Source organism: Lactuca saligna, chromosome 4 (genome assembly GCF_052625555.1).
Source record: "Lactuca saligna cultivar CGN05327 chromosome 4, ASM5262555v1, whole genome shotgun sequence".
In the NCBI taxonomy this organism is placed as follows: Eukaryota; Viridiplantae; Streptophyta; class Magnoliopsida; order Asterales; family Asteraceae; genus Lactuca; species Lactuca saligna.
In genome coordinates this window covers 79144210-79216298 of record NC_136420.1, presented here as the reverse complement: position 1 = coordinate 79216298, position 72089 = coordinate 79144210, and the positions used below count along the sequence as shown (strand labels likewise).

Below are 72089 nucleotides of genomic sequence, written 5' to 3'. Positions count from 1 at the left end.
CGAGGGCCATTTGGTCATGCTAGCTGGGGTGAGACCCGTGGGAAAGGCCCAGTTAGTTATGTAATCTTGGGTGAGCGGATCATTTAGAAATTTGAGGTTATGTTCTGGACATGTGGTAGTGTTGGTGAGTTTTGAGCTTGTAATGGAACGTTGGTAAGATCAGGGTGTTTTGTGATCTTAACGTTCAAGTGGATAAAATGGGGTCACGATATATCGTGAATCATTAAGTGTATGACTCATCAGGATGGGACCCAATAGTGACTGGAAGGGTTTGGACGTTAGTGATCAGAGAGTTGCATACGTGTCACAGATATGTTAGGGTATCCTTTATCTGTTAGACTCTTAGATAGGGTCTTGTTGATCGACCATGTGTGAAATTGTCAAGTCTCAGTATAAAGTTAAGGTTTCTGCATCTCAGCTTATTATATGGTTAACATGGAATCAGGAGATCTCAGATAGATTGAATAATCTAACTTTTTTGGTTATCAGGATGTGAGTTATGTATTGGTTTGGCACCAATAGTTCAAACTCATGTTGGGATTCGCCTTTCATTACAGAGATCAAGTTTCGGCAACGAAAAATGGTCAAGTAATTTCTTTTTCTAGTGTCAGTGAGATAATTCAGGGTCGTAGAGGTTGGTTCACTTCAGGTTGCGGAGTGGATTCATTATGATTGTGGTTTAGGATGGTTTTATCTATCGAGAGGACATACATGGTTTAGGGTTTTTAGTTTTTGGGGCAGAATAGTGGATTTTCTTTTATTGACTGAGGGTAGAGTGTTAAGGTTGTTCTTCGCCATGGTAGGTGATTTCTACTAAGTTGGGGCTTCTAGCAGTGATTGGTAGGCCATTGTCAGTGTACGATAACTTCTCAATCCTAATTGGTATTCAGGAATTTCTGGCAGGGTCGTCTGGTGTGGTAACGTAAGTTGTAAGGAATGATTTCGAGGATGAAATCTAATTTAAGTGGAGGAGAGTTGTAACATCCTTTTTCTGGAATTGTTCGGTTTACGACATTAAGGAGCAAAAAGCTTGTTTTTGGGGAAAACCGAGTGTCACGACATGACCATATGGTGGTCATGACATGACAAGCCAAAATGAGCAATGTGTATCAGAACTGTGGTCACAACGTGACATATAGGTGGTCACGACATGAAGAAAGATGCATCCCAAACCCATGATCTTTTAGGGTTTCCTTTGTAGTTAAACCCCATTAACTCGATTTTAGGGTAATTTTTAGAGTCCATCACCCTCAAACCTTAGAAAACCCTAACCCTAATCCCTCTTAGTGGTTCTTGACCCATGTTGGTGTTTTGGTAGCTTGAAGAAGAAGAAGGTGTTTTAGAGTATTGATCTAACAAGGAAACCTTATCATCATCAACATCATCATCTTGTGTACATTCTAGACCATTGTAAGTGTCTAAGATTGAACCTTTATGCTTCTAGGTTGCTAGATCTAACTCCTTGTCCCTTTATATTCAAGTTTGAGCAAGTTGATGTGATGGGAGTCCACAAAGTTAGCAACTTTATGGATCATTGAAGCTTTTTGAGTACTATTGGGTTTAGATATCTGGTATGGTTGTGAATTGGGAACCTTGCATGAGTTTGGAGTCATTTTATTGGCCTTTGATCTAGATTAGATAAAGTACATGCATGGAACATGCTTGTCCATAAATTTTTCATTTTTATGGACCTTTGGAGTCCCATTAAGCTTTTGGAAAAGTTGGATTTGGATACTTAACGGATAAAAGACTCAAACCAGTAGGTTGTTGCTTCAGATTGCAGTCACGACATGACCTAAAGGATATCACGATGTAACCAAGAAGGAATCCATGACTATGTTGTCTGTATGCCCAGGGCGGGACCAAGGAGGGTTCACATCGTGATGTTTACTGATTGGGTTGTCAATGATCGAGTTAGTTGAGTTGAAACAAGTCGAGTTGGAATCAGGTTGAGTGAGTTCTCACGACGTGACCAAGGGCTGGTCACGATGTGAGGCTTAATGGTTGATATTGTTGGTTGACTTTGACGTTAGCTGTTGATCTAGATGACTTTTGGTTAAGATTGTTGGATTTAGTGTGTAAACTAAGGTTGGACCTTGTATGTTTCAATAGGTGGGTTGTATCATTTGTTATCGGGCTTTACACTGTTGTTTAGCTCATTTGTGATTCAGGTGAGTCTTCCTACTATACTATGTAGGATGCTAGCTATCTTTGTGACTCTTAAATTGTATGTTTGGTTAGGCCCATTGGTATGCACGTTGGGTTAGGCCCATTGTTATGCATGTTAAGTTGGGCCTATTTGCATGTTGGGATGAGCCTATTTGTATATTAGGTTGGACCCATTGATATGTGGGGTTAGGCCCGTTATTATGGGTTGGGCCCAATGCGTGGGTTGGGCTCGTTGATAGGTATGTAGTATGTAATACTTTTGAGAACTCACTAAGTTTTGTGCTTATAGTTTGGGGTTTAACATTTTTCAGGTACTTCCAATTCCAGATGGAAGAGCTTGACGTGACTGCACAATATCTTCCAATGGTTTTTTCCACATTGATTACTTTTGATATACGCTAATATTTGAAAATACAATTGATACTGATTGGATTTGGAACAAATGTTTGTGTGATTCAATGTTTTAAAATGAAATATTTTATTGACATTTTTGAGTCGTTACACTCTTTTAATTTTTTTTTGTTTTTTTTATTTTTTTTTGTCTTTAAATATATTTTATCTTTTATCGTCTTTTTCTTTTAAATATTATTTAATATATTTGATTTACTATTAATATTATTATTATTATTATTATTATTATAATTATTATAATATTCTAAATAACACTAATTAAAAAAATAATAAAAAAATAGTTTTTTTTTAATGTATCATCGATGATATACCGACATATTCTTATATATATTAAAGGATGACACTTTTTAGGAATAGTAAACTTATGTGATTTTTGGCAAAAATGGTCATCTGTTTATGTGTTTGTGTTCAAATCCGTCTTTAGGTTTTATGTCATTACCCATATTTTGTGCGGATACGTGTTGGGAATAGTTTCGGTTTCCCGGTCATTTTGTGTTCATCTCCGTGTTAAGGTGCAATTTTTGTTTTTTAAAACAAATATATATAAAAAAAAAAGACAAAACTACACAAATGGTCCCTGTGGTTTGTCGAAAATTACCACTTTGGTCCAAAAAAGTTTGGACTAGCACCAGTGGTCCAAAACTTTCATTTTGTTGCGACTTTGGTCCAATATGTTTTGATTTTTTTCAAAATGACGGATTTGCCCTTGTTAATATGATTTTTTCTTTTTTCTTATTTGTTTTTCTGATTTCTGATTTTTTAAAAAAAACTAGAAAATAAAAATAAAAATCTCTCTCCCTCTCTCTCTCTCTCTCCTGATTTTTAGATTAAAAAAACAAAAAAATAAAAATAAAAATAAAACTCTCTCTCTCTCTCTCTCTCTCTCTCTCTCTCTCTCTCTCTCTCTCTCTCTCTCTCTCTCTCTCTCTCTCTCTCTCTCTCTCTCAACATAACCCAAAATACACCATAATTCAAAAGTTCTTCAAAAAAAAAAAAGACACACTTACAAAACAAACAAACTCATAAATCTAAAATATTTCTAAAACTAAATCTGTAATCGATTTGTTGGTATGGGATAGATCAAGAAACATGAATATGAAATCGATTTGTCTTCAAATTTATTTCTGGAACTAAAAAACCCAGAAAATGAATATGAAATCGTATGTCCCTCAAAATTATTTCTGGAATTAAAAAACCCAGAAAATGAATATGAAATCGTATGTCCCTCAAAATTATTTCTGGAATTAAAAAACCCAGAAAACAAATATGTAATCGATTTGTGTGTATGGGATAAATCAAGAAACATCACCCATTTGACAGGATCCACAAGACAACATTTGGTTTCTCCCTAGAAATATGATTGTAAGAAAGATCAGTAACCTTAATAGAAAACCCAATCGGTTTCAACACACCATTAAAATCGTTTACAGCCTAATCGAGCTCGTTGTAAAGGTGGAAACACTGGAAAAAACAACGATTATATCTCGGCTACATGAAGAACTGGAACTCTTTATCACCACCGCTGGAAACCCTAGTTGCGCCGCCTGTCCAAACCATAACACCGCCATCTAATGAGAATAGTTTCCATGAAACCCTAGCCACCATGAACATCCCAGATCTGTGTTTGAGGGAGTAGCAGATGAAGAAGAAGGTAGATGAAGAAGCACGGTTCATCGGTAGATTTGAATCAGATGCACGAGAAGATGACTTCAATGAAATTTTTGTTAAAGTCGTCCCTGATAACTCTAGTACCAGAGTAGATGACTTCAATAGAAAGAAGCTTTGAAGCGGTTGATCTAGTGACTAAAGCTATATATTTACGAGAGAGAGAGAGAGAGAGAGAGAGAGAGAGAGAGAGAGAATTTTATTTATTTATTTAATCTGAAAATCAGGAGAGAGAGAGAGTGAGAGAGAGAGAGAGAGATTTTTATTTTTATTTTCTAGTTTTTTTTTAAAAAAAATCAGAAATCAGAAAAACAAATAAGAAAAAAGAAAAAATCATATTAACAAGGGTAAATCCGTCATTTTGAAAAAAATCAAAACAAATTGGACCAAAGACGCAACAAAATGAAAGTTTTGGACCACTGGTGCTAGTACAAACTTTTTTGGACCAAAGTGGCAATTTTCGATAAACCACAAGGACCATTTGTGCAGTTTTGTCTAAAAAAAACCAAACTTTTTTGAAACTGAATATGTAAAAAATAGGAATTTAATTTTTTTTAAAATTCATTCTTAAAATGTAAAGTTATTTTGTTCATATTTCCATTTTGCTAAAAGACCTATCGTATCCGACCCTCGCAACGTGAGGGTTCCCCACCTAGTTGAGTATTACAATTGTGTTGTAAATAATGCATATTAAGTGTAACACAAGCTTTAAGCATTATACAAGGTTTCTCGTCCACAAGAACGTTGTGATTTGATGCATACATAGTATACAAGGTTTTCCTTATAAAGAAATATTCATATGTCTGTGTTGTTTTTTTGGTTCAGCATATTCCTATGTTATTTTTGTTCGGACAATCTTTGTATTATTTTTCTATTGGCCTATCATTGTGTAATTTTTTCAGCCTTATTATCTCTATGTTATTTTTGTCGTTTAGACTATCCACGTGTTATTTTTCGTTCATATTATCTTTATGTTATTTTTTTGTTCCGACTATCATTGAGTTATTTTTTTCGTTCAGACTATCCATTAGTTATTACTTTCGTACAAAAAGAAAATAACACCAGATATTCCAAACGAAAAAATAACACATGGAACAAAAAAATAACACAAGTATAACTAGAACAAAAAAAAAACATATAGATAGGCTGAATGAAAAAAATAACACATGAATAGTCAGAAAGAAAAAAAAAATAACAAAAGGATAATCCAACTGAAAAAATAACAGAAGATAGTCCAGACGATAAAAAAAATAACACAAGATAGTTCGGTCGAAAAAATAACACAATAATAGTACGAATGAAAAAAAAAAGATAACACATAGTTTGTCTGAAAAGAAAATTAGCATATGTATAGTTGGACAAAAAAATAAAACAAGGATATTCGAGATGAGAAAATAAAAAAGAGATAGTCCGAACAAAAAAAGTGACACAAAGATAGTCTGAACGGAAAAATTAACAAAATGTAGTACAAACAAAAGAAATAACATATGAATAATGCGACAAAAAAAAACATAGATATAATCATAACAAAAAAAATAACACATGGATAGTATAAACGAAACAAATAACACATCGATAATTGGAACAATATACATGATGTTTATAATGTGTCAATATATGAATATATAAAAATATAAAAGGAGCTTAAATGAAAAAACATAAACGACATAAACAAACAATATAAATGAATTTTCACGAATATATATGAATGAACAAGATCACTGTTCATGTTCCTTAAATTAGCTAAACATTCGAGAATTTGTGCATTTTTTCATTCATTATTAAATAAACAAAAATAAACAAATTTCCCACCGAATGTTTCATAAACTGTTTGTTGAACGTTCAATTTGTTTACAACGCTACCACTAACCTTTCAATTGCGTCGCAATAACTTTTACAATTATCACTCACATAAATATAATAACTCTCTTTCAAAGTAGACCCATTGATAAAAACAATTAATTTTAAAATATATCTAAAATAATATATATATATATATATATATATATATATATATATATATATATATATATATATATAGAGAGAGAGAGAGAGAGAGAGAGAGAGAGAGGCTTGGCAAGAAACTTTTTGGTGTTGGTTTAAGGGGTTATTGAATTAGGTTATTTGTTGTAAGAATAATCAATAAACAATAAGTAAAGGGGAGATGCTTATTGAAATTAGTTTATTTAGCTTATTTCTAACACAATAAGCTAATTTTTAAGGATTTTATCCAAACACTTAAACTTAATTTATTGTGGTGGGAATAAGTAATAAGCAACAAACACCCTCTTTTTTTCTATCCATACACCTCCTAAATAATTGTATGACAAAAAAGAAACTCTTTAAGTTCTATACTTCGCAGTGTAGACCTCAATATCAAGTTTGGATTTTGAAGAAGATTGTTTCAGTTTATGAATGTGAAGCAGAAGAGTTGAATAATGAGTGTGTTAACTATAAGTTCAAAGCTCTGCGAGGGAGTAACAATGACGAATTTTTATTTTCTTTTGCTGATTTGCCAATTGATGAACCCTCATGGTTGGTTAATGCTTTTCAAAATTCTTTCCAAAGACAAAGCCATATATGTAAATTAGATTTTTCACTTGAAGAAAATGATTAGATCCTACTTCATCCAAATGTGAAAAGTGGATATTAAAATGACTGATTTTCTAAGGAAGAACATGTAGGTCCTTATGAACGGCTTGATTGTAAAACTCTGTTGTCAAATTATATTTAAAAAATAAAGGTTTAACAAAGGAATATGCTAATTATACAATTTAGAATATGCTAATTATACAATTAATTAGATAAGTGAGAATAATTAAATAAAAGAATAAATAAATGTTAAGAATATAAGTTTATGCAAATTAATAATTTTAACAAGAGTAAATGAGATGGAAAAGGAATAAAAATAGTATCTACTATAATAAATGAAGGTTTTTTTGCCACATGTCCTCTTCTCATTCGGATACATGGTATTTTTTAGAATTTTTAAATTTTCTATTTTCCACTTGTCATTTTATTGTATTTTTCATTTTATTAAATTAAAATTCCACATTTAATATATAAGGTAATATATATGTAAACTATTTATTAGAAATTGTTTATATATGTAATGTATTCAATACATTAAAGTCTCATTCATTTTAATAATTAAAATTTTTTCTTATTTTTCTTATAAATTCAAACTATTCAAATTATTAAAATTTTATTTTTTTTAATTAAACTCATGTAATACATGGGTCTCACACCTAGTATTTAATAAATGTTGATATCCTTAATAGTAATAATAATAATAATAATAATAATAATAATAATAATAAAAAGGGAATTTTTAAAAGTCCAGGGTCTATCTTATAATTTTCGGAAACCATTTTGTAGATGGATTTGAATCTGGGTCAAAATTGTGAGCATGTGATACTCCAGGGACCAATTATGACAGTTTCAAATTTAGTTATCTCCTTCCTCTGAGAAACACAGCAGCGGGAGATTTCAATTCTGGGATCTGAAGCTTTCGATTCCACCAATTGCCGATCGATCTAAACCTATATTTCCCACTATATATATCCTCATATATCGATAATTTAGGGTTGAGAGGGAGAGAGAGATCCAATGGCCTCCTAGAGTGTGTATGGACTTCGGTCCTGTCACGAGGTTTCCAGCGATGCTCAGACATACCAAGAGCATCGTCCTCCGGCAAGTTAAAGGATGGTGTTGGGTGACAAGATTGCGAAGGTGGTTATTTCAGATGGAACAGAAGCAAGAAGCCTTGAAGGACAAGTTTGAAGTCCTTTGCAATGTGATAAATGATTCGAAAGAATAGGTTTCCAGCCATGTTTTCCGGGGAAAAAAATGAATTTAAATCATAAAATCCCCATTATACGGTAAGAGTTTTGTGGTGAAGCATGCCCGAATCAGGAAGAGTTTCGTGGCCAAGGGAAAAAGAAAACTTGACAACGAAAGAAGAAAAACAAATGGAAATTTCATTTTGGGTCCTTCAAATTATGAATGTTTGTGTTTATTTTGTTTCATTGTAGATTGACCATTTAATCAATATGGAAGATGGTTGATGTTTCAAAGGAAGAAGATGAAATTCCAAGAAGTTATTTTTGTTGCCCACCAAGTGTGTTTGATAAAATGTCCAAACCAGTTTTTCTTTTGTTGTAACCTTATTGTTCAAGATAATGTAGTTTGCTTAGTTTGAATGCTCATTTAAACACCAACAGTGTGTTGGCGTGCCTTTTCCTTCCCTTCCTTGTTAATTATTGATTCATAGCTTAAGCTTCGTCTCGTGGCTTGTTCTCTTGTATGGCTTCTTTTTTCTACAAGCTCGAGTCATATTTGTCTGTGCCGGTTCAGAAGCTTCCATTGTTGCCCAAATGGTGAAGTGGGAAGTAAGGGGATTGGTCATATAATTTCACACATCAAAAGGCATCATCTACCTACTGAAGATTGTAAATGTGTTTTACGTGTAGCTCTTTTTAGTGATGTTGGTTTATTTATGGCAGTGGAAAAAACTTTGAAGGCATTTGGTCAATGGATGTATGGGAAGTATATGGCTTTGCATGCTCTTAGCCGTTATTGTCATCACCCGAATGGTCATGCGAGGTTTGTTATAGGGGCTGACAGCTCGAGTCGGTATATTGTCGGTATTTTAAAGCCGTCTACTAAAGAGTTAGTGACAAACACTCGTGGAGGTTTGGCTTTTGATGTTGGGCTCCTTGATCGTGTTTTTAAAGCGCCTATCACTATTGTCAAGAGTATCCCCCATAGTCGTCGCCTTGCTTTCTCTTAGGCTTTGAAAGTTGCTCTTTATAAGGTGATTGCCTAGCTTGGCTCGGTTGATGCTTGGATTTGTTTGTTACTTCTTCCTCGTTGCATACTACAGGTGTTTAGGCGAAAAAATAGGCAAGAATGTAGGTCTGGGAATAGAAATCCCTTAAAGCAAAGTTGGATCCTGAAGTCCTTGGATAAATGGGGGAAAGAGGATGGTATCGGGAAGTTAGTTCAAATACAACATCAGGCAGTGTCTCCGTAAAGTTGTAGATAGGTATTTTACTGCAGCTGTGAAAGTGTTATGCTCATCAGGTGTTGCATCATATAATGGCTATACTATTAAATATTTGGAGGAAAAACACCCTTTCAGGTCACCCCCATCCATGTTGAGCCTCGTAATTTCAGTACCTCCCCTTGTAGTAGACTTTGACTGTGTATTTGGTTCCATCAAATCTTTCCCTAAAGAAACTTCTTACTGGACAGATGCTTGAGGGCTCAACACTTACTTGATGCCCTTTGTGGAGAAGGGTCTCCTATAGCCACAGATCACATACGTGCTATCACTTCAGTGGTTAATTTATGGTTAGCGGGAAGATGCCCAACCATTTTGGCAAAGTTTGTTGCATCCGCTCCTCTCACGCCTCTGCTTAAACTTGACAACGAGATTCGTCTATAACGCTCGCAAATTCGGGCTGGTCAATTTAGAGACAATAACCGTTAAAAATGACTTTTTAATAGAAGATTACTTAGAATAAATAATATTAACTAAGTTATATTATATGTCACAAGGGTTCCGTACATATAAAGAATGCCAAAATCCGAGTTATAACGAAGAAGTTATGACCCGTCGAAGTTTTACGGTAAAACTGGCACGACACCGGAAATCGTAAAAATTGATTTTTTTGACAAACTACTGTTTAGCCTTAAAGATCTGAATGAAAGTTGTAGTATATGTTAAACCGAGAGTGTGCATAAAAAGAACATCAAAATCTGACCTTGTATAATCCTACATCCGATATGATCCTATATGGTTGCTCCTTACATGATAGATCATGAAACTAGACTTTGATTTAATGATGAATCTAGACTAATAATTAGGTGCAATAAAGATTAGACTAAAACTTAGCGATAATAATGTTAGGTTTTGTTGAAAGAAAATAGAATCGTTAGAAGCGAAGCGTTGCCTGTGTTTGGAATCATCACTTTGACAAGTGCATAGTCCCTTTCATGAACATGATTTTAATATAAGTATTGAATAACGTATTGAATGTTTGTTGGTGTGTAAAATAATTGATATTGCCTGAAATATGTGTTAAGAGCATATCTGATAATATACGATAATTTAGGATATAGAGTAAACCTAAATTAACTAACATAAATATTGGGTAGTATCTTTTTATGAGAACGAGTGAGATATACACAGAGAGTCGAACTTTAAATTTGTCATTGATCCGAGAGCATTGATTAGACATAGTTAATTGTCCCTAGTCCGAGAATATGGAATGAGCATAATTATTGATCTGGGAGTATAGATCAGACATACCCGATCCAAGAGTATGGATTAGATAAGGAGGTTAATTTCAGATCCGGGAGTATGGATCAGGTAAAAAGTTTAATTTTAGATCCAGGAGTATGGATCAGGTAAAAAGGTTAATTTTAGATTCGGGAGTATGGATCAGGTAAAAAGGTTAATTTTAGATCCGAGAGTATGGATTAGGTAAAGAGGTAATGGATTAGGTAAAAAGGTTAATTTTAGATCCAGGAGTATGGATTAGGTAAACAGGCTAGTTTTAGATCCAAGAGTATGGATTAGGAAATACGATAATTTTAAGCTCCGAGAGTATAGTTCGTATCGTTGTGAGGATCGTCGAGGTGGGATGAAATTGGTTATATGATGTGAAATTGTATATATCGTGAGTTATATATATATATATATATATATATATATATATATATATATATATATATATATATATATATATATATATATATATATATATATATATATATATATATATGGTATAACATTGTGGGATTGAAATCCCTATGTACTCATCAGGTTTTATAACTTGACCCACTCAATTTATTTGTATCACAGGTATCGATATGAAACTACATTACACTGAGAGATTAAGGAGACGTAGATCATTAGTGTAAATGAATGTAAGGTCTGTTTATGCTTATGTTTCTATATTGACGATGACATCCCAACGTTTTAAAAGGAATAAAATACATTTATTCGGAAATGCCTTGATAACGTATTTATCATGTTTTTTTGGGAATAAATTTTGCAACCTATTTCTTTAAAAGATTCTCTAATTTTCAAAATAAAGCATAAACAAATCGGTTTTTTATGGCCGTAAAAATGGGGATGTCATAGTTGGTATGAGAACACTAGTTTAAGCAATCTAGGAATAAGGATTTATTTCTAGACTTAAACTTATAATGCTAAGTGATAATCGTGAGGAGTGTGTCTAATATATTTTAGGTATTACACCTGAATAGACACAAGCACTAGCTTATATAGGGAAGGATGCCTAAAATGATTTTATATGCTAAATGATTTGTGATTATTTGATTGGATCTATGGTCTGTTGCCGATCGGATCTAGAAACTTTATGTGTCCAGGTTTCTAAACATTTAATTATAGTATTAGAACTGGCATATAACTTTTCCAAATAACAATGAGATTTATACATCTATCGTAAATAAAGTTTCCCTATTCACATTGCTTCACACCGAACATTTAAATTGGTGTATAGATTGACATGGTAAGAACTTGAAGCGGACCCGGGAATGCTAATGGAGATGTTAATCAGTGACCTGTTATTGAACATGCACCAGAGGTAGCAGCTACACCTGAGCCAATCACAATGGCTGGAGTACAAGCCATGGTTCGAGCTATGATGGTCGAACAGAGGAAAGAGATGAGGCAACTGTTGCTGAACAATAGGGATGAACCTACAATGCACGTTGAACAACCAGAACTAAATGATAGATAGTCGGAGGAAGGGAACTACAGTAAGACTGTTGTTCAAGATGAATCGCCAGTGGTTAGGAGGAGCAACCAAGACAATGGAATTGAGAGGAACGGATGCAAGTATAAGGACTTCACAACTTGGAAACCATCAACTTTCACTCGGAAAGAGGATCCAATTAGAGTTATGGACTAGATCTCGGAGATGGAGTTGACTTTCATAACATGTGGATGCAAAGGCAAGCTACAAACCATATATGTAGTGCGTCAGTTCAGGGGTGGTGCTGTGCGCTGGTGGAAAACTTTAAGAAAGATCATGAGCCCTAATGAGCCACTGCAACTGACTTGGACAGAGTTCTTGGTGCATTTCAAAAGAAAGTTCTGCTTGGCCCAAAATCTGCTAGAGTTAGAGAACTAATTCCTAACGTTGAAGAAGGGCAGCATGTCTATTGACAAATACACCAATTCCTTCAATGACAAGATGGAATTTGCTTTACGCATTGTCCCTGGAAAGATGACGATAATCGATAAGTATACAAAGGGACTACCATGGGAATATGTTGTGCTAGTATGCTAGGCACCTACTCTTGAGGTAGCTATCTGGGCTGCTGAGTCTGTTGAGGAAATGATCAAGAGTAGAGCCGCCAACAAGGTTGAGGTTGGCAAAAAGAGAAAGTTTGAAGGATCTTCAAGGTCCGACAATTCTCGAAGTCTGGTTCGAAAAAATTCAAAGAAGGAGCACAATGGTGCGACAAGTATAGAAGTAAACACGTTTGGAGATGCTCTAAAGAGGTGACCTGCTTCAAATACGGGAAGACTAGTCACTATGTCGATGAATACATGGCCAAGAAAGAAGTCTACTTTAAGTTTGGTAAAGAAGTACACTTCAAGCAAGACTGCTAGAATAAGGAAGAGGCTGCAAAGCCAAATGTGCCGCCAAGGCCAAAGGCAAGAGCATTCCAAATGATCCTTGTCGAAGCAGGTGGCAATGCAAGGGATTAGTAATAAGGATCTATGAAGTAACCATATGGATAATATCACATGGTGTAGCCTATTAGAGGCTTAGTATAGGTTGAAATTGAACATTTATGTAATTGTTTCAAGAAATAATATAAAGCTTCGTTATGTTATGTGAAATTCTTGAATGGTGACTTGGAAAAACTACAAGACAATACTTGGTACGAGTATGAGTATGTGTGAATGGTAGTAGAGGCCTATACTACCAAAAGGACATGACTCGCACTTGGATCAGGGAAAGTCACAAGGTTACCATGTAGCTAGTAATTGATTTTGTTTTTTTCATGTATGTCGTTACCATTGTTTCGGTAATGACTAAGAAGATAATGGTCATTTCGACCCTAGCGGTCATATCAAATCGAGTCCGACTAAGAAAAGTATGTTACATGGTTTAGAGAACCAAGATTGATGTAGCCTATATCATAAGCCAGAAGGTTTAAGTGAAATTGAAGTGATCAATAGAAGTATCACTAATCGTCATTCAAGTAACAAGCTTGTAGCTAGAAGTGCTACATGCTAGAATGTGATCATATCACATTATAACATGAAGGAAGGTGTAGTCTATTTTGGAATTTGACTATAAACAGACCCGAATCTAAGCGTTGCATCATACGTTGAGAGGTCATTAGAATGTGACCCATCAGTCCATTGTGGTAATCAAAGAACTTAATTCAAGTTTGTTAAGAAGAAGGACACTACTAGAAAAATACCCTTTAGTGACACACCAACCATGACACGCACTGTTTTACGATACGCAAAAATGTGGTTCCTAAAAGTAATGTCAGATCTCCCAAAATGTGAAGGATTTAGGACGCGCACTTTTGCGTGCCCTAAAATTAGTGTTACAAAAAAACACGGAGGAAACATGTCATAAAACAATGTCGTGAAATCATGTCATTATATATATATATATATATATATATATATATATATATATATATATATATATATATATTATTGAAACACACACATCTTCATCTTTAGTTGTGAGAAAAGGAATTCCCCAAAAATTAGAAAAGCTGAAAACCCGCCATGGCGATTTAGGTCTGGTTCCGTCTCCATCTCTCGTTTACTTCCATCTCCACTTTCTCTTCCATCTACAATCTATCTTCCATCACCCACCTCGTTGGCGACGAAGGTTTCTCGTGATTGTTTGTTGTACTTTCAAGCCCTAGGTCCGATTTCAACAAAAATCTCGTTCAATTAACACAATTCATCAAAACCTAGAATCACAAAGGAAATCTAGCCCGCATAGCTTTCTTCACAGTCCACCTACTCACAGATCCCATCGTTAATAAATAAAATTATTATGCCCCAATTGTTAATCCATCCAAGTGAGTCGAACTTAGGGCAAGATGCGTCAATCCATCCCTCACCAGTGTCTTCATGTGTATACAGGCCCATCACTTGCGCACAATTATAAAGATATGAGAACAGTAGAGAGAGAGAGAGAGAGAGAGAGAGAGAGAGAGTGGACAGAGGTGGTGGTGTGGTGCGCAAAGGTCTCCGGACGGAGGAATTGAGCCATGACCGATCCGGCGAACAGCAGAGAAGATAGGCCGAGCATACGCAGGTGAGCATCAAGGGGGAGATGTGTGTGTGTGTGAGAGAGAGAGAGAAAGAGAGAGAGAGAGAGAGAGAGAGAGAGAGAGAGAGAGCAGGGAGGTTGTCGGTGGTTCGGCGGATACTTAGTTAGATCTGGCATCTAAACCTTTAATTGGGCATCTTTGATAATCTGATAATCGAAACGTAAAACCATTGAATGTTAGAGATGAGTTTGTAATCAAGATAATCCATGGATCAAAACTAATAATCCTCCATTTGTACAGATCATGAGGTGAAAGAAAGCCCTAAAATATGGACAGAAGACGGAATGTCACCAAATAAGGGTTTATTAGGTACACATTTCTTCTACTTCTGATACTCGTGGCCTTTTATTTTATCGCCCTCTTGAACCACACCCAATTCCAAAACATATCTTCATTCTTACGACCACTTTGGGACACACCACCACCTCCATTTCAGTACATACCCCATTACTACTCAGAAAACGCCTCCATCAATAACCTCTGTAACCTTCATGGATGGACGTTAAGCTTTACGACCACTTTGTGACACACCACCGCCTCCATCAGTACATACCCCATTACTACCCAGAAAACACCTCTATCAACAACCTCTGCAATGGATGGATCTTAAGCTCTGAACCACGCAACGTCTTCGATGCTATCCTATTCAACAACGAACTCGACTTGCTTGAACTCATATGGCATGAGCTTTACCCTTATAATTGGATTTATGAGGTACTTTTCCATTCTTGGGCTATGTTTTCAGTTTCTTGTTATATGACAAGCATCTTAAGTTCTTTATTTATTCTATAAAAAATTTGTCATCCAGGAGCAATATTTTGTTGGCCCCGGTCGTTATGATAGGCCAATGGATTACATGAGGTTTTTCTCCATGTCTTATTAGTGGCATTTTGTCTCTATTTGTACTTGTTTTTAACCTAAATTAAGTCCTTACTCTTTGTGCTTAATGTTTACAAATACTTGCTTTACTGGTTGGTGGTCTTTGCTTGCAAGTTTACTTTCACCTACTTCCTTCAGTCAAATTATGATGCATGATATACAAGTTTTTGTGTGTGTTTATTTTAGCAGTTGTTCTACAAGATTGTCATTATATTTTGTTAAGTTACTGGCCCATTGTTATGTTGTCTATTCTTAACTTTCCAGATTCGACCATTGGTGGAGCCCACCAATATTATCCAGGACCATCCCAGACTGCAATATTCCTGGCGTAATCTTGTCTCAAAGGGTAAGCATTGAACCTTCTATACATTTCACTTGGTTTTTGTTTATTTTTAGATCACTTATTATATCTAACAACTTTTCCACTTCCATTTTGTGGATTTGTCAAAGGAGTGCTAATTTTGTGTTTATCTTGTGGCCTTTGCAGATCGACTCTATTAAAGGAAGCTATAGAGGCATCGAAAATTGTGTTGTTAGAGCATATACCTAATTCCTAAATAATAAATATTCTTGAATGATGACATCAGTGTATGGTGTGACATATATTCATGCTCGTGACCAAATTAAAAAAAGATTAAAGGAACGTTGTGCCATTGAAGATGATGCTGAGTTGTTTGATGTTGCTTGTTATGATGCAAAAGTCAAAAAATATCAATCTATTTTTTCTTTTACTTATAATATCTTGCTATTATGAGTAAATATTTGATGCAAATTCTGTATATTTTTGTTGTAGACATCTTTAACTGCTTTAGGGGAAATGTTTGAATATGCAAGAAGTATTATGAGTTGGCTTGGTGATTGTGCAAATGTATTACTTACTATATATGTAAATTCATATTTTTATAAGATTAATACATTTATTGATTTGATAAATTTTGACAGGTTATAGTAGTGAAAAACAATCCAGTACAATGGACACAACTCCTCTTGGACTTCCTGTTGTTCAACCATACTGCAATTTAGGAAGACATCTTGTGTGTTCTTTTAGTATGCCATATATATGACAATTATATATGACATTTTGAAAAGTATTCATCATTTTTCAGCATTCATATCTGTGTGGCCCTTCAACATGTTCCTATTGCTGACGACATCCTGAAAGATTTAAAGGATTCAGTGTAGATTCTAAGCAAGAAACCGAGTTTTCATATATCATCAATATAATATCTTGTTTGAATTTTACCATCACTATAGGTTTCAGTGATGGTTGTGTCACACCCCAAAACCGATAATGGTGGAAAACGTTTCGGGGTGGAGGACGTCATGTACAGTATCATCACAATTGCACAATAGTAAAAACAAGAAACATACAACCATTTCATTTACATAGTGATTTTAATTACAAGTGTGTTTTGTAATGCTCAACAAACACCAAAAGTAATACAAAAATAAGAGATGGATCTTGTATGCTCCACCTTCTCCAAAATGTTGCACCTGTACCTGTCTATCTTTGACCTGAGGATACAAGTTATTTTGAAAACGAATATCAGCATAAAGCTAGTGAGTTCATAAGAGTTTAGTGTGAGTTTTTGTATAACATGCATTAGAAACGATAGTATGAAAAGCTACAATTTACATTCATAAGTAGTAGAAAACCCTAGAAAATCCTATATTTTCCAGAAAATACATTGTAAGTAAAAACCTTTAAGAAACAAGAAATCTTCATCTTTGAAAACCGTTTATTGTAAAAGTATATTATGGAATCTCCAATAAGTAATGTAATAAGATAGGATATGCCTGTAGTAGTAATAGAGGTGCAAACTCCCTTTAGTGATAGATACTTATTTACTTCGGGATGTTAAATTAGACTTTAGTTTAGTATTTTAGTGTGGATATAGTGTATTCCTTGTATGTCACCGATAGTGTGAGCAATAGTGAACCCCATGACCTTCCCGGTCATACACGGTGTAGTGAAGTAGTGGCATCCCTGGGCCTGCACGGCTCGGACTGAAGTTAACAGTCGGGATGTAATAGTGTCTGCCCCATATAGATCTATACATGTAGTGTCGTCTTCCGGTCGGAAAAACTCTAGGCATAGTATGTAGCGAATAGAGTATCTCGTAGTGAGTTAGTGTGTTATCTTCTGTTTAGTGCCTTTTCTTGTATTATAGTGTAGTAGTCTTTTGTATAGCTCGTAGTGTGTTCTCTTACTAGTGTATCGTCTCGTAATAGTGTGTATTATAGTGTGTAGAGTAGTAGTTATAGCGAGGAGTAATGGCCTTAACTATACCTATTATAGTTAACTTAGTGTGTATAGTTCTTACCAATTTAGTGGTTTAAGCATCGGATGAAATGGAAATGCTCGTATCCAACACTAATATACATGATATATAACTAAGAAATCAACGACAGTCGGACGGATAACAACTACCCTAAGCCCACAATCAAACAAGAACAGGAAATAAGGCGAGCTATCGGTCCTAAGTCCTTCAAGTCTTACTTATATAAATATATTAGTGTGGTTACATTTTATAAGAAAATTTATTTAAGAAAAGTCTTTTCCAAAGGGAACATTTAAAAAGTTGTTTATTTATTCAAAATAGTTTTGAAATCGTAAAATCCTTTTATAAGGCGTAGTGGTAAATCACATGTGATTTGAACTACGGATAGTGAATCATATGTGATTAATTTCCATAAACATGTATAATTGACTTGTATCCCCCCCCCCCCCCTCCTAAAACATATAAAAACATTTGAAAGGTTCATTAAAGGGGTATGAACTCACCTGAAATCGAGTAAATCGGGTGAATCGGGTAAATCGGGTGAAAGTGTGGGTTGAGCGTCTTGTACCAAATAAAGACTTGTGCACCTTTTAAGACCCTAATATCATATGAAATATGTATTTTACAATAAATTAATCATTTTATGCTTTTCATTAACATATTTAGGTATTCTAGCATTGATTCGGGGTCTTAGGGCTTAGGAGGGGGTTCCCGGGAATGGTACAAGGCCAAGAGGGGTTTACAGGGGAGTCCAAGAGTTTACTCCCCTGGAGTTTATGGCCCAAAGGCCACTCCTTGGGAGTTTATGTCCGTAAGCCCCTAGGCTTGGCCGTAAACTCTTGTCCTCCTCCAAAAGTGCATGTTAAAGCCTTAATTCAATTCCCAAATTTTCTAGTAAATGCCTAGGACCAATTTGGAGGGTTAAAACCTTCATTTGGTTGAATTTAGGGGAGTTTACGGTCCTAGATTAGGCTTTGTCCGTAAACTCCAAAATATCTTTCAAAGTTTGTTATTTAATGGCCCTAAGCATCCTCTTAATTCATAACTAAATTCTAAAAGGCCTTAGATGAGTTTTTGGGACTTTTTACCAAGGAATTTGGGTGTTTACGGCCTAAGCATAGGCTTGGGCCGTAAACTTCCTTTTAGGCTCTAAAATCTTAAGTTTTCATGTCCAAACTCATCTAGGTATATCCCTTGATTAGTTTACAAGCTTATAGGAAGTAAAAACGGGACATTAGCCAAGTTTTGGGGTGTTTACGGCCTACGGGGCTTCCTAGGCCATAAACTCCATATATTCCACTAAATCTTATGATTTTTGGGCTCTAAATGCAATGGAATACATTTAGAACAAGATAGGGAAGGAACTCTTACGTTAGGAGGCCGGAATTCGTGGTTTTCGGGGTCGGGATCGAGTCTAGAGAGAGGAAGTAGTGAGAGAGAGTGAGAGGGTGGTAAAGAGTGTTCAAGTGGCATCAAATTTTCTTAAATATGCCTCGGGTATTACACCTAGTACACGACTACCCGATACTAAAGTTTAACGGGATTAAAACTTTTTACCCGGGTGAAGGGGTTGAAAAGTAATATAACTTTATTTAGTTAAACGGGGTTAACACTTACAAGTTATAATTACTTATGATAATATCAAGAAATATAAATAAATAGAGATTTATTTATTGACGACTCCAAATATTATGGGAATTTATATATAACGACGAATTCTGTTAGTGCAAACGGGTTTATGCAACGGAAATAAATTTGGGTTGTCACAGGTTGTTTGGACATTCAAATCATGAGGGTGGTTGTTTACGAAGGGCAATAGGTCGATAGTGCTTATTTTTATGACAATGTAACTCCTGATTCCCGGTATGCATTTAATTTAAGCATTTCTATATTTTCTCTAGGACTCGACGAGGTTGTGGCCCAACTCATCAAGTAGGGTCGTGATCCGCTGGCATTTTAAGTGACCTACTCGACGAGTCGGGAGACTAACTCGGCGAGTAGGTGCTATTTGAGGAAAACCCTAAATGTGAGGGTTTACACCCTATTTAAATGACTTAACTTAACCTCCCTCGTCCCTATCTCTCCCAAGAAGTTGTATATCGAAAACCTAACCGTTTTGTGTGATCTAAAGTAATTTTGGTGCTTTTGGGTGGTTTGTGAAGCTTGAAAGGAAGGAAGAAGCCTGGGAATCCGAGTTGGGGCTTGTAGATCCAGAGATCTTATTCCATCTTTAGCTCAAACAAGGTAAATACCCCCTGTTTTGGTCTTCCATTTGGTTGTTTATCTTTAGGGCTTAGATTTTAGGTGCATGTAGGGTTTCCCAAGCCATTTTCAGATTTGTGAAGTGATTCATGGGGTTTTACTTTCAGATCTGAGTTATTGGAGTGGTCTCATGGCATATAGGTGCCATCTTTATGGCCATGATAGCCCCATGCACATTTTAGAGCACCTTTTATGGATTTTTGAGCCAAAAACCCCATGCATGTGCACCAAGTTTGGAACTTTACGTATAAAATGGACATTAGGAGGCCAGATCTATGGTTTTGATGTTTTAAGACCCATTTAAATCGGTTGTATAGTAAAGGTCAAGAAGGGACTCAACGAGTTGTTCTTGGAACTTAGCGAGTTGGTGTATATTAACCACCAAATCCTTTCTGGGGATGGACGAGTTGTGATGGAAGGAAGTCCCGTAAACGCTTACACATGCAAAAGGACCTAGGAATCATGGGACTCGGCTAATGTATGAACAGACTCGACAAGTCCAAGGCAATCTCCCAACCGTTGAAAATGGACTCGACGAGTTGTTCATACAACTCGGCGAGTCATAGACTGGACACGTTTTTATGAGGGAGATGAACTCGTTGTGTTGAAGGAAGAACTCGGTGAGTCGGATGAAGATGGTCCCGATGGTTTGAATGAAGGAGAACTCCACGAGTTCTTGCTAGACTCGACGAGTGGAGTCGGGGATGGATCGGGTTAGTGGAGCATGGACTCGATGAGTTGCTAGACAATCTCAGTGAGTCCGGTCAACTAGGTGTTGACTTTAACTGGTTATGGTTTTGACCCAGGCTAGGGTTATATATTCTGTTTGATGAATTGAGGATTGTCGTATAGCAATTAAGGAGTCGAGGAAAGTCGATCTTCGCACAGAGGACGGTTCAAACACTACACGACATCGAGATGAGTTACCTTCCAATACGGGTGGGTCTAAGGCCACAATGCCGACCCACCAACAGGGGTATTTAGTAGATAATGGTATTTATGATAATTATCTTGGTTTGGTTATGTGATTTGGTCATGAGATATGCATGTTTCATATGACATCTGTGTCAGTAGTAGTGACAGGGAATAGTCTTTCCCTAGCATAGGTTGTTAGGACCAAGGCTAGGTCAGTACCCGGATATGCCTGATTGTATGTTTATATCTTGTTACTGTATGCTAGTGGTAAGGGTGAAATAGTCATCAGTTACCGGTTGAAAGATACCGATGGCAGTTACCGGTTAAAAGATATTGATGGGAGTTACCGGTTGAAAGATACCGATGGCGGTTACCGGTTGAAAGATACCGATGATAGTTACCGGTTGAAAGATACCAATGGCGGTTACCGGTTGAAAGATACCGACAATATTATATGGTATGCGGTATGATGGGGGAAATCACTAAGCTTTGTGCTTACAATTTTTGGTTTTGGTTTTAGGTACCTCTTCGTCGAAGGCGGAGGAGCCGGTGGTGTAGCAGCGCATCACACACGTACATGGTTTCCGCTTTGGTTTCTGGGATTGTACTCTGATTTTTCATTACTTTTGATGCTATGGTTGTGACATACACGTTTTGAAATTGTGAATTGTTATTATTAAAAGTAAATAAAATTGAGTGTTGAGTTCTAACAACTAGTTTTTACTAGAAATGAAGTAAAACTATGTTCAGAATCACTCAAAAAATATTGGAAGTCTTATGAATTAATAGCCAAATAATGAAAATTTAGCGAAAATATAAAATTTTAAATAAGTAAAATTTTATTATTTGATGTTGTAGAGAATCTCGTTAGAAACATGTAGGCGAAAACCTCGTCGAAATCCGAGTTATAACGAAGAAGTTATGACCAATGGAAGATTCGCGACAAAACCAACACGATACCGAATGACATAAAAATTGACTTTTTGATAAACTACTTTTTAGCCTTAGTAATCTAAATAAAAGTCGTAGTATTCGTTAAACTGAGAAATTCGATAAAACGAACGCCAAAATCTGACTTCGTATGAGGAAGTTATGATTTTTCTAAATTTCGAATCAGCAATAGACAGCTAAAAACTCGAATTTTAGATCGAGCGATATTTGGCCGATACATCCTAAACCAGAATTGAAGGTCTCATCATTTGTAGTACAACGGCAAAAATTCTGACGAAAACGGATGTCGGATAAAGAAGTTATGAATTTTTAACGGATTTTCCTGTCCCGGTCTGTTAAAAATAATAATATTAAAAATAAATTCAAAATTAGCCGACGATGTCTAAATGAAAGTTGTAGAGCGTAATTTTAGGTATGCGTGCATATAAAGAACGTCAAAAACGGAGCTCGTATGCGAAAGTTATGGATTTTAGAAGTTCGAAGCTCAATTTCCGAGAAATCTCGCATGAATAGTACCGGCCACGTCACCTCGCACGAAGTAGCAGCGTCATCCGAGTCGTGGAGCATCCAAAGAGCGACGCGTGTCGCACGCATTTCTGAGCCTCGGTTCGCCACCACCGCCCTCTCTCGCATGCGAGCCACGTGCTTTGTTCCTCCTGAAGCCACGTCCGAGCCTCGCAGCAGCCTCGTGGCCCTCGCACTTCCTGCCGCGTGTCCGAAGCTCGCATGAGCCACGTCTCCCCTCCGGATCCGAGCATCGTAGCTACGACGTGGAGCTTCCTCAGCCAAGCAATCCTAGGTCTCGAACCCTATAAAAGGGAGATCTGCGAGATTTGCCAACTAACTTTGAATTTTTGACACTTTTCACCCCTTTTTCCATATTTTCTTCATTTTGACTTTCCCCGAAGCCCCGGTATCAATTTTAGCACCTGAAACACGTCCCGAAGCTCCCGAAAAGCCTGAAAATATTATCTTTTTGGTTTTAAAGCCCTACCTTCTCAGAGCCCGGTTTTCAATTAAACTCCAGGTTTTTAACATAGAAAGTCATATTTAAAGCCGAAGTGTTGTCCAAATTACTATTTTAACCCCGGTTAATTTAAGGTGAGTTCATTATATAGGAACAATTGTATTTTATGTGTTATATGTGCTATGGGATTTTCAGTGTTATTATTCTGAGTTATTTTCCCGTGTTATTTTTTTATTCGCTATTTTTAATAGCAAAGTTATACCTTTAACCATGTGATTAGTGAAAGGACTTAGATTCACGGTGGTACTGTTATGTAGCCTCTGGCCATGTAGAACATGTCTCGTAAGAGAATGACTTCTATTCTATGACATTGGCAAAATGTTAGATAGGAATGGTATGTAGCATCTGACCATGTAGAGCATGACTCCGTAAGAGAATGAACTCTATTCTATGGTATTGGAAAATGGTTAGATAGGGCTATAAGCCTGAAATCTACCAAAATGTTAATCAGAAGTCATATGTCTTCTGTGCCATTTGGGCCAAAACGTTATTGATGCATATCAAGTATTGAAATCGTTATGTCTCATTGATCGTAAATCTTTGAATCAAATCTTGAGTTGATATTGAAAGTGTAACAACCGGATTTTATCAGGTATCTTGTATATTGTATTTTTTGTTGATTTGTGGGGGGACTCGGCGAGTTGGAGCTCAGACTCGCCGAGTAGGGATGCGGGATCGCGCCTGGACTCGACGAGTCCAGGATATGGACTCGGCGAGTCAGTGCTGTGTAATGAAACCCTAATTTCTCGGGTTTGAGGCTTATTTAAAGGGCCTAATGGCCATCATTTGTGCTCACCAGCCCCTTGAGTGAAACCCTAATCGAGTGTGAGCATTTGGAGCTAAGTAGGAGGCCATTATTGACCTTGGAGGTGCCATTGTTGCAAGGAAGGAGAAGAGCTAGCCAAGGGAAAGCAAGAGGAGCCACTTCTGTGGGTTTGGAGTCCAGAGCATCATTTTTGTGGTAATAAATCCGAGTTACCTTCTTCCTTGTTATTGTTTATCTAGATTTAGGGTTTATTGAACCCTTTTATGGCAAGATCTAGTGTCCTCTTGGTCCCTTATGAGGTTTGAACCATAGATCTGGACCCTTAGAGGTCCAGAGTGTCCCTTTACCCAAGCTTTTTGGGAATCAATGGAGGCTTTGGATTGGAATCCTCATGCCTTAGGTCAAAAAATCCATTTATAAGCTATGGGATGTGTTATGGGCACCAAGATAGGAGCTTTACGTGATGAATCAGTCGAGGGAGGCCAGATCTATAGTTTAGGGAAGCAGATCTGACCTTAGAAGCAAGTTGGAGTGGTTGCATGGCATGGACTCACCGAGTCTGTTCATCCGACTCGGCGAGTAGCTTGAAGATTGCCTTGGGACTGCTCAGCGAGTGGTCCAATCGAGTCATGGGTAGACTCAGTGAGTCAGGGTGAATTGGAGAGGGATGACGAGTGGACTGAGTCAAACTTGGACTCGCCGAGTTGTCCTTGAGACTCGGCGAGTTGAGTCGGGGTGGCCCCGCGATTCATTCAGGTGAAACTCGTCGAGTAAAGGTGGGAATACTCGAAGTGTAGTAAGGGGATTTCAGAGGGTTGGTGAAAACGTCTAGACTCGCCGAGTCGCCATGGTACTCGCCGATTCCGGTCAGAGTTGACCGTTGACCGTTGACCAGAGTTGACCTGTGTTGACTTCTTATGGATAGTCAACCTTAGAGATATAAAGTGTTAATTAAAAACATATAATGTTATAGGAGGATTAGAGCTCGGAGGATCGAGCACGAGGGATTTCCAAGATTCGTGAGATACCGAGATATGCGAGGTGATTCGGGTACACCTTCGGGAGTATTTGAACTCAAACTGAGGAATTGGAAAGATATTTTCAAAAGAAAACCTAACTTTTCTAAGAGTAAAAGATTTTCTTGAATAGGAAACAAATTCCAGGAAGAAACGTGTGTACGATCAGTCAGCGCCCGAACGGTGAATTCCCAAAATACCTTTATATTACGTGATATTAATATTGATATGATGTATCTGCATGCTAGAGTAGGCTAGGTATTGCTAATAGGACTAGAGTGGCCTGATTTGTGATGCCTTAGCCTAGGGAGGGGTGAGCTGCTATGAGATGCTGAGAGTGAGTAGGTAGCAGCAAGGGGCTTATGAGAGATCTATTAGAGAGTGGTCTACGCATGATAGAGTACTTGGGAATTGGGATCCGAAGAGGAAGGTCTGGGGTGTGTACTGAGACGGTGTGGACAGTAGTATTGGGCCCGTACTACTGAAAGCACCGGGGCAGTACACAGTCCAAATAAGAATCTTTGGATACCAAGAATCAAGGAGGGGTGGATTGTCGAGTGTAAGAATGTTCGAGTGAATTCTAATTTATCGTATGTTGTATTTCAGAGGTTGATCATGGTGAGGACACGTCATATGTCGGAGGGTGCCGGAGCTAGTGATGAGGAGATTCGACAGATCATTCATGAGGAGGTGGCTGCGGTCATCAGAGATGAGATACCAGAGATGTTCGGGTCTATTAAGACCACGCTGATTGAGACATTTGACGAGCGTTACGCCGCTCTTTCTGAGGCTGCTGTTGCAGCGGCTACCGCAACGATCGCTGCGGCGAGACCCCAGGGAGGTGATGTGTCACTGTTTCGGGAGTTCAGCAACACCAAACCACCAGAGTTTGATGGTACACAGGATCCGGTGGCAGCTATGAGGTGGATATCTGATATGGAGGGGTGCTTCTTCACTTACTCATCTCCTGAGCATCTGAAGGTTCGGTTCGCGCTGAACCAGCTTCGCTTGGGAGCGAAGGACTAGTGGAAGTTTGTGACGGTGCATTTCACGCCTGTTGAGCTTTCGGCAGTGACCTGGGAGAGGTTCACTACCATGTTCTGAGATGAGTAAGTTCCCCAGGTGGAGAGGGAGCGTTTGGCACAGGAGTTTTTGACCCTCAAGCAGGGTACTGAGTCAGTTACAGCGATCACGAGGATGTTTCATGAGAGGGCGATGTTCTGCCCTGAGCACGTGTCCACTGAGCAGGCACATATGAGCCGCTACTTGAGCATTTTGAGACGGGATATTCGGGAGTTCGCCGCGAACTCCTCGTATCGGACATTTGCTGAGCTTCAGGCAAATGCCCGAAAGAGGGAGATTGAGCTTGAGACTCAGGCCAGGGAGGAGGCGGAGTCTCTGGGGAGGGATCGGCGGCCGGCACAGCTCCAGCCGGCAGCCAAGCGGGCCAAGCCCGCTGATCCCAAACCCGGGAGCCAGAAGGGCCGCACTTGCGGGAAGTGCGGCAAGGGTCATGATGGAGTCTGTCGAGCAGGATCTTGCTACAAATGTGGCAAGGAGGGGCATATGGCCAAGGACTGCCCCAAGGGGTTTGCAGTGTGTTTTCACTGCAACCAGACCGGACACCGGAAGGTGGAGTGTCCGCTGCTGCGCGGAGCATCTCAGGGATCTGCTCCCGCCGCCATCAGAGCTACAGAGAGTCGGTCCGAGAAGGCCGAGGCACCTAGAGCTCGAGGGAGAGCCTTTCAGCTGACTGCGGAAGAGGTCCGCACTGCACCCGACATTGTGGCTGGTACGTTTCCTTCTATATATTTATTTTTGGTGTTGAGATATTATGCTTATATTATGTTATGCATAGGTACCTTCCTTGTGAACTCTGTGCCTGCTTTAGTGTTATTTGACTCGGGTGCGAGTCGGTCTTTTGTATCTTTGGCCTTTAGTCAGCATATCAGTGTTAGTCGTGAGGCATTGAGTCGGCCTCTGCGGGTTTCCATAGCTGCCGACATAGTGATTTGTGCCACGGAGGTCCTCCGGGGATGTGTGTGTTAGAGATTTTTGGGGTTGAGTTTCTGATCGATCTGGTTCCTATTGCGATGGGTGATGTCTGTGTCATAGTGGGCATGGACTGGTTGAGCCGATTCGGCGCGGTTATCGACTGCGAGCGTCAGCTGGTGACCATACGAGATCCTAGTGGGGGAGTTCTTTCGGTATATGGCGAGGGTACACGTTCTGGATCAGCCTTTTGTTCGGCCGCTAGGGCGAGGCAGTGTTTACAGCAGGGCTGTAAGGGTTTTGTGGCGTATGTGATGGATACGCGAGTGATCTCCGAGAGACCGAGTTCAGTGGATGAAGTTCCGGTGGTGCGTGAGTTTCCAGATGTTTTTCGCGAAGAATTACCGGGTGTGCCTCCCGTGAGGCAAGTGGAGTTCAGTATCGATTTGGTTCCGGGAGCCGCGCCTATCGCTAAGGTGCCTTATCGTCTTGCACCTCCAGAGATGCAAGAGTTATCCTCGCAGCTTCAGGAGCTGCTGGGGAAGGGGTTTATTCGTCCGAGTAGCTCACCGTGGGGAGCACCCATTCTGTTTGTGAAGAAGAAGGACGGCTCGCATCGAATGTGTATTGATTACCGAGAATTAAATAAGCTGACAGTCAAGAACCGTTACCCGTTGCCAAGGATCGACGATTTATTCGATCAGTTACAAGGAACATCTTGGTTCTCCAAGATCGAATTGAGGTCGGGCTATCATCAGGTGAGAGTGCGGGACGAGGACGTCCAGAAGACAGCATTCAGGACGCGTTATGGGCATTATGAGTTTGTGGTGATGCCTTTTGGGCTCACCAATGCCCCGGCTGTGTTCATGGACCTCATGAACAGGGTATGCAGGCCGATGTTGGATTGGTCGGTGATTGTATTTATCGATGATATTCTGGTATATTCGAGATCTAGAGAGCAGCATGAGGAGCATTTGAGGGAAGTTCTTGGAGTTTTGAGATCAGAGAAACTTTATGCAAAGTTTTCCAAGTGCGATTTCTTGTTGCGGGAGGTCCAGTTTCTGGGGCACCTCGTTAATCAGAAGGGGATATTGGTCGATCCGTCCAAGGTTGACGCGGTGATGAGTTCGGAGGTGCCAAAGTCACCCTCTGAGATCAGGAGCTTCCTTGGGTTGGTAGGGTACTATCAGAGGTTTATCAAGGATTTCTCCAAGATCGCAGTGCCACTCACCAGATTGACCCGGAAGGGTGTTACATTTTTATGGGGTCTCGAGCAGCAGACCTCCTTTGAGACCCTGCGCCAAAGGTTGTGCGAAGCTCCGGTATTAGCTCTTCCGGAAGGGATGGAAGATTTTGTGGTATTCTGTGATGCATCGATTTTAGGGCTGGGAGCGGTGCTGATGCAGAAGGGACATGTGATAGCATATGCATCGAGGCAGTTGAAGCCTCATGAGACGAGATATCCCACACATGATTTAGAGTTGGGGGCAGTGGTGTTCGCTCTCAAGATTTGGCGACACTACCTGTATGGGGTTCGTTGTACGATATACACGGACCATAAGAGCTTGAAGTACTTGATGGATCAGCCTAACCTAAATATGCGGCAGAGGAGGTGGTTAGATGTGGTCAAGGATTATGATTGTGAGATCTTGTACCACCCGGGCAAGGCTAATGTGGTAGCCGACGCATTGAGTCGCAGGGCGGAGAGTACTCCACTGCAAAATGTATGTTTGAGATTGACCGTAATAGCTCCAGTTCTGGATGCTATTCGTGGGGCACAGGCCGAGGCTGTGCATCCGGAGATGCAGAAGAGAGAACGGGTCGTTGGTTTGGTTTCTGAGTTTGTGTCGGATAGTCGAGGGCTTATGACTTTTCAGGGACGGATTTGGGTACCGTTTGTGGGCGGTACGCATACTACACTGATGGAGGAAGCTCATAGATCGAAATTGTCGATCCATCCCGGGGCTACAAAAATGTATTTGGATTTGAGGAAAGAGTATTGGTGGCCTTGTATGAAGAGGGACGTCGCATGGTTTGTCGAGAGGTGTTTGACCTGTCGAAGGGTGAAGGCCGAGCACCAGAGACCACATGGAAAGTTGCAGCCATTGGAGGTTCCCGAGTGGAAGTGAGAACAGATCACCATGGATTTCATCACCAAATTGCCGAGGACTGCCAGAGGAGTTAATGCAATTTGGGTGATTGTGGATAGGTTGACGAAGAGCGCTCACTTTCTTGCCATCAGTGAGAGTTCTTCGGTGGAAAAGTTGGTGGAGGTTTATGTGAGAGAAGTGGTATCTCAGCATGGGGTTCCGATCTCGATTGTTTCGGACCGTGATGTGCGCTTCACTTCCCGATTCTGGAAGAAATTTCATGAGGAGTTGGGTACTAAGCTGCATTTTAGTACCGCATATCACCCCCAGACAGACGGCCATAGTGAGCGGACGATTCAGACGCTTGAGGACATGCTTCGAGCATGTGTATTGGATTTTGGGGGTAGCTGGGATACGTATTTACCCTTGGTAGAGTTTTCCTACAATAACAGCCATCATTCGAGCATCGGTATGCCACCCTTTGAGCTGTTGTATGGTAGGAGGTGTCGGACTCCCATTTGTTGGGGTGAGGTTGGGCAGAGAGTGATGGGCAGTACAGAGATCGTGATTCAGACGACCGAGCAGATACAACGGGTCAGACAGAGGTTATTGACCGCCCCGAGCCGACAAAAGAGTTATGCGGACAGACGCCAGTCCGAGCTTGAATTTCAGGTCGGCGACTTCGTTCTCCTGAAGGTTTCTCCTTGGAAAGGAGTGATTCGGTTCAGGAAAAGGGGCAAGTTGGGGCCCCGATTTATAGGTCCATTTCGTGTGATTGCGAGGATAGGCCGGGTAGCCTATCGGTTGGAGTTGCCAGCAGAGTTGGGACAGATTCACGACACTTTTCATGTGTTGCAGTTGAGGAAGTGTATAGCCGATGAATCGGCAGTGGTTCCGTTGGATGATATTCAGGTGGATGCAAGCCTGAATTATGCCGAGAGACCAGTGGCCATCCGGGATCGGAAGATCAAGGTTTTCAGAAACAGGAGGTACCTCTGGTGTTGGTTCAGTGGCAACACCGGAGGGGATCAGAGATGACCTGGGAGCTAGAGCGTATGATGCAGGAGCAGCATCCGGAGCTGTTTTTAGAGCGAGACTTCGAGGGCGAAGTCTAGTCCTAGTGGGGGAGAGTTGTCACAGCCGGATTTTATAAGGTATCTTGTATATTGTATTTTTTTGTTGATTTGTGGGGGGACTCGGCGAGTTGGAGCTCAGACTCGCCGAGTAGGGACACGGATCTGGACGCGGGATCGCGCCTGGACTCGACGAGTCCAGGATATGGACTCGGCGAGTCAGCGCTGTGTAATGAAACCCTAATTTCTCAGGTTTGAGGCTTATTTAAAGGGCCTAATGGCCGTCATTTGTGCTCACCAGCCCCTTGAGTGAAACCCTAATCGAGTGTGAGCATTTGGAGCTAAGTAGGAGGCCATTATTGACCTTGGAGGTGCCATTGTTGCAAGGAAGGAGAAGAGCTAGCCAAGGGAAAGCAAGAGGAGCCACTTCTGTGGGTTTGGAGTCCAGAGCATCACTTTTGTGGTAATAAATCCGAGTTACCTTCTTCCTTGTTGTTTATCTAGATTTAGGGTTTGTTGAACCCTTTTATGGCAAGATCTAGTGTCTTCTTGGTCCCTTATGAGGTTTGAACCATAGATCTGGACCCTTAGAGGTCCAGAGTGTCCCTTTACCCAAGCTTTTTGGGAATTAATGGAGGCTTTGGATTGGAATCCTCATGCCTTAGGTCAAAAACTCCATTTATAAGCTATGGGGTGTGTTATGGGCACCAAGATAGGAGCTTTACGTGATGAATTAGTCGAGGGAGGCCAGATCTATAGTTTATGGAAGCAGATCTGACCTTAGAAGCAAGTTGGAGTGGTTGCATGGCATGGACTCGCCGAGTCTGCTCATCCGACTCGGCGAGTAGCTTGAAGATTGCCTTGGGACTGCTCAGCGAGTGGTCCAATCGAGTCATGGGTAGACTCAGTGAGTCAGGGTGAGTTGGAGAGGGATGACGAGTGGACTGAGTCAAACTTGGACTCGCCGAGTTGTCCTTGAGACTCGGCGAGTTGAGTCGGGGTGGCCCCGCGATTCATTCAGGTGAAACTCGTCGAGTAAAGGGGGGAATACTCGACGTGTAGTAAGGGGATTTCAGAGGGTTAGTGAAAACGTCTAGACTCGCCGAGTCGCCATGGTACTCGCCGAGTCCGGTCAGAGTTGACCGTTGACCAGAGTTGACCTGTGTTGACTTCTTATGGATAGTCAACCTTAGAGATATAAAGTGTTAATTAGAAACATATAATGTTATAGGAGGATTAGAGCTCGGAGGATCGAGCACGAGGGATTTCCTGGATTCGTGAGATACCGAGATACGCGAGGTGAGTCTTCTCACTATACTATATTACCTTGAGTAGGTAACCAGAGTTATGTGATAGAGTATTTGTATGCTATGTATGTTATGCGTTGTACTGCATTATTTCTATGTGATTTATGTAGTGCATGTTTATCAGAGCTAGAACCTGAGGGTTCACAGAGTTTGGGTGCACGGACCCACAGAGTTATAGCCTCGAGTGGCTAATATGTGTTATATGTGGTATTTTGGGGAACTCACTAAGCCTTGTGCTTACAGTGTTTGATGTTATTGTTTCAGGTACTAGTGACGACCGCGGGAAGGCGTCGGCTTGATCCGTACACACACACTCGGAGTTTTTACATTGTGATCTTGGGATTTTGTATTGACCTATATTGGATAATTAATATGGTTGATGATGAATATTAATCGAATTTTGTTTTATAAGAAAATCGAAAAATTTATTTTGAAATTTATAGTGTTACAGAAAGCCTGACATATGATACGCATATGCTATTGTTGTTCTTGTTCCCTTTTGCTTCTGTGATATTGGTATATATAAGGCATAAGATTATATTGTATCTATTTATTGAATTCACTAAGCGTTATCGCTTATCCCTCTCAATGTTTAACAATTGCAGGTGATGAGTATCCAATATAGTTTTATACAGCTGAAAGATTTAGAATAGATAATACTATTTCTCTGTATTTTAATGCTCATGTATGTATATGCATAGTAGATTCTCGGGTAGACATGAAATGTAATAAAACTTAGTCGGTTTGTATCCAATCTTTTGTAATCACTTTATCAATGTAAAATATTGTTTTATAAATATACATGTAGCATGTTTTGAGGAAGTAACTTAAGAATTTTTTTTTCTGAAATAGTATGAAAGTTTGGGTCTTTCATAAATACGAAAGTTGGGGTCTTTCAATCATGGTATCAGAGCAATGGTTTAAGTGAACTAAATATCACGGATTGATATTTAGACTTAAACTGTTGGAAGCTCAATATATGAGATGATTCATAATTAGTATATGGATACAAACCATATGAAATATTTAAGTGGGGGATTGAGTAGTGATAAACCCTAGTATTCTAAGACATTAAGTTACTTCAGAATTTTAAGAAAATTAGTTGAAGTGAACTAGGAATGTTGAGAATTTCTAAGCTTAAACAAGAACTGTTAAGTGAAGATGATACGATATGTATCTGGTATATTTTACGTTGAATACCTAATTGAGTCAAGCACTAGAATATTAAGAGGAGATATGCCTTATATTCTAATATGTGCTAAATGATAAATGAATATAGCATGCCTTAAGGTGCTTATCTATAATTGATATTATTTGAGAAAGCTTAAGGTCTGTTGCGGACCTTGGTTTAGAAAATTTTATGTTCAGGACTCTAAGAATTTTCGTAATAAAATTTTTCGAGGTGATAAAGAGACTTATGATAGTTTACATCGATAAGTTTATAAATAAACGATCACGAGATATCGTAAAATAATAAATATGAATTGTTACCATAATAAGTGTATTAATACCAATAGAGTGGTAATATACATTTAAAGTATGTTTGATATATAATAACGTCTTTGGAAGAAAGATGTGCGTTTGAAACACGTTTGGGCAAGATAAATGTGTTGGTGCAAATACACGAAGTTGTTCTAACGCTATACAGATTGAAGAAGTGATTGTTCAATAGAGTCGAAAGAACCGAAGATGGTGATCAATACTTCGGCAGTATCACAATGAATGTTGTGTAAGATTTAGAAGAATTAAATGAAGACCAAAGGAAAGGCTAATGAAGTTTTTCAAACTCAATAGGTCAAGACATTGTGATGTAGTATGTAGTTCGAGTATTAACCCTATAAAAGATGTTCAGACTTAGTATTTAATAATACTAAGTGATGATTGATGTCTATCCCATCCTTATAGAAGTTCCATTGTGTGTTAAGCCGACTTTAACATACAAGATTGGGATGGTGAATTGAGTCATTTAGTGGTAAAAGGCCAAGCAACTTACTTGTTTAAGTAAGGTATAATGCTTAGTTGACGAAGCAATACACTCATAATATTGTATAATAAGAGATTTTGTAGCAGTAATAACAGATAACCAAGTTGAAGCTAGTAGAGCTTGCTGAGATGCAACCATATTGCGTACTTCCTAGGATAGACTCCTATGAAGTAGACTTAAAGGAATACACCTAAGAGAAGAAGACTTACTCATATACATGAATGACGATGACAAGGAACAATAATGAAATGAACAAATGTGCATGATGGTTTACATGAGTTAGAAGATGATGCATGTAGTAGAAGACCGTTTGTCTCCATGCTGGTAGAGTAAATTTTGGAATAGTGTGTCTTATAGAGTAGACACTACTCGAGAAAGAATTTATATGAAGAAATAGAAGTAAAATTTCTATCGACCTATGGAAAAGTATTAGGATATATTAAATCGAGCATATGCATGAGAAGAATCCTAGAAGGCGAGTATAGGTAATCCAATATATGTTTGATAGAAACGTGAAAATCCTAGTTGAGTCTAAGAGAAACTATTGTATGTATTTGTTTGAACACATTCATGTGTGATAAGTCACTTTGTGAAAACTTTTGAATAGTGACTCGGGAACTACGAGACAATACTTGGGATGAGTATGAGTAGGTGTGAATAGTAGTAGAGGCCTATACTACTGGAAGCACAGGACTCACACTTGGATCAGGAAAAGTCACAAGGTTACCAAGAAGCTAGTAAATGATTCCATTTTATTCATGTGTGTCGTTACCTTCGATTCGGTAATGACTAAGAAGATAAGTATTGTTCAACTCTTAATGTCATAAAGAATCGAGTTTGATTAGTATAAATCCGCGAAAGAGTTGATTGGTTCAGAGAACCATGTCTTATATAGTGACAAAACTTCAGTAGGAATACTGAAGAAGTAAATGGTCGAGGTAGTCGATAGAAATATAACAATCTTCATTAAAGAATTGAGCAATCATTAGCCAGAGATGTGACTTGCTATGTGGTGTTACTGGCCACAAGAAATGTATCCGCCCTACTCTTACTAGTCAAATAGCGGGGCGTCAAGTTTCCGTTCAACAATCAAAGAATACTCCAACTAAAAAAGGAGGAGGTGCCAAAAGCTAAAAGACGTGTATATCCAAAAGCATGAATTAGAGATACATTGAGCTATTCTTTCTCTTCTTAAGCATCCTCATGTTGATCAAACTCTTTTTGTTTTCGCTATTCTATCAGCTCGGTTTATTCGATCTGATTCTAATACAAGAGTTTGGATCGTTATGTGTCTTGTGCAAGATAAAATCAAAGGTCATTAGAATATGACCATTCGAGTTGTTGTTATAGCAAAAGTAAAGACCTTATCTTGGTTTTAGTCTATAAACCAAGAAGGAGCAGGAGTCTGCAATGAGAATTGAGTTATAACTCAAAGATTAGGATCAAAATCCCAATAGAGAATGATGAGCGGGTGCAGGTTTGAGCACCGCTAGTAATTAATAAGTTTGAAGAGTTTGACAGTCGTTTGGCAAACTAAAAAGTTAAATATCGTACATTTTAGATTACCACAAAGGAAGTAAGTTAAAACTTGAATGTTGTGACTAATAATTTTCTCGTAAACTCTAGATCTACTCACATCTTATTTGATTTCAATGCCTCAGATTCTTCCGTGCCTTATAAATTCACATATTCTTTTCAAAATTGCTTGTTACACAATTTTCCAATCATTTCATATAGATAACATAGGAAATATATCATTACTTGCTGATAAATCCTATAGAGTTAGTGTTATAGGAATTGAAAGTTATAATCTTCCTGCTAACCTAATTCCTATCTTTGATATTATTCTCGACATGGATTGGTTGTTAAAGAACCACGTAGAGCTCTTGTGCTACAAAGAGATGACATGCATCCCTATCGAAAGGGAAGATTATATTTATGTCTACGGTGAAAATAATAAATTTCTTTCTTAAAAACTCGTAAATTATGTCGAAGGGATATTCCACTTATCCGGCTTATATAGTTAATACCTTGAAAGAGGAGAAGAAAACTGTGAATCATAACCTTTGGATAATTATCAACCAGCTGATGAAGAGTGCATATATTCTCTCCACACGTGAAACGAATCCATTGGAGAAATACGCATAAGTTATTTAGACGAAATCATCGTGAGACATGGTGTGCCACTAAAGATTTTTTTTTCGATCGTGATACTCGCTTCACTTCTCACTTTTGGGCGAGTATGAAGAGTGAACTGGGATCTCGAATTACTCCCAACACAACTTATCATCAAATGATCAGAAGAAAAGAGCAATCCAAATAGTAGAAAATATACTGAAGGTATATACAGTACTATATGAGCATAAATGTCATACTCAAATATGTTGGCGTGACCTAGGACAGAAGATCTTTCGAGGATCTGAAATGATTCAATACATCACTGACAAGATACAAATTTTTCCGAAAAAGAATGAAATCGGCCCAGGATCGACAAATGTCCTATGTAGAAAAGAGGAGATGACCCATAGAATTCTGGGTGGATGATTTAGTAATACTGAAGGTATTTCATGAAAAGGCGTTATTCTACTTTGGAAGAAAGAACAGTTAGTAAGCAAGCTTACTACTTGGAATTGCCTGAAGATTTGACAGATATTCATGAAGTGTTTCATGTGAGCTATCTGTGTAAAGGTTAAGCATATATGATGAAATGGTTCTATTATCCGAGGTGAAACTGGATAATAAGTTAAGTAGAAGAGATCTTAAATGAAAGAACGACTAATCTACGTAATAAAGAAGTGAAGCTGGGGCTTCTCAAGTGGAAAGACCATTGAGGCTCAAATTATACTTGGAAAAAAAATAAGAATGAAATAAGAGTGAAGTATCCCTAATTGTTTTAATCATATTTCGGGGATGAAATCCTCAAAAAGAGGAGGTATTTGTAACATACACGTTCTGAAATTGTGTATTATTATTATTAAAAGTAAATAAAATTGAGTGTTGAGTTCTAACAGCTAGTTTTTACTAGAAATAAAGTAAAACTATGTTTAGAATCACTCATAAAATATTGGAAGTCTTATGAATTAATAGCCAAATAATAAAAATTTAGCAAAAATATAAAATTTTAAATAAGTAAAATTTTATTATTTGTGTTGTAGAGAATATCGTTAGAAACATGTAGGCGAAAACCTCGTCGAAATCCGAATTATAACGAGCAAGTTATGACCAATCGAAGATTCGCGACAACCCCGACACAGCACTAAATGACGTAAAAAGTGATTTTTTGATAAACTACTTTTTAGCCTTAGTAATCTAAATAAAAGTCCTAGTATTCGTTAAACCGAGAAATTCGATAAAAAGAACGCCAAAATCTGACTTCGTATGAGGAAGTTATGATTTTTCTAAATTTCGGATCAACAGTAGACAGCTAAAAACCCGAATTTTAGATCGAGAGATATTTGGCCGATACATCCTAAACCAGAATTGAAGGTCTCGTCATTTGTAGTACAACGGAAAAAATTCTGACGAAAACGGATGTCGGATAAAGAAGTTATGAATTTTTAACGGATTTTCCTGTCCCGGTCTGTTAAAAATAATAATATTAAAAATAAATTCAAAATTAGCCAACGAAGTCTAAACGAAAGTTGTATAGCGTACTTTTAGCCACGCGTTCATATAAATAACATAAAAAACGGAGCTCGTATGGGAAAGTTGTGTATTTTAGAAGTTCGGGGCTCAATTTCCGAGAAATCTCGCATGAATAGTACCGGCCACGTCACCTCGCACGAAGTAGCAGCGTCATCCGAGTCGTGGAGCGTCCAAAGAGCGACGCGTGTCGCACGCGTGTTTGAGCCTCGCTTCGCCACCTCCGCCCCCTCTCGCATGCAAGCCACGTGCTTTGTTCCTCCTGAAGCCACGTTCGAGCCTCGCAGCAGCCTCGTGGCCCACGCACTTCCTGCCGCGTGTCCGAAGCTCGCATGAACCACGTCTCCCCTCCGGATCCGAGCTTCGTAGCTACGACGTGGAGCTTCCTCAACCAAGCAATCCTTGGTCTCGCACCCTATAAAAGGGAGACCTGCGAGACTTGCCAACTAACTATGAATTTTTGACACTTTTCACCCCTTTTTCCATATTTTCTTCATTTTGACTTTCCCCGAAGCCCCGGTATCAATTTTAGCACCCGAAACACGTCCCGAAGCTCCCGAGAAGCCCAAAAATTTTATATTTTTGGTTTTGAAGCCCTACCTTCGCAGATCCCGGTTTTCAATTAAGCACTCGATTTTCAACATAGAAAGTCATATTTAAAGTCGAAGTGTTGTCCAATTTACTATTTTAACCCCGGTTAATTTAAGGTGAGTTCAATATATAGGAACAATTGTATGTTATGTGTTATATGTGCTATGGGATTTTCTGTGTTATTATTCTGAGTTATTTTCCTGTGTTATTTTTTTATTCGCTATTTTTAATAGCAAAGTTATACCTTTGATCATGTGATCAGTGAAAGGACTTAGATTCACGGTGGTACTGGTATGTAGCCTCTGGCCATGTAGAACATGTCTCGTAAGAGAATGAATTCTATTCTATGGTATTGGTAGAAGGTTAGATAGGAATGGTATGTAGCCTCTGACCATGTAAAGCATGACTCCGTAAGAGAATGAACTCTATTCTATGGTATTGGAAAATGGTTAAATAGGGCTATAAGCCTGAAATCTGCCAAAATGTTAATCAGAAGTTATATGTCTTTTGTGCCATTTGGGCCAAAACTTTATTGATGCATATGAAGTATTGAAATCGTTATGTCTCATTGATTGTAAATCTTTGAATCAAATCTTGAGTTGATATTGAAAGCCTGACATATGATACGCATATGCTATTGTTGTTCTTGTTCCCTTTTGCTTCTGTCATATTGGTATATATAAGGCATAAGATTGTATTGTATCTATTTATTGAATTCACTAAGCGTTATCGCTTATCCCTCTCAATGTTTAACAATTGCAGGTGATGAGTATCCAATATAGTTTTATACTGCTGAAAGATTTAGAATAGTTAATACTATTTCTCTGTATTTTAATGTTCATGTATGTATATGAATAGTAGATTCCTGAGTAGACATGAAATGTAATAAAACTTAGTTGGTTTGTATCCAATCTTTTGTAATCACTTTATCAATATAAAATATTGTTTTATAAATATGCATGTAGTATGTTTTGAGGAAGTAACTTAAGAATTTTTTTTCTGAAATAGTATAAAAGTTTGGGTCTTTCATAAATACGAAAGTTGGGGTCTTTCAATGGTTTTGAGACATAACACTACAATTTTATGTAATTTTAGCAATGTCTTGATAAGTTATTTTATGAACTACTTAATTAAAAATGAAATTTTTGGCCTTGATTTTTGGGATGTTACAAGTTGGTATCAGAGCCCTGGTTTAAGGGATTCAGACACGCCCTCGGGGGTGTCTGGACTCAAACCGAGGGACTATAAGATTTTTCAAGGAAAACAGTTCTAAAATTTTAAGTTAAGGGATTTTGAGAAAGGACAAGGTGTGTGATGCGTGCGACCGGCCGAGCTCAAGTAAGTTTCCCTAAGATACCCATGCTTGTTATGCTATGTGTATGATTCATCATTCTGAGAACTGCATGCTAGAGTAGGGCTAACAATCTAGTGGATGCCTTGAATGCCTGTTGTATGAGCTGTATGCTAGGGCTGTTTAGTCAGCGGTAGGATAGTCTGATTAGGTTATGCCTGATGTGGTTACTCGATGCACGAATGTTGCTTGCTTTGTGCTTAAGGGGTCTTGGCTAACTTTAACTAACTAGAGAACGGATATGTAATAGTACTCATAAGCTAGTTAGGGAAGGGAAGTAGGGACTCCTAGTGTAGCTGATGGTAGAGAGTAGGTCGGAGAGTGCCCTAGGAAATCCTAGGACGGGATTAGTAGGAAAGGGTATCGGTAGAGGGACTTGGTGAAGTCGAAGCAACCCTTGAGGAAAGTACAGATATATGTGGAAGGTAGTATGAGCCCGTACTACATGAAGCAGAGGATTCATACTCGAGTCAAGGAGGGACGAGATGGAACCAAGAAACTTGGAGAGTTTGTGAGACCTCTTGGAGGTATGTATGATCCTAACGTTTATGTGTTTATTTTCAGTATGGAGATCACATGAGATGGAGCGGGAGGATCGGGCTTAGGATCAGGATCAGGGTCAGGCTCGGGTGCAGGATTCGGGCAGGTTGATGACGGACTACACGAGTTCATCGCGTCTGAGATCACGAGAGGTATCCTTGATGCGACCCCGATCATTTTTGGGTCAATCAAGGAGGGGATTATTGAACTGATGGAGGATTTCCTCTGGGTATTCAGTAGTGATCTGGCGTCTAGCTAGACCAGTACGCGTACACTGTCCTTCAAGGACTTCCGAGGGAGTGGTGCGCTGAATTTTCATGGGGTGAAGGACCCCATTGCTGCTAGGAGATGGATTCCCAATTTTCACCAACATGTCCCCAAGTATACCTCGAGGATGAGTCACTGAACGATTAGCCATGTGAATCGTCATTCTAGTAGCCTTCAAATATGGAAGATTCAACTTCTGATAGAAAGAATAACGCATTAAATTTATGCTTTCTCCATAATCGGCTAAAGCATATGTCTTCATATTATTTCCAAATTCACATAGAAGTGTAAGGCGTTCAGGATCTCCCATCTTCTTTGGTATTTCACCCTGAATCACCTTAGTACTTCTCTCACTTAGGACAACCAAGGAAGTTTTTTCTAGTTGTTGGCAAGTGTCGAGTAAATCTTGAAGAAGCTTCACATATTCGGGCACTTGTGCTAAAGATTCAATAAAAGGAGTATTAATAAAAATACACTTCACTTGCTTCATAAACTTCAAATGTTCTTACTCTAGTGGATGAATCTTTGATCGAGAAGGAGACGACAGTGTAGGACGATAAGCTTGACTATCAACCAAATTTTTCTATTCAGATTGGCCCCACGTCATCAGAATGGGATCCTGACGGCGTGAGATAAATGCTTTAGAAACCATTTTTTCTTCGATTTTCGACTTCTTCGGCTGTGGTTCGATCTGATGTGGCTCTACTTCTAGGGCTTCTAGGAACTCAAAGATAGTATCTTCTTCAAAATCGATGAACATGACATGTGTTTGTGGCTTTTTATCGGGAAATTGTGGACATAAACACTCATTAACCAATGTAGTTAACTGACCAAGTTGAGCTTCAATGTTCTGAATCAAAGCTTGATGATTTCTGAGTAAAGCTTGTTGGTCTCTCATTAAAATTTGTTGGTCTCTTATCATCGCATTAGTCTTATCATGTCATTTTTCCGAAGCCTCCATGAATCTAGTTAGCATAGACTCTAAATCAACTTTCTTTTCCAGTTGTGGTTGCTCTTTTGGGTAAAAGCCTCTGTCAGTTTGCCTAAAGTTTTCTTCTTTTTCCTTTTTGTATAATCGTATGGAAACCATTCTTTCTTTGGCTTCCTCCAATATTCATCATATTTTTCTTCACTCGAGTAGCACACTTGAGCTTTCTTATTCCCGTTCTCGTCTAAATGGCAATCTTTTGTTAACTGTGGACCATTGTATTTTTCACAACCCATGCGTATAGCATGTATGGATTGATCCATCTTGGTCATTCTTTGATCCATATTATTTAGCGTAGCTAAAATAGTTTCCATATCCTCAAAAGTGCCACTCCTAATTCCTTTTGTTCCATTATTTCGAGGATTGTGGTACTTACGCGAATGCTTAGAAAAGTCTTCAATCAACTCTTTAATCTCATCGGGATTTTTCTTTGTTAATGGTCCTTGAGAATCAAGGAGTTGTCTTTTCATCACATTTGCCCCATCATAGAAGATTGATACTTCTTGTTTCTCATTTAAATCATTTTTGGGACAATTTCTTATTAATCCTTTGTATCACCCCCAAGCTTCATAGAGTGACTCACCCAGTTGTTGCTCAAAGTTTGTTATGGACTTCTTGAGTTTAGTAACCTTAAAAGGTTGGAAAATGTTCTAAAAATTGTTCATGGATTTGCACCCATGTAGTAATTACACCGGGTGGAAGTGCCATTAACAAATCCTTAGCAACTCCTTTAAAAGTGACTGCAAGCATTCTCAATAACACCGTCTCTCGTGGAACATTTGTGATGTTAAAGTAATCAGCCATGTCATTGACTTCATAAAGGTGATCGTAAGCATCCTCATGATCTTCCCCGAAAAATGGAACTTCCTTAAGTGCGAAAAGAAGATGTCCTATAAGCTAGAATGTTGCGGTAGCGGGAATTCCAGGTTGCACTAGACCGGGACTGGTGTCCTCTCGGATTCTTTTATTGTATGCCTCCATAGACATATCGGCAAAGTTAGCCATCTCGTTTTTTGGCTCATCTTCTGGTTCGCTCTCTTCTTTTTCTAATTTGGGTTCGAACTCGTATTCGCATTCTTGAGGGTTAGGATTTTTCTCAAAACTTTCTACCTTGCTTTCGTCTTTCTGGGAATTGCTCGATTCAGATATGTTCTTTCCTTTCTTCTTTCCAAAAGTTGTTTAAGATCCTTGAAATGTGATTTCTTTGGTTGGTTGGTTTCTCATACATTCTTATCCGTCTAGTTACGAAGGGATGACTATGGATCTTCAGGCGGTGGTATCAAAGGTGTGTTGGATGCACGGGTCATGTACTACTATAACAAAAACAAAAATAAAAACATAAAATTGAACAAAATCTATATAAAAATGCCTACTGATTGTTCACCACGACGTGGTAATGAATACCACCTCGTGTTATTGCAATAAAAACGAAAGAAAAATATGAAAGTGCTATGCTCACGTCGTGAGTTTACTGATTCAGAAAAATAAACAAATACTAAAAATTAACTTTTTGCAAGTTTTAACCCCACAAAAAGGATTGATTAAACTAAAGCAATTAAATCAAAACTAAACTAGCCATTCCCCGGAAACGGCGCCAAAAACTTAATGCGTAATATTGGTACACCTATTAGTTTTACCAACTATCTAACTAACTATTACGACTTAAGGCAGTGTACCTTTTCGCAAATAATATAACACTAATAGTTGGGTATCGAACACATGTATCGGGTTTAATTAATTAATTTAACTACTAAAAATTAATCTAAAACAAGCAAAAATTAACTGGGTTTTTTATCTGATTTTGCAGGTTCATACAAACTTAATCACTTAACTATCAAATTCAATTATTTACTAAAAACACATTTGTTTAGTTTGAATCCACTTCTCCTCTATGGTTAGCTACTAATTATGGATTATTAAAGTTGGTTACCAAATATTATATTATTAGTAATTTAAGTCCAAATTTACTAATCTTTCACTAATTCATATAAAACTATGTATGATCACACACAATCAAACACAAAATCAGTTATGGATTATGAATGGGCTATGTAAGATGTATTTAACGAACACAATTGTGGTCATAATTTATGTTCTCCAACATAACTAAATCTAATTACTTCAATTACTTATCTAAGATTGGGTCGATCCTAGCTCTATCAATTCAATGGTCACTAAATCACTAGGTGTTAAGTTGATATAATTTAAAGGTCACTAAGCTACAAAGAACATGAATTCAAGCAATTAAAGTATCAAATATTAACATGTTAGGTAGTAATAATCAAACACAAACACATAACCAACTATTAAAATCCTTAGTTAATTAAACTAATCCATAAAGTTAAAGCTTCATCTAACTAAACAGAAGCAGCTGGATTCACTCATGGCTGAAATCACACAGTCAAATTCAATAAATAAAGACATGATTAAACGTACCAAACTAAAGTAATGATTATAATCTTCATTCTCTAGATATTTAATCAATTCTCCTTCCTTGAGTGCTTATACTTGGTTTCTCTGATTGAAATTCCACCAGAAATCTCTTTCTTAACCCTCCAAGTCTCTCTAAAAACTCATCAATTCGTAAGTGCCAAGGACTATATATATTTTTGTAAAATGTAACGTTCAGTTTCCTGGTACGTGTTTAATTAAGTATTTATCTATTTATTTTGATAGAAGAACTCGATGGGTTGGTAGCCTTGACTCGTCGAGTAGATGCCAGAAAGGACGCCAGAATTTAAATGGTCTACTCGGCAAGTCCAAGCCCGGACACGACGAGTAGGTCTGTCAGGAGGAAACCTTATTTTCAGGGCTTTGCACCATATTTAAGCCACTTAACCCCATTTTGGGCCTCCCTTACCAGCCTCCCTATCCTCCATAAACCCTAATTCATTGTGAGTTTCATCCTTGAGAGATTATTGAGAGATTGAGTGTCTTTTTGTGATATAGAAGAGAGTTGGAAAAGCTTGGAGCCATGAAGCTTGTAGAGAAGACCAAGATCCAGGATTTCATCCATCTTTGGCAGCCTTCTGAGGTAAAAAGCTCTTAGCTTGATAAACCATAGCTTAGATCTTCTTTAGTGTTAATTTATGGGTCTTTTTGACAACTTTGAGAAGAATAAGTTATTCTCCATGGGTTGTATGCTAAAAAATCCCTCTTTCCTGTGATATTTAGCCTCTAAAGCCATAAAGGAGGTCTTAAACCCATTTTTGTCCAAGCCATGGTCATGTTCATGGAAGTAGGTTGCTAAACTTGAGTTTGGGTCCATTTTCGGGGTGCAAAACCATAAAGTCTTCAACTTTATAGAAATGGACCATGGAAATGATCTGGATCTGTATTTTAGAGCCTTAGAAGTCTTAAATCATTTTTTTAGGTTAGATATGCAAGGGACTTGACGAGCTCATATGGGAACTCGGCGAGTCCGATCAAGGATCCTCGATGATGTTCATGAAACTCGACGAGTTGTTAAGGAACTCGACGAGTTGGATGATCTTGTCCCTTTTATGATTATGATAGGAATCGGTGAGTATGAGGATGACTCAACAAGTTAGTTCATCCAGTCGCGATGATGGGTAGCCTGGGAACTCGACGAGCCATAGTGTGACTCGACGAGCCGAATCACGATTCTAGTGTTCTGAGTTCTAGAACTCGACGAGTTAGGTCAACCTGGAAAGTTGACTTTGACAAGGATGTTGACTTTGACCAGGGGTAATATGGTCATTTTACCCAAAGAAGGATTATCGGATTTTTGATTAAGTGTTATTATGGAATTTATAGCCAGAGAGTCGCCGGAGCAGCAGAGATGGATTCCTCACTCAGGTTTTCAGCAGTCAGTCACACAAGGTGAGTTCCCTTTCAAGGCACCAATTTCTGCCTGTATATGTGATATGTTATTAGATGAGAGTGGGCAAGGCCTGAATCTCGTGGCAGTCTAGAGTGGGTGGGGACCGATGCTCATAGTATTATTCGAGTATAGATATGTGATTATTTGGACGATATATTTGTTGTATGTGTGATACTTGTATGCATGTTAGTAGCGGATTATGGGCAAGACTCGAATCTCCTAGACAGCGGAGTGTGGGCGAGGCCTGAATCTCTTAGGAAGTGAGGTGTGGGCGGGGCCCGAATCTCCTAGGCAGCAGAGTGTGGGTGGGGCCCGAATCTCCATAAGAGTGGGTGGGGCATGTATCTCCTAGTTGCATGATATTTGTATGGTATATGGTAGTTTGGAGAGACTCACTAAGCCTCGTGCTTACAGTTTTCAGTTTTGGTTTCAGGTACTTTGAGTAGCAAGGGAAAGGGCTCGGGTTATCGCATGGCATACACCACAATTCCAGCTTGGGATGTTGAGACTTTGATATTTTTCTTATATGATTTTGATACAATACTTGTCACGATGTTTTGAGATACATGATACTTGATTTTCTTTATGACTATGAATGATTCATGGTTTTATTAATGATTTTATAAATGAAATTTGTGGTCCGTATTTTTGGGATGTTTCATAAAAACTTTGGTCACGTCGTGAGATAAGGCATCTCATGTCGTGAGCTTAGTTGTTATCCGTATCGAACACAGACTATGGCCTCCTAATATCAATCTTCTAGAATCTTGAAGCTCATGACGTGAGAAGTGATTACTCACGTCATGAGATTGACTTTTCAGCTACATTCTTCTCCTTTTAAGCTCGAAACCTTCAATGTTCCAGTTCTTGTAGCTTTTGATCATTTATCTTCAAGAATGTTCGTTGTGGTTGCAAAATAAAATTCAATCTCATAAGTATCCTATATCTTTGCAAATAACCAAAATATTAATCAAAATGCATTAAAGTATTGCCTAAAATGTGTATAAATATGACAATATCAATGGTCAATCCAAGAATCCGCACATTGCATCGAAATCCCTCATCAACTCAGGTGTACCTCCACCTAACAAATCACTCAAGATTTTAGAACTAACTCCTCATACTAGAAACCAAACTCCTAATAGACAGCCCACAAGAAAATGGTGTCCACCATATCAACCATTCATTAAGCAACTTTTGGTGCACAAATAACATACCATTCTAAATAACTTTTCCTAACCACATGATCCAAACCAGCTGGTCACTGAGTCTCCCGACTCCCAATAACAACGCACTCTCATCCAACCATGCCAGTAAGACTAACGATCCAAGACTTAAGAGTCTTAACCAAATGACTATCGGGTCTAAAGATACTCAACCATCAACCCACTGTCTTGCAAGCAACCCATTCAACATTCCTTTTGGCGCTAACCAAACACAACCTAGGCCATACCCTTTTATCACGTACATTTCCTTACACGTTATAGGCTACTAGCAACGCAAAATCAAAAGAAAACATGGACGCACCCAACCAACGAATGAAATATGTGGTTGTAATCTAGCTCTAACTCAAGGGCTACAAACCAATTAAGAACCGTACCAATGAATTCACACAAGGTGTTCTCATGTTATCTTAATCGGTGCATACACACCTTCTCATGACCATATTTGATGAGATACCTCAATAGAAATCCCCCAAGGGAAGCACATAACCATCTCTAGATCTATTGCCTTCCTTCTTCCTCACAAACTTATCTCAAGGGTGAAGTGTCAGTTAATCTAATGAAATGACGATCCTCAAACGTTATCAGAAACATCCTCACAAATAACTAAAACCAGATCCTACACCTTGATTGAAACTGAACAAATTCTACCAATATGTACCTAGCTCGAGAAGACTTCCAAGGTGGTCTAGAAATGTTGCCAAAACCTTAGTCGGATCAACCACCCTACAAATCCTACTGACACAAGATGCCAAAATTTGATTCTTCACATATCAAATTCACACTTGGAAAACTAAACAACGGTGCCTCAACATTCAAACTTCCAATAACCAAGGACAACTGCCAAACTTGAGCCTACTATGAACCAAAATTCCACACCACAATTGAGAGTTTACATACCTAGAGACCAAAGAAAAAATAAAACATAAGAAACCTGATAACTGGTTATGCATCCATTGAACTTCATCTGACACAACTTGAAACTTTTGAAGAAAATCTCCCTTATAGAAAATCTCTAATGCACTTTACCTCGCAACCATTTTCAGCCTCAAAACCACCTACAACATTCCCCTTAAACTTGAAAGGGGTCACGGCCTCCTTGAACTTCGCGTTTCGTCATGCTTAGGATTATAATCGTCTTATGCAATTGTGCATATTGTACCACCGAACTTGCATAGATTAGAGTTTGTTTCCCTTTGACACTTATATAAAATTCGATTACACCGAAATGACAAGTGACACTTAAATCACTAATAATGTAGAAATATTCATTCTTGTTATCTTTCTTACTACACCTTTTACACAAATAGTAATTAGGTTAAGGCTATGTTTGGCGTACTAGCTGAAAAGCTGGTTGTTAGCTGAAAGTAGCTGATAGCTGAAAAGCTAGCTGTTAAATAAAAAGCTAGTTGATAGCTAAAAAGGCTAGCTGGTAAAAAATAATGTTTGGTAAAACTAGCTGAAAAGCAAGCTGAAATATATAAAATTACATAACAGGACATGTAAGAATATGTGTTTCTATAATTAATTAAGGGGTGCATTTGGAAATTTTTAAAAAAGCTCCTAAAAAGCTAGTCTAAGTAGCTTTTCAAAAAGCTAGCTTATTAGCTAGCTTATAAGCTACTTTTTGGCTTACCAAATACGACAACATAAAAAAGCTCAAAAAATAAATTAGCTTATCAACTAGTTATGGCGCGCTAAACATAGCCTAAATCTGTTGAAACTCAGGAAGCCATCTTAAATAAATTCATCACTTCTAGTATTGTTTGTTCACGAATGATATTATGCTACATTCAACCCTAAGATGTTGTACATGTATTTATAACGTATAAAACTCATTAGCGCTAGCAGCTTAAGTTGTCACTATCCATATCCAACATGTTTTTTTATCAATTAGAGTTGTCTAGCATCTCAAGTTATCTGTATCCAACCATAATAATCCTATTTTTCTTTTGTTCCTTCATATGATCATGTTTCTCCAATGCACTTTACCTTGCAACCATTTTCAACCTCAAATCCACCTACGACATTCCCCTTGAACTTGAAAGGGGTCACAGCCTCCTTGAACTTCGCGTTTCGTCATGCTTAGGATTATAATCGTCTTATGCAATTATACATATTGTACCACCGAACTTGCATAGATTAGAGTTTGTTTCCCTTTGACACTCATGTAAAATTCGATTGCACCGAAATGACAAGTGACACTTGAATCACTAATAATGTAGAAATATTCATTGTTGTTATCTTTCTTACTACACCTTTTACACAAATAGTAATTAGGTTAAGGCTATGTTTGGCGTACTAACTGAAAAGCTGGCCGTTAGTTGAAAAACTAGATGATAGCTGAAAAGTTAGCTGTTAAATAAAAAACTAGCTGATAGCTGCAAAGTTAACTGGTAAAAAATAACGTTTAGTAAAACTAGCTGAAAAGCTAACTGAAATATATAAATTACATAAAATGACATGTAAGAATATGTGTTTCTATAATTAATTAAAGGGTCAATTTGGATTTTTTTTTAAAAACTTCTAAAAAACTAGTCTAAGTAGTTTTTCAAAAAGCTAGCTTATAAGCTATTTTTTAGCTTACCAAACACGACAATATAAAAAAACTTAAAAAACAAGTTAGCTTATTAGCTAGTTATACCGTGCCAAACATAGCCTAAATCTATTGAAATTAGGAAGCCATCTTAAATAAATTTATCACTTCTATATTGTTTGTTCACGAATGATATTATGCTACATTCAACCCTAAGATGTTGTAGGGATAATTATAATATGTAGTCTTGATAATTTATGCTACGATGTTTACTTATGAAATTAATTTAAGATGTTGTAGGGATAATTATAATATATGTTGTTCATTACGAACCATACCATTATCAAACTCAATTTAATGAATGAACTCACCACAATGGTTATTTTACCTTCACATTCTCATAAGAATAAACTAAAATAATTTACAATGAGATATCTACTATCAAAATCCCCCCAAAACATATTTAACAATCAATCTTATAGCTAACAATTACTTCAACTAAAAAATGCTCATATTAACAAAACTACCTTATCTTGCTCCATTCATTATCATGGTCAAACTACCTATTTTCGAGCCAAATCCCTTCCAAACAAAATCGTATGTGTGTCCACAACCGCAAGTTTCAGGCGTCCATGTAAACCCTTCTATTTTCTTCTTGTTTTGACTGAAATCTGATGCGTTTTTAGTTGAGAACTCATTGGTGGTTCGTTTGTAAGTACCAAACCATTTAGCTTGGACGTACTCCCGTCGCTTCCATGGTGGCACCGCCATTTTTCTTTGGTTCATCGTCTTCTTAACAGCTCTGCACATTATTCTCACCACCTCTTTCATCTCCTCCACTTTGCAAACTGAAATTTGAGGGAGAATCTCGAGCAACGAAGTGTAGTTATCAGTAGGCCGGGCTGTCTCGAATTCTTCCGAGAGAGATATGGTGATTATGTAACGAGTTCCGGCGACATTAACGTCGACGTATTGGTATTCACCGGAGATAAGCCGGCCTTTCTTTTCCCACTTGGATTTGCAAAGACCTGCGTATATTATATGAATTTAATTTATTATCATGATCACTACATGATTAACTCTTAACTAATATATAAAGATATGAAAAATGGAAAGAAAATAGTACCGGCGTCAAGGCCCTGATCACGGAGACGAGCCATTAATAGCCGTTTAGATCCTGGCACCGGTAGTGGCGATGAGTTAACTTCCGTGACGCGCCGCCATGCTTTTTCAACTTCAAAAAGAAGATCTTTCTTCACAGGATCACCCTTTTGAGCTCGAAATAATCTCTCCAGTGATTCCTTAGCTTCCTCCATATCATCATCAGTCTCATCAGAATTACATTCATCGTTAATTTTCGTATCAAAACCTTTGTCTACTACGCCATCGCCGTTTTCAATATATGAATTTACCAAATCAGATAAATCCTTCATTGTCTCCGGCGAGTGCTCGCTGCCGCTGCTGTCGCAATCTCTAACCTTGGCAACCACATGATCAAACGCCTCCGCCACTCTCCCAAACCTCCCCATTTTTCCGATATTCAATAATAAGTGGTTCAATTTAAAGCCTGAAAAATGTGGAAAACCGTTCTCGCGTGAGACTGACTAAACAATAATGAGGACAGAAGGTGTCAGGATGTTGACACTATGGTGCAATTACATGAGATTATCTCTATGTATACACACGCGATTAAGATATAAATGAATATAGTCTAGTGGGTGGGTGAATGTATGAGGATGTTTTCTCATCTAGGTTCAATCATGGTATTAATAGTTAGAGCATCCAGGACTTATTTTATAATTTTTTTTATTGATACATTACTTATTTTCATTTAATACTATTAGAATTGATTGCTTTTTTTTTGTATTTTTATTGATGTTTCAATATATATTAATGGTCATAAAGCTTTAAACATTTAAACTCTTCTATTTTTATCATATTTTATTTTTACCCTTTTCATTATATATACTTTTATTTTCATTTATTTAACAATTTAATTATTTCTATTAGACCATCTCCAACTCACTCTTATTTTTTCCCTAAAAAATAGAGTAAAAAATAGGTAAACAGTGTTTCATCTCTAACCATATTCTATTTTTTATTCCAATTTTACCTCCAAAAAGTATATTCTATTTTTCCAACTTATATAGATTATCGATTATACCACTTCTATTAAATTAGTTTTAACAAATATATAATCTATATTTTTTTCATTACAATACTATTAAATAAATAAGATTATATTTATAAAACGGAATTATAAGCTTTTGTAAAATACGTTATCGTATTTTAAAATTTCAAAATGTATATAAATTTTCATACGAATTTGATAAACAAAAAATAAACTTTATATTTATAATTAATTAATATAATTTAATACATAATACAATATTATAAGTATTAAATAATATATTTAACTTATAATCAATAGATAAAATAAACTAATAATATATAAATATATAAAAAGAGGGACTAAAACTGACAACTCAAAGTTCATCCTTATTTTGGGGGACATGAATACTATAACTCCAAATATGGTGTTATACTACTCATTTCCCCCAAAATTGGGAAATAAATAGGGTAGGGTTGGAGAAAATTAGGGGTAGAAATGGGAAAAAAGTTGGAAAATGGGAGTGGATTAGAGATGCTCTTATAGTTTTTCATTTATTAAATATTTATATATTAATTTTTAGTGATAATCTTAATTTAAAGTATTTCCTATTCAATTATAATATGTTTAAAAACTATTAATTAAATGAGGAGGTTGTATGAACATTTTAGATAGATAATGATCAAAGTTAAATTTATAAAAAATAAATAAATAAATAAATTATTAAAAAAAACTATGGAAAATGCTTAACCATTGGAGAGCCCATTTAATTAGAGGTCAAAAGTAATAGATTAATGATGTGGCAAAAATATTAAACGATAGGATAGATTAACCATTGGAGATGCACTTATGTACTAATCAGTTTTCGTTTGATTTCATAATTTTATTATTAGGGTTTAACATAAATACATTCTTTTCTAATTTTAGTGGCTTAGCATTTATATTGATTTAACCTATTATATTTTATAGTATTAGTTTAATCACTAGAAGTGAAACTGGGTGTGAAACTTGTATATTACACAAGCTTTTTTATATAAAAATTAATAATATCAACTTGTGATCATTAAGCACTTTTTAAAGTTATATATATATATATATATATATATATATATATATATATATATATATATATATATACAGACACACACACACATACACACACACACACACACATATATATATATATATATATATATATATATATATATATATATATATATATATATATATATATGGGATAATACTTTAATCACTATTAATTGTATCTCGAATACAAATACCAAAATACCAAATAATAAGTAGATTAAACACTTTATAAGATTTAGTATGGAAAGGCTCCATCCTCATCTTACTTAATGTTTTGTGGATTTGAAGCCGATGTTGGACTAAAGCTTCTAAACCCAAAATCTACTAAACAAATATTTGTGTAATACTCTAAATGTGGCTTAGATTATCATATGCAAACCTATCAAGAATAAGTTCTCTTATTCTTGTGAAATCTAAGTTAGTAGAAAGCAAGCTTCTAATAATAAAGCGAGTGGGAGGTACATGGTACTTGAAGCAGCTCAAGAACCATAACTTTATGTAGTAATAGTTGGCACTAGTTTTAACAAGGATTGTTAAAATTGAATAATAGCTATTCACAAACACAAATTGTTTGCATAGTGATAGAAATCATCCATAGCTTGAGAAATGTGCAATCCCTTGTTGATGAGATTTTATTCATGGTTTCTGGAAAGTCCATCAAGTACCAATATGCTACGTCAGATCTCAAATCTGATAAATAACTTAGAGTCATGAACATGAGATGAAATCCATGTATTAGAATCAAGTATGGGATTGATTAAAATCTATCCCTATAACAAGGCTAGAATGAGTAAATGATTCTTCTAGAAAGAATAAATTACATGGATAACCATATACATTTAAAGCAATACTTGTAGTAAAAACAATTCTCATACTCATGTCATTGACTATAGTCATCATCATACTCATGACATTGACTTTGATCAAACCTTTTTCACAAGTAGTTATGATTAGATCAACAAGGATATTATTTACTAGAAATTCATATTCTAAATATGAGATATAGCAAATAGATTTCAAGAAAGACCATTTTTCTTAATAGACATCTACTAGAAGGTATCTATATATAGATTAGCCTAAAGGTTTTCTTAATCCATGTTATCCTAACAAAATGTATAGAGCTTGAGATCCACTTGTGGACTGAAACAAACATCTCAATGTTGCAATCATCATTTTAATGTAAAACCACAAGGTATGTTTTTATATCATAATGAATAGAACATGTGGGTTTTCTAAGAACTAGTTGGAGCATAGTGAAATTTCTAATCTTGCATAAATGAGACATACTTAATCATTTGAAATCACATTCTGACTAAGCAATGTCGTTTTCACCTTGACTTGGAAAGTGTTTCTAAGATGAAATACTTAGGAAGGAAAAGATACATTCTTGGAATGTAAAATCTATAATGTATAGATAAAATGAATGTTAAAAGTTTCATGTCCTTATAAATATATTGGCAATATCTTGAAAGGGATCAAGTCACAAGATTCTATTGGAGACTTCTTGGCATTGTCATATGGCACCATTTTGAGCTAGCCTCAAAAGTACATAGCTCATAGGCTTGAACTAGAAGAAATTATTTATATTCTATTTTCATGACAAATGAATTCATCATTTACATCATAGTATGCATAGGACATGGTATTTGATCATGTTGTAAGAATGTCATAGGATACTAATTCAATACATGGTTAAGTCACTGGATGACTAAGAGAGCATTCTAAGTGTACTTTAGAAAAACTAAGAGACTGTATATCAGACAATCAGTTTAGAAATTATCTTTATGGAAAGACCTACACAAGATGTTAATATCTAAATAAATATAAATAATTATGAATTATAATTGGATTTTAACTTCATTATGGGATGAAACATAATGATATAATCTACTACAAAATAAGAATACACTACTTTAGAAGTTAAATTCAAATATGATTGGATGAATGGGATCATTGAAAAACTATGTTGTGACAACCCCAAATATATTGTCGTTACAAACCCTATTTTCACTAACGGAAATGCGTCACTATATGTTATTTCTCGGTAATGTTTAGAGTTGTCAATAAACAAATATCTAGTTATTTATATGTTCCAGTATTATCGTAAGTAATTATAACTTGTAGATGTTAACCCCGTTTAACTAAATAGAGTTATATTACTTTTCAACCACTTCACCCGGGTAAAAAGTTTTAACTCCGTTAAACTTTAGCATCGGGTAGCTGTGTATCGGGTGTAATCCTCGAGACATATAAAAACGATTGAACACTACAATTAAACTCTTTTACCACACTTTCACCTCTCTCTCACTACTTTCTCTCTCTATACCCGAAATCGACCCCAAATCCGTGAATTTCCGACTTCCAAACGTAAGGACTCATTCCCTATCTTAATCTAAACATACTTTACTGTATTTAGAGTCCAAAATCATGGAAAACAAGGACTAAAAAGGAGTTTACGGCCTAAGAAGCCCCTTAGGCCGTAAACCCCCAAAAACATGCCAAAGACCTTGTTTTTCCTTCCTTTAAGCTCATGGACTAATTAAGGCATAAACCTAGGAGAGTTTGGACACTAAAACACAAGGAATTAAAGCTTAAAAAGGAGTTTATGGCCCAAGCTTGTGCTTAGGCCGTAAACACCTCAAACACCCCAAAAACCCTTGTTTAAAGTCCCAAAAACTCATCTAGGGTGTTTGTTAATTTAGACTTGACAATAAGGAAGGCTTAAATGCATCAAACAACATCATTTGATGGCAAAAAGAGGAGTTTACGGCCAAGGCTATGCTTGGGCCGTAAACACCCATGTTTTTGTGTCAAACAAGTCCCAAAACTCCTCAAATGCATGAAAGGAATTTAGCTAAGGCCCTTGGATGTGTGTTGTACCATTAAACTTCCCATTTTGAGGCCAAATGAAGAGTTTACGGCCAAGGATATTCTTGGGCCGTAAACTCCCCAAAATTTCATGCCAAATTGTCCCAAAACTCATTTTAAGGCCTTCTAGAATTTACCTAAGGTGAATGAGAACATGTTGTACCATTTAAACACCCATCTTGAAGGATTTAATGGAGTTTACGGCCCAAGAACATGTCTTGGCCGTAAACTCCCCAAAATGTCACAAATTAAGAGTTTAATCCCTCCATATTCGTCCAAGGCACATACCATTAAAGTAAGGAAGTGAAATAAGGCCTTAATCATGCAATTTGGAAGACCACATGAGCTTACGGCCAAGCCTAGGGGGCTTACGGCCGTAAACTCCCAAGGAGTGGCCTTTAGGCCGTAAACTCCAAGGGAGTGAGCTCATGGACCCTCCCGTAAATCCTCCTTAGCCTTAAACCACTCCCGGGAACCCCTTCTAGGCCCTAAAACCCCAAATTGATGCTAGAATGCCTCAATACTTAAACGGAAAGCAAAAAATGATTAATTTATTGTAAAACACATATTTTCATATGACATTAGGGTCCTAAAGGTGTACAAGTCATTATTTGGGACAAAACGCTCAACCAACACTTTTACCCGATTCACCCGATTTACGCGAATTCAGGTGAGTTCATACCCCTTTAATGAACCTTTCAAATGTTTTATATGTTTTAGGGGGAGATACAAGTTTAATATACATGTTTATGAAAAGTTATACAAGATAATTTTTCATATTACAAAATTAATCACATGTGATTCACTACCTGTAGTTCAAATCACATGTGATTTATCACTATGCCTTATAAGTCAATCATTTGTTTTCAAAACTAATTTGAATAGACAAACAAGTTTTAAATGTCTCTTTTGTACAATACTTTTATCTAATAAATCTCCTTATAAAAATGTAATCACACTGATATATTTATATAAGTAAGACTTGAAGGACTTAGGACCGATAGCTCGCCTTATTTTCTGTTCTTGTTTGATTGTGGGCTTAGGGTAGAGGTTATCCGTCCGACTGTCGTTGATTTCTTAATTATATATTTCGTATATTAGTGTGGATTACGAGTACTACTTATTTCATTAGATGCCTAAATCACTAACCTGACTAGAACCACACACACTAATTTAACTATAATAGGTATAGTTAAGGTCTCTATCCCTTGTTTTAACTACTACTCTACACTACTATAATTCTCTCTATTATAAAACTATACACTAATAAGAGAATACAATACAAGTTATACAAAAGACTACAACACTATAATACAAGAGAATGTACTAATCATGAGATAATTCATTAATCCCCTACGAGATACTCTATTCGCTACACACTACGCCCGAAGTTTTCCGATAGGAAGACGACACTATATGTATAGATCTATACGGGGCAGACGCTATTACATCCCGACTGATAACTTCAGTCCGAGCCGCTCAGGTCCAGGGATGCCTTTACTCTACTAGACTATGCATGACTGGGAAGGTCATGAGGGTCCGCTATTACTCACACTATTGGTAACATACAAGAAAGACACTATAACCGCACTAAATTACTAAAAGAAAGAGGAATTTAATATCCCGAAGTAAATAAGTATCTAATTCTAAAGGATGCTGCACCACTATTATGTATTCCAAGAATAACTCACTATATTGCCTTACTTATTGGTGAGTCACTATTATACTTCTACGATAAATGGCTTTCAAAGATAGAAACACCATATTTCTTAAAGATTTTCATTTACTATACAGTTCTGGAAAATATTGGATTTTCTAGGTTTTACCACTACTTATGATTACAAACTTTAGTTTTCATACTAATGATTCTAATGCTTTTTATACAAGAACTCACACTAAACTCTTATGAACTTACCAGCTTTATGCTGATATTCTTTTCAAAATAACTTGTATCTTCAGGTCAAAGATAGACAGGTACAACTGCAGCATTTTTGGGAGAAGATGGAGCATGCAAGACCCATCTCTTATTTTTGTTTACTTTTGGTGTTTGTAAAACAATACAAAACACACATGTAAATACACTTACTATGTAAATGAAATGGTTGTATGTTTCTTGCCTTTACTATTATACAATTGTGATGATACTGTATTCTACGTCATCCACCCCGAAACGTATTCCGCCGTTATCGGTTTTGGGGTGTGACATATGTTGATTTCCTCTTATGTGTTGAGAGTTGGACATCTAAGGCGCCTTACCAAACGTTGAACAACCAATAAGATTGATCGCGATCCGTATCTCATATTAAACATGATGTCTTTAGCACAGGGATAATTGATAAACTCACATTATATATCAATTGTAGCTTTGAGCTTTTCTGGAATTATGTATTGTTAGAATGGCACAAAGTTGTATGTTGTTAGGGACAGTGAAATGGGTTGTCTTAAAAGGCTTAAGACAATTTGTGTAATAAATACGCTTTATGAGGCTTGCATTTAGCTAGTTTCTCATACTATCCAAAAAAAGACGTAAGATGTATATGGGCATGCATTCTCTCTCTTTTTTTCATCTTTTCTTGAAGAACACTTGCTTGTATATGCGCTCTTTAAGTTCACATTGGTTATGAACTTAAAGTTTAAGGGTTTAAGAGTTTATAGACTAGCATCTACATCAAGTTGATACATTGTTGGTGTCTCAAAGATTCCATCTTCTTCATCAACTTCCAATCCTCCCAAGAGGATCCAAAGAACAACAAAGGTTGTTAGTTCTTCATTCTTTCTATGGTTGGTATTTTAATCTTTCTATAACTTTCCAAATGATCCTTGGTGGGTATAAAATTTTATGTTATGTTCAAAATTTTAAGTCTTCCATTTTCCATATTTTTCTAGTTTATGAAACTATTTTTTATGGAAAATGATTTGGGTTTCTTTCAGAGCTTGAGGGACTGATGGGGCTGAGGGTAAACAAAACCTAGCCTCCACTTTCCAATAGGAAACACGTCGTTTTGCCTAAATAAAACCCATGCCTTGTCATATCTAGACATGTTGCGTTGGTTCCTCCGACACGCCGTGTCCATACCTTAATTATACCTAAGGGTGCTACCACTTGACCAATTGAAAAGAAATAGAATTATAGAGATGAATTTAGAAGTATCTGAACATCGGGATGTTACAAGCCCCATTGTGCGATTTGCCTCACTTGCGACAGCGGCTCTGGCCATACAATCCTCTTGATCTTGAATTAAATACCTTAGGCCTCTTTCCCAAACCTCTTGAACCCTAAGCCTGATCTGGCTTCCTCTTCCTCTCCATCTCTAAATTATTCTCTCTTTCTATCTATCTATCTATCTATCTCTTTCTATATATATATATATATATATATATATATATATATATATATATATATATATATATATATATATATATATATATATATATATATATATGGCTCTCGAAATCATATCCTCCATTATCCTGCAACTGGATCGGATAATAAATTGTCGGATGTCACTCCTCGACATCTCATGGTATCTCGCTTTCTTTATCTCCTCATCCACCACATACTGCAGAACCAGGAACGCTCTCTCGCGGAACATAGCGATAATCTCAGCCACCGTCTTAGTAGTCTGGCGAAGGTCCTGGAACTCCCTCACCAACTGTTGCACCTCAATCACTAGTGTAAACTCAACTCAAAATCTCATAAAAAAAGTCATCCCGTGACATCGAATCAACCGCCTCGTCCCCAATGGCGCATCCAATATCCTCTTACCAATCTCGAGTTCTGTCTTTTAGAAGACAGAAAGCAAGTCTGACCTTTTCCGCTATCGAGACAACTGCAACTGCGGAAGGCATTAGTGGAATCCGCTAACCAACGTCTGCTCAAGATTGGGTCCTTCTCCTCATAGTACTCCGGAGCTCGACATGCCCGGAACTCCCTAAAAGTTAACATGTGAGCTCCCATCAATGCCACCATCTCAAAACGAAAAGTGCTCAAGAACTCATCCAAAATCTCCAGAATGCCCTCCTTGACCGTACCAAACATTACAAGAGTCTGCTCAAGTGTGTTGTAGGTGATCTTAGAAGAAATAAACTCCTGCATCTGCTCATCCAACTGACCGACTCCAGAGCCTAAACTCGAACCACTGCTAGATCCTCCACGTGTGGCCACCATACTGAAAATAGACCACATAAACTATCATAAAACACACACACACACACACACACATATATATATATATATATATATATATATATATATATATATATATATATATATATCAAGGAGGCCCATACTCTACAAGCTTCTTGGTATCATCGCAACTTTCGTTAACTCGAGTACGGATCCTCTACTTCTAGTAGTACGGGACCATACTACCTTCCACATGTATCCATACTTTCCTCAAGGACCACTCTGAATCCTCCAAGTCACTCCCTTATGCATACATATAACCCTCAACAAGACAAGGCTCCCAACACTAAATCTCTTCCTAGGAATTTCCTAGGGCAATCACCACACCACTCTCTGTGCATCAGTTGTAGAAAGAAGTCCGTCTAACCCCCTCTAACTAGCTCGTAAATACAATTACATATCATCAACACCAGATAATTCTTCGAATGAAAGGTCTCAGACTACAACGGTTGGACTCAAACAAGAGTTGCACAATAGAGTTAAAACCTACTCTTCTAAAATTATTTAGTTTCAACAATATGTAACTTAGCATATTCGCTTACTAGTTATATGAGGTTAATGAGAACTCCTAAAAGGTACAAAGAAAGCTGAAAGTATTGAGTAATCAGAATCAAGAATAACCTAATCATACCATCTATTACTAACTGGTCGGTACAAGCATGCAAGTCTAGAAGCTCATATAGAAGTTATACAAAGTCATCTCTCTTGGATCCTTAGCCCTAAGCCCCTAATCTAGCATGCGATTAACAGATTCATAAATCAAGCATATCATAAAACATGTATGGGTATTTTGGGAAAACTTACTTGAGTTCGGCCGATTGCATGCACCACACCCCTTTTCTTTTGTTAGAAATTTATTTTATAAAACATTCCTTTTATAAAATCCTACTAAATCCTCAGTTTGAGTTCAGACACACCCAAGAGTGTGCCCGAATCCCTCAAACCAAGGTTCTGATACCAAGTTGAAACATCCCAAAAATTAAGACAAAAAAATCATTTCAAATATAATAAAACCATCAACCCAAACATCTTTTATAAAACCATAATAGATTAAAAATGTAACCAAACATCTAAATACATAATAGTCAAATAAAATTCAGAACAATATGGTGTGTGCAATGCGATCACCCCCAGCTCTTCCCCTTGGATCCGGAAGTACCTGAAACATAAACCAAAATCCGTACGCACGAAGCTTAGTGACTTCTTCAAAACACCACATACCATACATATCAAACATATAATGGGCCTCGCCTGTCATTGGGCCCCACCCAGCATCGTGCCGCACTCGGAACAGATCTATCAGTAATATGAAATAGGCCCCTCCACATCACATTCATTAGGCTCTGCCTAGTATTGAGCCCCGACCGGTATATATACAAAACATAAACACATGCAAGAATCACAAATATAAATAGCATACAAGATAGTTCCTTCGACCCACAAAAGTATTGTGCAATAATCATATATTGTACCCCGCCTGGTATATATATAAACATATGAATAGGTGCAATAATCATAAAGATAAATAACATATACTATACTCATCAGGCCCCTCTTGGCATTAGGCCCCGCCTAGTATATATATATATATATATATATATATATATATATATATATATATATATATATATATATATATATATATCAGATATCATACATGCAAGAGTCACGCAGAAAAATAGAATCCTAATCATAATAAACTATGGTTCGGAATTAGTGCCTTTGACCCACCAAACACAGTGAGGAAACTCACCTCAATCTTCTGAATCTCTCTGATAAAATCCTAGACCGCTGATCCAGAAAAATCCATGCGCTAACATCATCAAATAATATCCAATTAATAATTGGCCCACAACCCATAACTAAAATCCTAATCCAATGTCCAACCCTCAGGGTAAAAGTCCATTTTACCCTTTTTCTCATTTGGACCAAATCAAAAGCCCAATCCATTAGCCCCAAAAAAGCCCAATAAGGCCCAACTTCTTAATTAGGACCAAAACCCATCATGGGCTTAATCGAAGAAGGCCTAAAGACTTATAATTCCCCACTATCAAAAGACTATTATCCAAACAAGTCCCAAACCCTAAAAGTCCAAAATATGGCCCAAATACGCGAAAGTCAACAAAAGTCAAATGCTGAGTACGCTGGGTACGCCCCACGAACTCCACAGACAACCAACCCATCCCATTAATCACTTAATTGATTAACCCACTTAGCCAAACTCTCAGATCTGATCCTAAATGTTGTCTTAACACGTAAAGTTTGCAAATTAACACATTATCATGCGTTAATCGGGCACAAAACTCAAAAGGAACCATAAAAGTAATACTCACAAGCATGGCTTAAAATTTTCAAGATCTAAAATAACTTATCAAGATTGAATGTTTATGAAAAAAGGGCCTTAAATTTTTCAAGATCTACCATCTTTAGCTTCTAGAGTAGCTCATACTCACAAGCATGGCTTAAAGGACCATAAAAGGCATAAAAACAAGCCCTAACCAGATCTAACCAAAGGATTCATCAATTTAACAACATTCTACCTCAAATAACTTGAAAAGTTCATGAAGATTCTGGATCTTCAAGCTCCAAGTCCACCAAGCTTCCACACCAAGCGTCACCTTCAAGGGTACAAAAACACCACAAAAATCATATAAAGGCTCATAAACACTCTATGAAGATTAGGGTTTCGTTCTTAGGGTTTGGAGGAGTGAAGGTTGACCATAAGATGAACCCAAGGCAACCTAAGTAGCTTAAATAGAGAATAAACCCTAAAAATTAGGGTTTTCTCCTGCTTATTATACGCTAAGCATACTCCCACATACGCCCAGTGTACGTGGGTGCCTCTGCGTCCATCTTTCGAGCCAGTACTCTCAACGTACTCGGTTAGGTACCATAATGAAAAGAATTTACAAATTGGAGTTAATGGGAACATACCCCAAAATCGAAAATGTTACAATAATATTACTGCATTAAAGGCACGTAAAATAAAGTAGTATATTAAATACATATTACATAACATTATAAATAAAACATGTCATACTACTCATCATCTTCAATATGTTATTCTAGAAAATTTACGAGATTTTTTTCCGTAAACTCATGTTAGTTTTGATGGAATTTTCAGGTTACAACAATATGCACAATGCAAAAAATCACTTAACAATTAAGAAGGTCATATGAAACCTAAAGGGATCTATGTCTCAAAACTTGAAGGAAACATACTTTGAATAACACAAACTAACATCAAAACTAGAAAATTGGAAAACAAGGAATTAATGTTACATACCTTAGATTTCTTATAGCAAACAAATCACTTCGATACTTCCTTTATAGAGCTTGAGAAGTTAGCACCAAGAGCTTAGTGACTGTAATGGTTTGTACCCAAACCCTAGTAACTAGAAGACAAGTGGAGAGGGGACAAGAGAGGGAGAATTTCGGCTATCCTTGTAGAGGTGGTCGGCGAAAATAGAAGCCTTAAGAGTCCTATTTATAGCTGTTTAAGGATCCCTAAAAACCCGACTTTAAATATAATATTAATATCTCAAATTTGGTAATTATCCTAGTCCCTTAATTATCCAAAAGGAATATTCCAGAAACCCTAATAGCGCATACCAACATCGGCTCGCTATGGAGGATTCTAGAATCCTTCTCTTGCTCAACTTTGAACAATCTCAGCTTAAGTCCTTGCACCTTTAATTAATTCTAATTAACTCAAAATTAAATCAAAAATAATTATGATTAATTCTTAATTAATTATTACTATTTTTAATTAATTTATTATTCATAAAATAACAAATTATCCTCTCTATTCAAATGCCAATCTATTCAGTTACTACTTATGAGGGAAAACCAAAAAAGGATTTTTGTTCAAGTTAAAAGTATATACCAAATTACTTATGAGCTTAGACATCTTAATCTAACAGTCTCCCACTTAGATAAGTCTATAACTACAATTACAAGCATAACCTTGAACTAAACATGAAAATGTGCTTCCAAAACTACTACTGAACTCTAATTCAAATCAAATGTTGGACCCAAGATAAGTAATCAACTATTCCTTCGTTCTTCAAGATATCATATGGATACGAGACATGGAATCCAATCAATCTTATTTTCCAAAATTTTGTTTCCCAATTTTTAATGGAATCATTAGACTACTAATTGAACATATTAATTTAGTCTTGGATGGTCCCATAACTATAATGTCAACACCAAATCACCGAGGGGCCCAAAGATATCGATTTCCCATTAGGTCAAAATGAACAAATAAACTTTGACTACATAAATGTAACATTTACTCACCAAATCATACATGATACTATGTCATGATGCATTTTTGCAACACCAATGCACAACCGACTTATAAATCACAACTTATGTATCTCTGTTTGAAGAATGAAAGATATATCGTCTTAGAATTACCCATGATGGAATCCATGAAGTAATATCTAAGTTTGGGTTTATCCAATACTCAAAATCTTTTTTTAAAGTAGTCATGAATATTGTAGCAATAATAAAAAATGTCTTAATCTCTATAAACAATCTACAATCGATTCATGATAGTCTTAAATCACTACTTACTTCCAAAAGTATGAGCGACTGTAGAATTTCGAATAATCAAATTACTCAGGAAGTAAAACATGCAAAGCGAAACAAAAGAATAAATATTTGAAGAAGGCAGTACAATACTCATAAATAATTCTCTATTATTCATTCACCAAAATCAATTACATTTATTTTGTTATAAAGTTAAAAGTATCAACTAACTACTAAAACTAATATCATCTCTTAAGTTAATGCTCTGAGAATGTTGGTTGTCCTTGACCCTACTCAGAGCCCTTGTCAAAGGATTTGCATGATTATCTTCTGATGATACTCATTTCATCTGGAGATACCCCTTCTTTATCCCTATGTCTGATGTAGTAGTACCTTTTGTTAATAAGTTTAGATCTCCCTTGATCCTTTGGTTCTTTAGTCAAAGCAATCGTGCCTTCATTATCATAGAATAGTTCCATTGGCTCTTGAATGGTCGGGACTACTTCGATATCTCCGATGAAATTCTTCAACCAAGCCTCTTCCTTTGATGCTTGAATCACTAAAATGTACTCTGATTCATAAGTAGAATGAGCCACCATTGACTGCTTGAAAGTTTTCTAAGTCACCGCTCCACCATTCAACAATAAAACCCATCCAGATTGAGAACAAAAGTTGCCACGATATGTTTGAAAGTTGGCATCACTGTAACCACTTACTTTCCACGTATCATTACCACCAAGAACTAGAAACATGTCTTTTATTATTTGCAAATACTTGATAATATTCTTCATTATTGTCCAATAGGCTCTACCATGATTGCCCTAAAATCAGCTAACCATGCTCAAATCATAAGTCACATTAGGATGAGTACATGTCAAAACATACATGATCAATCCTATAGCCGAAGCATATAGGACTCGACTCATGTCATCTATTTATTCCTTAGTATTGGGACTTTGAGTCTTACTCAATTTGATAGTACAGTGAATAGGAAAATCCCCTTTCTTGGAGATCTCCATATTGAAACACTTCAATATTTTTCCCAAGTATGTACTCTGGCTAAGACCAATAGGATATTTCTTTCTATCCCTCAAAATTCTTATCCCGATAGGTCGCTCCCCATAAATCCTTCATAGAGAAACATTTCCTAATCCAAGAATTCACTTCTTGCAAGGTTGGAATGTTGTTTCCAATAAGGAGTAAATCATCAACATACAACACTAGGAAAGCTACTATACTCCCACTATCTTTGACATACACATAGGACTCATCCTCACTCATAGATAATCCAAATTCTTTGACTTTCTCATGGAAGCAAAGATTCTAGCTGGAGATGCTTGTTTCAATCCATAAAATGATTTCTCAAGATTACACACTTTAACAAGATACTTGGAATGTATAAAACCTTATGGATAACAGATGTAGATGTCCTTAGTTAACTTCCCATTTAAGAAATCAATTTTAACATCCATTTTCCATACCTTGTAATCATAAAAGCCAGCTATTGCAAGCTTAATCAAGATCAACTTGATCTTAACCACTGCTGAGAAGGTCTCATCATAGTCAACCCCTTGGGTTTGAGTAAATCCATTTGCAACCAGTTGAGCCTTGAACATGTGTACCTTCATATTCATGTCGATCTTCTTTTTGAATATCCATTTTCAACCTATTGTCTTTCGACCAGGTTCATGATCAACCAAGTTCCATACTTGGTTATCATACATGGACTGAATCTCTTTGTCCATTACCTCCTTCTATTTTGTAGCCTCAGGGCCTGCCATCGCTTTCTTGTAGTTATTAGTTTCATCCAAATTCACGAGTGTTCTATCACTGAAGAACGTGTCCCCATCTGTAGTTATATGAAAATTATAGATATCAGGTGGCATGCTAACCCTACTGGAATGACAAAGAGATAATGAGTTATCAATGGGATTAATAGGAGTATCATCCTCTAGTTGAGAGCTAGATTTATCTAAGGTGCAATCGTTAGATGACTCTAGAATTTCTTTTAGATCAATAACACTTCCACTTTTATCTTTGAATATGAGCTCTCTCTCACTCTCTCGCAAAAGACTCCTATTTGAGCTACAAATACCACATTATCACTAGGTCTATAGAACAAGTATCCAAAGGACTTCTGTGGGTAGCTAATGAAAATACACTCCTTGGCTCTGGGATGAGTTTCTCTTCTTACGAGAGCTTCACAACCCCAAACTTTGATATGTGTGAGTGAGGGTACTTTCCATGTCCACATCTTATGAGGTGTTTTGGAAACATTTTTAATGGGAACATGATTTATGATATGGGTGGTTATCTTTATGGCATACCCTCATAAAGATATCAGAAGAGAAGCTCAACTCATCATGGAATGAACCATATCAAGTAAGGTTCGATTATGCCTCTCATTTACACCATTAAGTTGTGGTGTTCTAGGAGGAGTCAATTGTGAAACAGTTCCACATTCCTTTAGATAGTCATGGAACTCGATATTACGATACACTCCACATATGTTAGATCAAAGCATCTTTATCTTCCTACCCAATTGATTCTTGACCTTGTGCTTAAAATCTTTGAACCTTTCAAAAGTTTCTGATTTATGTTTGATCAAGTAGATATACCCATATCTGTTGTAATCATTTGTAAATGTCATGTACTATCGATTAACATCCCTTGTAGCAAATATGAAAACACACAAACATCTATATGTATGAGGTCCAACAATCCTTCACCTCTTTCACATGTTTCAATGAAAGGTTATTTTGTTATCTTGCCCAAAAGATAACACTCACATTCATCATTCGACCTTAACTCAAATGATTCCAACACTCCATCCTTTTGGGGTTGGGTGATGCGTTGCTTGTTAATGTGCCTAAGATGACAATACTGTTGGATTTGGTTTCTAAGACGATAACTATAACTGGTATGTACCTGATCCGATTGTAGAATGGTCCTTTCAGGTTGCCTTCACCAGTGCAATTTGATAGGATGAATTTTGAAAAAAAGGTTATTTATGGTTTATTAATATATTACAAGTCTAATATATTAATATGGAATTATTTAATTAGTATTGATAAATAATTAATTTATTAATTTTGTGATCAAAAGAGACTAATTAAATATATGGGGATTTATTATGTAAATCAATAATTCTTGTAGTGTGGGCTAATGATCCATGATTATGAGTTAAACTAATCCATGGATAGTCCATGGAGGTTAATCCCATGGAGAATGAGAATATGGAAAGTCATAGGTTATTAGGGTTTACCAAGTGTAACCCTAGCATGTCTAACACTATAAATAGAACCCTCCATAGACCAAAATCGGTTGCCTCTTCTCTTTGAGATAAATAGATTATTCTCTTAAATCATCCTCTTACATATTCGTGTTTCTGAACCATTAGAGGCATCACACTTGAGGTGTTCAAGCTTTCAAGGGTCAAGAACTATAAGTCCTTTAAAAGGTATGTCATCTAACTAGATGTTTTATTTAATTGGCAAATTGTATGCTAGTTAGGACAATGCTTTGGAAAAATTGAAAATATGCATGTATAATAGAGAAAACATAGATTCAAAGCATTTAGGGTTGCATGTGCACCATAGGAGTGTTATAGTGCTCAAACCCAACAGTGGTATCAGAGCCTAGGGTTGTTTTCAATTATATTTGATGCTTACTAGTTTTTCAAAGCTGAAAAAATCGGAATTTTTGCATCTGACTGGTGAACTCTCCGAGTACATAAACAGCCTCGACGAGTCCACCCAGTAACAGAGCAACTCGCCGAGTCCAGTTCATGTGCTCAACGACTTGGAGGCTCTGTGTGCATAATTTCGAGTTTCTTGGCCTGGTTTGGATTTGGAACACTACCACAAACTGTATTGGATCATTGGAAATGTTTTTTATGATATGGTAGTGCATGTACTCATCCAACCACGACCTAATTGTCAAAGTTTTAAAATAATTGTTGTTTTTATATGATAAACAAAATTGCTTTCAAATTGTTGACTATAAATTATCTTGATTATGAGTTTAGTTAGATCATGGAGTATGTGATAATTTAAGTTGTTAGAATAACGATCTAAATGCATTTTAATGACCTCTATAACTTGTCCTCAAGCTATGGAAAATGAAAGGTCTCCTAATTAAAATCAAATTAAACTCATAGGTTATGAATGTGAAGAGTTTTGACAAGTTTCAAAACTTGCCCTCAAGTTTTGGAATTTGCAAAGTCTCATTAAATGAAACTTTAATTCCAAACCCTACAGTTTTAAAAGTTAAAATTCAACCCTTATACTTTATAATATTACAAGTTTAATAATATATATATATATATATATATATATATATGTATGTATGTATGTATGTATGTATGTATGTATGTATAAGATAAAGTCGGTCTTACCGTTAGTAGGCCTCATTCACGAAGTCTATCTATAAGGGGGTATAAGGTTACTGCCTATAAAATGGTAGTTTAATGGGTGTCTACTCTCACCCACCGCTTCCTTGATTGGTGGAGGGTTGTTAGCCGAACGGATAGGATAGGTCATTAATTCTCCCTCATTAAAAGTATAATGATAAAAAATATAAAGTAACTAAACTTTTATTGAATTCCTAATCTTAGTTGCTTTTAGAAAAAATGTGAAATGGTGCTAATCCATGAAATTACACTTTGCACCTTGTTAAGTCGTTAGTGGAGCGTGTGTGGTTAACTGACACACTAATCTAGGACTAACAATGTGTGACAAAGGGTAACTTGGTGTTAAGCATAGATCAATGGAGCGTGTGTGGTTAAACGGAATATTGATTAGGTGATTTGTAACATTTGGTGTACCAAGCTAATTTGCATAGTTATTCACTCCTTGTTTGTGATCCTTGGCATCCCAATCACAAACTTGAATGGCACAATCAAGATTTAAACATGCCATTGAAAAGTTCAATGAATTGGTAAATCGTCATTTACCTACCTTCAAATATTTTACAATTGGATTACGACATCCCTCTTTGCAATTGTAGAATATTGTATTGGGTCCTAGCCTTAATATTTCATATTGTGTGTAATATTAAGGATTATCATCTAAACTAAACTTTGTTCTACTTTTACAGATTTCTATCCCAAAAATGCTTCCAACTAAATCCCTTCAGGCTCTTTCTCCCTTATGAACCTATTTGGGAGTGTCATTTTTGATGGCTCGAACTTCAATGACTGGATTCTAAACATTAGGATGGCTATTCGTTATGAGGACAAATAATATGTCCTTGATAAAGAGCTAAAGGAGATTAATGTGACCACTGCTACTCCTGAACAAATTGCTGAACACACAACTCATGAGAGGGATGCAACAAAGGTGTCGTGTCTAATGATTGCAACCATGACTGTTGAGCTGCAAAAGTCCTATGAGGACTACTACCCTTATGAAATGTATCATGACTTGATGGAAAGATACCATCAAAGTACTCGGCAGGAGAGGTATGAGATCATTTCCTCCATGATCAAAACCAAAATGAAGGATGATGAACCCATCATGGCCCACTTGCAAAAGACGCAGAGATTCATTGACCGCTTGCTTAAATTAAATGTCAATTTTGATGAAAAGTTGGCCATAGATATAATTCTACACTCTTTACCTTCTTGTTATGATCATTTTCGTTTGACTTATCATATGAACAAGGAGGAGGTCACTCTTAGCAAGCTTCAAGGCCTTCTTAGGATTGCAGAAAGAAATATAAAAGGCAAGTCGGTTGTGTCTACTCCTACTACTACTTCTGCCCCTGTCCTGGCAATCGGGCATGGGAAGGGAAAGAAGAGGAAGGCTCCCTACAAGAGCCGCAAGGGAAAGTCTCTTGATAGATCCTCTTCGAATGGGACCAAATGTGGTTCTACTAATCCCTCTTCCAATCCAAAGGAAGCAGAGTGCTTTCACTGTCATGAAAAAGGGCACTGGAAATAAAGCTTCCCCAATTACTTGCAAGACATAAAGTATGGCAAGATCAAGCCCTCCTTTGCAGGTTTTTACAATATTCAATCTAATAACTCGTCACATGCTAATTCTTGGGTCCTTGATACAGGTTGTGTTATCCACATTTGTTCTGATTTGCAGGGACTAAAAAGAAGTAGGGGTGTGGAGCACGGGAAGATAAACTTAATCATGTGAAAAAGGAAAGTGTCGCATGTGACCAAGATTGGAGTTTATTATTTATTTCTTAGTAATGGTTTAAATTTATATTTGAATAATTTTTGTTACTCGGCCGATATGGCGAGAAATGTTATTTCCTTTCACAGTTTGTATAAACAAGGTTTTACCTTTTCCTTTAATAATGAAAATGGTGGTATTTATGCTTATTGTAATGATGTATTTTATTTTGAAGCATTACCTTGCAATGGTATATATGAAATTGTGATGATTGTAGATAACTTAGGAAATAATGTGTTGAATATTGATTCTTCCAATGAATTGGATAAAGCATGCTTGTGGCATTGCCGTATTGGACATGTCAACAAGAAGCACATAGCCCAACTCCAAAAGGATGGAGTTTTGAAGTCATTTGACTTAAACTTGGATGACACTTGTGAATCTTGTTTACTTGGAAAGATGACCAAGTCACCCTTCACTCTTACTTTTGAAAGGGGTGAAGGTCTGTTGGATCTCATACACATTGATGTGGATGGACCATTCAGAGCCGCCACAAGGGATGATAACCGCTTCTATGTGACTTTTAGTGATGATTATAGTAGATATGCGTATATTTAATTAATCAAGAATAAGTCGAAAATTTTTGAAAAGTTCAAAGAGTTTAAGAAAGAAGTGGAGAATCAATTGGGTAGGAAGATAAAGATGTTGCAATCCGATCACGAAGGAGAGTATCTTAGCATCGAGTTCCTTGACTATCGTAAGGAATGTGGAATTGTTTCACAATTGATGCCACCTAGGGCACCACAGCTTAATGGTGTGGCTAAGAGGCGCAAAAGAACCTTGCTAGACTTTGTTCGTTCCATGATGAGTCGAGCTTCATTACCTATCTCATTCTGGGGGTATGCCTTAGAGACTACCGCCCATATCCTTAATCTAGTCCCTACCAAAAAGGTTTCCAAAACACCTCACGAGATGTGGACTGGGAAAGTTCCCAAATTAGATCACATCAAAGTTTAGGGTTGCAAGTTTTTTGTGAGAAAAATAACTCACGACAAGCTTGAACCATGGAGTAAGAGATATACTTTCACTGGCTACCCACAGAAATCCTTTGTATATCTCTTCTATAGACCGAGTGACAATGTTGTCTTCGTTGCGAGGAGAGGAGTCTTTCGTGAGAGAGAAATCATATGCCAAGGAAACAGTAGGATGAAAATTGACCTTGAAGAGCTTCAAGAGTCAACCGGTGAAGCAACCTTAAACACTAGCAATCAACCCGATGAGGAAACTCCGGTTGATCCAATTGACGAGTCCTTACCACTAAGGCTTTCAAGTAGAGTTAGAAATAGTACACCTGAGTTTTATGGTTTTCTAATTACTATTGAAGGTGATACATTTATCAGTGATAGCACACTGGTAAATTTGGATGAACCTAACAACTACAAGGAAGCCATGTTAGGTCCCGAGTCTACAAAATGGAAAGAGGTTATGGACAGTGAGATTCAGTCCATGTATGACAATCAAGTTTGGAGCTTGGTTGACTATGTACCGGGTCGTAAGACAGTCGGGTGCAAATGGATCTTCAAGAAGAAGGATGACATGAATGGGAATGTACACACATATAAGGCGCGATTGGTTGCGAAGGGATTTCCTCAAACTCCGGGAGTTGACTATAATGAGACCTTCTCACCAGTAGCGAAGATTAAATCTATAAGGGTTATGTTGGCCATTGTTGCATTTCATGACTATGAAATATGGAAAATGGATGTCAAAACTGCTTTCCTTAATGGAAAGTTGGCTGAAGATGTTTACATGAGTCAGCCAGAGGGTTTTGTCAGTGCAAAGTACCCTAGTAGAGTGTGTAATCTTGAGAAATCCATTTATAGATTGAAACAAGCATTTAGCAGTTGGAATCTTTGTTTTGATGAGAAAGTCAAAGAGTTTGATTTTTCGAGAAGCGAGGATGATTCATGTTTATATGTCAAATCTAGTGGGAGTATAGTGAGCTTTCTGGTATTATATGTAGATGACATACTGCTCATAGGAAATGACATCCCAACCTTGCAGGAGGTTAAGTCCTGGCTTGGGAAGTGTTTTGCTATGAAGGACCTCGGAGAAGCTACTTATACCCTAGGGATAAGGATATTGACAGACGGAAGTAAAAGGATAATAGGACTTAGTCAAAGTATCTACTTGGACAAGGTGTTGAAATGTTTCAGCATGGAGAACTCCAAGAAAGGTGAATTACCTATCCAATGCAATGCCAAAATGAGTAAGACTCAGGGTCCGAGTACAGGGGCTGAAATAGCATAAATGATTCATATACCATATGCTTTCATAGTTGGTTCGATCATGTATGTTATGACTTGTACTCGCCCTGATGTGGCCTTTGCTTTGAGCATGGTCAGAAGATATCAAGGGAATCCTGGTAAAGCTATTTTGACAACAGTTAAGAACATTCTTAAGTATCTACTGAGGACTAAGGATTGGATCCTTACCCTCAGTAGGAGCGATGACTTGAGAGTGACAGGGTATAATGATGCCAGCTTTCAAACCGACGGAGATAATTTCCTTTCTCTGTCGGGCTGGGTGTTTACCCTGAATGGAGGAGCAATGACATGGAAAATTTCCAAGCAGGAAACTGTAGCTGATTTAACGTGCGAATCAGAGTACATAGCAGCAAGCAAAGCATCGAAGGAGGCGATATGGTTGAAAAACTTCATCGGAGACCTTGGAGTCATTCTATCCATAAAGGATCCTATGGAGATTTTCTACGATAATGAAGGTGCGGTTGCCTTAACCAAGGAACTGAGAGATTATGGTAGATCCAGCCATATCGACAGAAAATACCACTTCATAAGACATCAGGTAGAAGAAGGGCACCTCGTGGTAAATGGGATATCGTCACAGGACAATCCAGCAGATCCTCTTATAAAAGGACTGACTAGGGTTAAGCACTTGCAACATACGAGGAGCATTGGGCTAAAGGACGATATTATTTTTAGTGTTTAGATAAACTGAAACTTTTAATAGCTAAATTGTAATTGACATTTG

At 37.2% G+C, this 72089-nt stretch overlaps 1 protein-coding gene and 1 non-coding gene across 2 annotated transcripts; one reads left to right on the top strand and one right to left on the bottom strand.

The window, feature by feature from the left end:
• Positions 1–41040: 41040 nt before the first annotated feature.
• Positions 41041–41147, top strand: LOC145044675 (small nucleolar RNA R71). Its single transcript, XR_013681620.1, has one exon. It is a non-coding gene; the product is annotated as a small nucleolar RNA R71 (small nucleolar RNA).
• A 7333-nt stretch (positions 41148–48480) lies between these two features.
• On the bottom strand, positions 48481–49781 carry LOC145038633 (uncharacterized). The gene is made up of 2 exons (XM_078986932.1): positions 49254–49781; positions 48481–49155 (listed from the first exon to the last, which is right to left on the bottom strand). The coding sequence occupies exons 1-2, from the start codon at positions 49654–49656 to the stop codon at positions 48656–48658; spliced, it is 903 nt and encodes a 300-aa protein (XP_078843058.1). The 5' UTR covers positions 49657–49781; the 3' UTR covers positions 48481–48655.
• Positions 49782–72089: the final 22308 nt, after the last annotated feature.

Coding starts and splice junctions, on each gene's coding strand:
- LOC145038633 (XM_078986932.1), bottom strand. CDS start 49,656: ATGGGGAGGTTTGGGAGAGTGGCGGAGGCGTTTGATCATGTGGTTGCC. Junction 49,156..49,253: donor TGATCAGGGCCTTGACGCCG/GTACTATTTTCT, acceptor TAATATACGCAG/GTCTTTGCAAATCCAAGTGG.